The following is a 72,089-nucleotide window of genomic DNA, read 5'->3' on the forward strand; positions in this document are numbered from 1 at the left end:
CCGGAGGTTAGAAGAATGGGAGGGGATCTTCCTGAAACCTATCGAATATTGAAAGGTTTGGGTAGAGTTGATGAGGGAAGATGAGGGAGTCAAAGATCATAGGACATAGAATTAAACTAGAGGGATATCTATTTAGAACAGAGGTGAGAAGGATTTCTTTTAGCCACAGGATAGTGAATCTGCCACAGACAGCTGTGGAGGTCAACTCATTGAGTAGATTTAAAGCGGAAGTTGATTGGTCTTTGAATATTCAGGGCAACACAAGTTACGGGGAGAAGGCAGGAGAATAGGAGGGGGATTATAAATCAGCCACGATTGAATAGCGGAGCTGAGTAGACTAATTCTGTTCCTATGTCTTATGATCTTCTGTCTACCACCCTGTCCTGGTCAATCCTCTCTGTCACCTGTTCAAATCAAAGTTGTGTGATGTGATTTTCTCTATGCACAACACAGTTCTGATGGTCCCTAATCAATCCTTGACTTTCAAAATGCTGTTCGATCCTCTCTGTCAGAATCTTTCCTACCATTGATATTGGGCTCAGTGGCCTGGAGCTCCCTGGCTTGAGCTTCCAGTCCTTCCTCACTAAAGGCTCCAACTGAGCCAAACCCAGTCTTCCAGCAGCTCACCCGAGGAGAAATGTCAAGGAAATATTTCAGCAGGGTCCCTGCAAATTCCCTGATCTAATGATGGACTGTGCGATTGGGGTTGTGGGAAAGGCAATAAATGGGTCCTCATCACCCAGATTTGCCACTCCACCTTCTATTTCCATCTACATATACAGTTCTCCCACAGGCAACCCACCTCTCCCCAACCTGCCATTCATCTCTCCCCAGTGGTTCCCACTATCACCTCCTTTACTGTCTCGAACCTTCACACTCCTCCACCCTCACCGAAACCCTGCTCTGTCTTCCTCTTTCTTTTCTCTCTCTATGTCTACCTCTGTCTGTAATTAACCTATTCTCTCCCACCCCAGTGAACAACCCACTCCCCCCACGCCTCCAGCAACCCGCCCACCGTCTTTCACCCCTCCCCAGTCCGCAGTCACCCCAGACTCGTGTCTCATCTCTCCCCTTCTCCTCTGTAAACCAGCATCTCCCCTCTCCACTCTCAATCCTGATGTAGGGTTTCGATCTGAAATGTTGACAGTCCCCTTCCTCCCACAGATGCTGCCCAACCCGCTGAGTTCCTCCAGCAGATTGTGTGAGGCCTGATTATTGGATATATTTCAGGTGGAGCTAGAGATAATTCTGAAATTTCGATGACTCGAGGTGTTGCCGACTGGTACAGAAAAGGAATTGATGCCGGGATCGATCAGTCACTGTCACATTGAATGAAGGGCCTGTTCCTGTGTTGTGCTGTTTATGTTCTCTGTCCCCTATTCAGAAGAATGAGAGGAGATCTCAGGGAAACACAACATTCATTCAGGGCTCAACAGGCAAGGTGCGGGCAGGTTATTTCCCCTGTCTGAGGAGTCGAGGATTAGGGGTCGCTGTCTCAGGATGGGGTGGACCCTCAGAGGATGGTGTGTATGGAATTCTCTGCACCGGAGGCTGTGGGGTCTCAGTCATTCAGTTCATTTAAAGTCACAGAGTGATCGTCATACACCACAGAAGTGGGCCCTTCGACCTGTCCCCTCTCTGCTGACCTATTTACCATCTACACTCATCCACTGACTGTTGGGTGTGGGTATGACCCATCGGGGCACAGCAGCTGCTGGCACCTTGGCCACCTCTGAAGCACATCAGGGAATGGTTACGACAGACATTGTGGTAGTTACAGGGGACTCGATAGTTCGGGGGACAGAGGAGAGTCTGTGGCTGCAAAAAGAGACACTGGGATGTTGTGCTGCCTCCCAGATGCTGGGGTCCAGGATGTATCAGAGCAGCTGCAGGATATTCTCAAGGGGAAGAGTAAACAGCCTGAGGTTATGGTGCATATTGGCACCATTGACATAGCGGAAAGGGGGAAATGGTCCTCAGCGGTGAGTATATAGAGTTAGAAAAGGGGCTGAAGAGAAGGAGCTCTAGGGTAGTAATCTCTGGATTACTCCCCGTGGCATGGGCTAGTGCAGGTAGGAATGGGGTAATAGCATGGATGAATGAGTGGCTGAGGAGATGGGGCAGGGGACACGGTTTCAAGTTCTTGGATCATCGGAACCTTTTCTGGGAAAGGCTAACCTGTACATGAGGGACCGGGTGCCCTTGAACTGGAGGGGAACCAATATCATGGCCAGGAGGTTTGAAAATGCTAGTCTGGAGAATTTAAACTTGTTTTGCAGGGGGTTGGAAGGACCGGACCAGAAGGTGGATATCAGGGAAAGTATTGAAAGGGATGATGGTTCAGACAGTTTGAAATGTGTGTATTTTATTGCAAGGAGTATTATGAGTAAGGGTGATGAACTTAGAGCAAACATCAGTACGTGGAACTACGAAGTTGTAGCCATTACTGAAACTTGGTTGAGAGAGGGGCAAGAATGGGTAATGTAGCAGGTTTTCGAAGTTGTAGAAAAAATAGAGAAGGAGGTAAAGGAAGGGGTAGAATTGCACGACTAATCAGGGACGATTTTACAGCTACACTCAAGAAAGACATAATGGAGGGGACAGACATCGAGTTCATTTGGGTAGAATTCAGGAAAAGGAAGGGTGAAATCAGACTGATGGGATTGTACTACATACACGCTTATAGCCAGTGGGACATTGAGGGACAGTTATGTATCAGATTAAGGAAATGTGTAAAAATAATAGGGTTATAGTCATGTCATGGAGGATTTAAATTTCCCTCAAATAAACTGGGACCTTCTTAGTGTAAGGGGTTCAGATGGGACAGACTGTTTGGTTATCTCCCCTCTTTCTATTCTCGAGGAAAGATCTCGACCTAAAACTGTACATCTCCCTCCGAGCATGCTGATTGACCCGCTGAGTTCCTCCATCACTTTGCGTGTGTTGATCGTGAAAATTCTCCCCTCCATGTCGGAGGAAAAATCTTGGAAAGATACTAGTTGTCCATCCCCAGGAACGGTTCCTCTAGCCCACCCTACTCTGCCCGGAGCCCAGCGGCCTTTTCCCCGGTCCCGGGGTCGCGTTACCCGAGTTTCCTCCCGATCCCCAGGGACTTGCTAATTCTCTGCTTCTTCCCCAGTCTCTGTCACCTTGGATGTGGAAACGGCGCATTCGGAGCTCGATATGTCTGAGGATCGGAAGAGTGGGAGATGGAACAGGACCCGGAGGAATCTCCCTGCAACCGGAATGTGTGCTGGAATCGGAGGGATTTACATCGGAGAGACATTACTGGGAGGTGGACGTGTGTGGGGAGTCGGTATTGGAGGCCAGGAGTCTTAGCAGAGTCTGTGGAGAGGAAGGTATGGGTCGGAATGAGTCCGGAGACCGGATTCTGGAGCATCAGGCGGGTCAATCACGTGAACAGTGTTCCCGACTCCCCTGTAGGAGCTGGGAGGTGGAAGAGGTAACCTGCTGAAGAAGGAATTTGATAGGAGACGACAGTGAACCATGGGAGATGGGGAAGGAGCAGGGACACCAGAGGAGGTGATGGGTAGGTGAGGAGAAGAGAATGTCTGAGTGGGTAACCAGAAAAGGAATGAAAATTGGGGAAGTGGGGAGAAATTTAACGGAAGCTAGAGAAATCGGCATATCAGTCGTCTCCTCCTCCTCCAGCCCACTGGCCAGCTCCTTCTCCCTGCATCATCTCACACTTGCCTGCATTAAATTCCAGCTGCCATTTTTCAGCCTCCAACCAATCCCGGTCGAAGTGATCATCCAGATCGTTGATATAGATGTCAAACAACAAAGGACCCAGCGCCAGTTCCTGCAGCACACCACAAGTCACAGAGGAAACCATCTACTATTCTGTCTTCTCCCGCTCAGCCAATGTTGATACAATTTCTTGCTTCATCCTGAATTCTTTCTAATTATATTGTGGATCTTATTATCGTGTCGGCCCTTCTTGTTTCATTTGAATTCAGCCCCCATTATCACACTGACGTCTAATTTATTCCATATTCTATCTCCATTTAGCAGCTTTCAAATACTTCCTTGCATTACTTGTAATTACTTCGGGCAAAACGTTTTTCATTGCAGTCTCTTGTCAGTCAAAGCATTGAGCGCAAGCCAAGGTTACGCATCAAATAACACGCCAGGCGCAATGAAAAGGCAGCCTACAAGGAATTTCGCAAACCTTCTCCGGTTGGGTCTGCCAGTAAGTTCAAAACTTCAAAGTAAATGTATTATCTAAGTCTGTATATGTCACCATATACTATCTTGACTGAGATTTATTTTGTTACGGACATTCACAGTAGGTATGTAGAAACACAACGGAGTCAATGAAAACTATGCACAAACAAAGACTGGTAAGCAATGAATGTACAGTTAAAATAATAAATTCATACATAAATAATTCTGAGAATATGAGATGTAGGGTCCTTGAAAGTGAGTTCATGGTTTGTGTAATCAGTTCAGCGTTGAGCTCAGTGAAGTTGGCCGCATCGGTTCAGGAGCCTGATGGTTGACAAGGAGGGTAAAATCTCTTACTAACCCTGCGGGATCTAATGCTCTCCGGAGCAGGAGCCCCCAAGATTGTGGATTTTCCAGATACAAATCACAAGGGAGCGTAAGGAAGCACAAGGGGGTGTAAGTTTAGGTGACTGGAGGGAAGTATTGAGGGATGTCAGAAGTACGAGTTTTACTCAGAGTGGTGGGGATGTGGAACACACTGCCGGGGTGCTGGTAGAGGAAGATATATTTGGTGCATTTTAAAAACTCTTAGATAGGCACATGGATGATAGAAAAAAGGGAAGGCTGTGTGTGTGTGTGGGGGGGAAGGGTTAGACTGATCTTGGGTTAAAGGACTGGCATGACATCATGGGCCGAAGGGCCTGTACTATTTTGCTGAATTCTGTGTTCAAATCTCCAGATATTTCTTACTGTGCATCTATTCCATACATTGCTGTCTCACTGTATCACTCAGTCCCACCATAACCCCCTTCACAAACCTTGCCAATTTCACCATACAAATTACTTCCCACTCCCGGATGACCAAATTTGCCAATTCCATCCGGCCCCATTCCTTAAACCTGGATTCCCAAGACATACATTCCCAACCTGGCTGATCCCATTTTCCTCATTCCCAGACCCAACCAATCCCACCCTTTTCATTCCTGAGAACCTTCCCATTCCCAAAGTCCTTGTGGGGAAAGAGATGGGATGATGGCAGTTGGGTGATCAGGAAGAGGGAGAAAATTACAAAGAGCAAGTGACAGAGGGAAGAACACCATAAGTTTGAGAATTCGATGTTCATGCCGCCAGGTGCTGGCTGTCCAGGAAAACAAAAAGGAGCTTCTAACATACGAGACAAATTGTGCCAGGATTCCTACAAATAATCTGCTCTTCGGTTTTGAACCCATTTTAACCACAGGAAATGCAAGAACGATGCAGCAAGTCAGTCAGGATCCATGGAAGGAGGAACAGCGTTCGCGTTCCCATGGATAAACCCCATAGAATTGTTTCAAACGCTGCCTGACCTGCTGCGGGTTTCAACTATTTTCCGTTTTATTTTAATTCTTCGATCATTTGATTCAAACAAGATGCATCTGACACAAGAAATTCTGCAGATGGTGTAAATCTTGAACAATACATGCAAGTGCTGGATGAAATCGGCAAGTCAGGCAGCATCTGCGGAGGGGAATAAACAGTCGACGTTTCAGACTGAGACGAAGAAATTTTCGAATGGAAAACGAATGCAACCATGGTTAACAAGAGAAGTCAAAGCCAAAGTTAAAGCAAAGGAGAGGACGTACAAGGAGGCAAAAATTAATGGGAAGGCAGAGGATTGGAAAGTCTTTAAAAGCTTGCAAAAGGAAACTAAGAAGGTCATTAAGAGGGAAAAGATTAACTATGAAACTATTAACTATGTGGCTGGGATGAAAATAAGTGATGTTGAAAGTTCAAGCAAATCCGCTGATAGAAAGGTTGTGAGTGGTGGTAAAAATCTTCTGAGGTGTATATATTTCAATGCTAGGAGTATTGCGGGTAAGGCGGATGAGTTGAGGGCGTGGATTGACACGTGGAATTATGATGTTATAGCAATTAGTGAAACTTGGCTACAGGAGGGGCAGGACTGGCAGCTTAATATTCCAGGGTTCCGATGTTTCAGATGTGATCGAGGCAAATGAATGGAAGGTGGGGGAGTAGCTTTGCTTGTTAGGGAAAATATTACAGCAGTGCTCAGGCAGAACATATTAGAGGGCTTGTCTACTGAGTCCTTATGGGTGGAGCTGAGAAACAGGAAAGGTATGGCCACATTAGTGGGATTGTATTACAGATCACCCAATAGTCAACGAGAATTCGAAGTGCAAATCTGCGGAGAGATAGCAGGCAACTGCAGGAAGCATAAAGTTGTGGTGGTAGGGGATTTTAATTTTCCATACATTGATTGGGACTCCCATACTGTTAGGGGTCTAGATGGTTTAGAGTTTGTAAAATGCGTTCAGGAAAGTTTTCTAAATCAATATATAGAGGGACCAACTAAAGGGGATGCAATATTGGATGTCCTGTTAGGAAACGAGTTAGGACAAGTGACGGAAGTCTGTGTAGGGGAGCACTTTGGTTCCAGTGATCATGACACCATTAGTTTCAATTTGATCATGGACAAGGATAGATCTCGTCCTAGGGTTGAGGTTCTGAACTGGAAGAAGGCCAAATTTGAAGAAATGAGAAAGGATCTAAAAAGCGTGGATTGGGACAGGTTGTTCTCTGGCAAAGATGTGATTGGTAGGTGGGAAGCCTTCAAAGGGGAAATTTTGAGAGTGCAGAGTTTGTATGTTCCTGTCAGGATTAAAGGCAAATTGAATAGGAATAAGGAACCTTGGTTCTCAAGGGATATTGCAACTCTGATAAAGAAGAAGAGGGAGTTGTATGAAATGTATAGGAAACAGGGAGTAAATCAGGTGCTTCAGGAGTATAAGCAGTGCAAGAAAATACTTAAGAAGGTAATCAGGAGGGCTAAAAGAAGACATGAGGTTGCCTTGGCAGTCAAAGTGAAGGATAATCCAAAGAACTTTTACAGGTATATTAAGAGCAAAAGGATTGTAAGGGATAAAATTGGTCCTCTTGAAGATCAGAGTGGTCAGCTATGTGCGGAACCAAGGGAAATGGGGGAGATCTTAAATAGATTTTTCGCGTCTGTATTTACTAAGGAAATTGGCATGAAATCTATGGAATTGAGGGAATCAAGTAGTGAGATCATGGAAACTGTACAGATTGAAAAGGAGGAGGTGCTTGCTGTCTTGAGGAAAATTAAAGTGGATAAATCCCCGGGACCTGACAGAGTGTTCCCTCGGACCATGCAGGAGACTAGTGTTGAAATTGCGGGGGCCCTGGCAGAAATATTTAAAATGTCGCTGTCTACGGGTGAGGTGCCAGAGGATTGGAGAGTGGCTCATGTTGTTCTGTTGTTTAAAAAAGGATCGAAAAGTAATCCGGGAAATTATAGGCCGGTGAGTTTAACGTCGATAGTAGGTAAGTTATTGGAGGGAGTACTAAGGGACTGAATCTACAAGCATTTGGATAGACAGGGACTTATTAGGGAGAGTCAACATGGCTTTGTGCCTGGTAGGTCATGTTTGACCAATCAATTTATGTTTTTCGAGGAGGTTACCAGGAAAGTGGATGAAGGGAAGGCAGTGGATATTGTCTACATGGATTTCAGTAAGGCCTTTGCCAAGGTCCCGCATGGGAGGTTAGTTAGGAAAATTCAGTCGCTAGGTATACATGGAGAGGTGGTAAATTGGATTAGACATTGGCTCGATGGAAGAAGCCAAAGAGTGGTGGTAGAGAGTTGCTTCTCTAAGTGGAGGCCTGTGACTAGTGGTGTGCCACAGGGATCAGTGCTGGGTCCATTGTTATTTGTCATCTATATCAATGATCTGGATGATTATGTGGTAAATTGGATCAGCAAATTTGCTGATGATACAAAGATTGGAGATGTAGTAGACAGCGAGGAAGGTTTTCAGAGCCTGCAGAGGGACTTGGACCAGCTGGAAAAATGGGCTTAAAAATGGCAGATGGAGTTTAATACAAACAAGTGTGAGGTATTGCACGTTGGAAGGACAAACCAAGGTAGAACATACAGGGTTAATGGTAAGGCACTGAGGAGTGCAGTAGAACAGAGGGATCTGGGAATACAGATACAAAATTCCCTAGAAGTGGCGTCACAAGTAGCTAGGGTCGTAAAGGGAGCTTTTGGTACATTGGCCTTTATTAATCAAAGTATTGAGTATAAGAGCTGGAATGTTATAATGAGGTAGTATAAGGCATTGGTGAGGCCGAGTCTGGAGTATTGTGTTCAGTTTTGGTCACCAAGTTACAGGAAGGATATAAATAAGGTTGAAAGAGTGCAGAGAAGGTTTACAAGGATGTTGCCAGGACTTGAGAAACTCAGTTACAGAGAAAGGTTGAATAGGTTAGGACTTTATTTCCTGGAGCGTAGAAGAATGAAGGGTGATTTGATAGAGGTATATAAAATTATGAAGGGTATTGATAGAGTGAATGCAAGTAGGCTTTTTCCACTGAGGCAAGGGGAGGAAAAAAACAGAGGACATGGGTTAAGGGTAAGGGGGAAAAGTTTAAAGGGAACATTAGGAGGGGCTTCTTCACACAGAGTGGTGGGAGTATGGAATGAGCTGCCAGACGAGGTGGTAAATGCGGGTTCTTTTGTAACATTTAAGAATGAATTGGACAGATACATGGATGGGAGGTGTATGGAGGGATATGGTCCGTGTGCAGGTCAGCGGGACTAGTGAGAAAATGGTTCAGCACAGCCAAGAAGGGTCAAAAGGCCTGTTTCTGTGTTGTAGTTTCTATGGTATGGTTTCTATTGAAGCAAGCAAATAATATCAAAGAGGATACTAAAAGCTTTTTCAAGTATATAAAAAGTAGAAGACAGGTGAAAGTAGATATAGGACCGATAGAAAATTATGCTGGAGAAATTGTAATGGGAGATGAGGAGATGGCAGAGGAACTGAACAAGTATTTTGCATCAGTCTTCACTGAGGAAGACAGCAGCATACCGGACACTCAAGGGTGGCAGGGAAGAGAAGTGTGCGCAGTCACAATTACGACAGAGAAAGTACTCAGGAAGCTGAATAGGCTAAAGGTAGATAAATCTCCTGGACCAGATGGAATGCTCCCTCGTGTTCTGAAGGAAGTAGCTGTGGAGATTGCGGAGGCATTAGCAATGATCTTACAAAAGTCGATAGATTCTGGTATGGTTCTGGAGGACTGTAAGATTGCAAATGTCACTCCACTATTTAAGAAGGGGGCAAGGAAGCAAAAAGTAAATTATAGACCTGTTAGCTTGACATCCGTGGTTGGGAAGTTGTTGGAGTCGATTGTCAAGGATGAGGTTACAGAGTACCTGGAGGCATATGACAGGACGGGCAGAACTCAGCTTGGATTCCTTAAAGGAAAATCCTGCCTGACAAACCTATTACAATTTTTTGAGGAAATTACCAGTAGGCTAGACAAGGGAGATGCAGTGGATGTTGTATATTTGGATTTTCAGAAGGCCTTTGACAAGGTGCCACACATGAGACTACTTAACAAGATAAGAGCCCATGGAATTACGGGAAAGTTACATACGCGGATAGAGCGTTGGCTGATTGGCAGGAAACAGAGAGTGGCAATAAAGGGATCTTATTCCGGTTGGCTGCCAGTTACCAGTGGTTTTCCACAGGGGTCTGTGTTGGGGCTGCTTCTTTTTACATTGTACATCAACAATTTAGATTATGGAATAGATGGCTTTGTGGCTAAGTTTGCTGATGATACAAAGATAGTTGGAGGGGCCGGTAGTGCTGAGGAAATGTAGAGTCTGCTGAGAGACTTGGATAGATTGGGAGAATGGGCAGAGAAGTGGCAAATGAAATACAATGTTGGAAAGTGTATGGTTATGCACTTTGGCAGAAGAAATAAACGGACAGACTATTATTTAAATGGGGAGAAAATTCAAAGTTCTGAGATGCAACGGGACTTGGGAGTCCTCGTACAGGATACCCTTAAGGTTAACCTCCAGGTTGACTCGGTGGTGAAGAAGGCGAATGCAATGTTGGCATTCATTTCTAAAGGAATAGAGTATAGGAACAGGGATGTGATGTTGCGGCTCTATAAGGCACTGGTTAGTCCTCACTTGGAGTGCTGTGCGCAGTTTTGGGCTCCCTATTTAAGAAAGGATGTGCTGACGTTGGAGATGGTTCAGAAAAGATTCTCTAGAATGATTCCGGGAATGAGAGGGTTAACATATGAGGAACGTTTGTCCGCTCTTGGACTGTATTCCTTGGAGTTTAGAAGAATGGGAGAGGGGGACCTCATAGAAACATTTCGAATATTGAAAGGCATGGACAGAGTGGATGTGACAAAATTGTTTCCCATGGTGCGGGAGTCTACTACGAGAGGGCATGGCTTAAGGATTGAAGGGTGCCCATTCAGAACAGAGATGCGAAGAATTTTTTTATGCCAGAGGGTGGTGAATCTATGAAATTTGTTGCCACGGTCAGCAGTGGAGGCCAAGTCATTGGGTGTATTTAAGACAGAGGTTGATACGTATCTGAGAAGCCAGGGCATCAAAGGTTATGGTGAGAAGGTGGGGGAGTGGGACTAAGTAGGAGAATGGATCAGCTCATGATAAAATGGCGGAGCCGACTCGATAGGCCGAATGGCCGACTTCTGCTCCTTTGTCTTATGGACTTATGGAAAGGAAAGTGGGCGTAGGCCAGAAGAGGATAGTGGGAGGAGGGAAAGGAGTCCAAGCCGGCAAGTTTTGGATTGGTGAGACCAGGTGAGAAGGAAGTTGGGTGGGTGGAGGAACGGACAGGAAGGAAGAAGCTGGAACGGGATAGGTGGAAGTGTGAAAGGGCGGAAGAAGAAGGAATCTGATGGGAGAGTGGAGTGGACCTTGGCTGAAGGGAAGGAGATGTGCGATGAGGTGAAGAGAACGTTTGAGAGGGTAACCAGAACGGTGAATGAAAAAAGGGAAGAGAGGCGGAAAAAGAAATGAATGATCATGCCATCAGTTTGGAGGCTACCCAGATGGAATATGAGGTTTTGCTCTTCTGACCAAAGCGTGGCCTCATCGTGGAAGTAGCTGAAACCATCAACGACATGACAGAATAGGAATGAGAGATGGAATTGAAGTACGTGACCTCTGGGAGATCCTGCCTTTCGTGGCTGGCGAAGCGTAAGTACTCGACAAAGCGGTACATCAATCCACGCCGGGTCTCGCTGATGCAGAGGAGATTCCACCAGGACCACCGGATACAGTGGGTGACCCCGACAGGTGTCACTCACAGGTGAAGTGTAACTGCTTGTTCCTGAATGGCGGTGAGGGAAGAGGTGCAGGGGCTGGTGTCGCAACTGTCCCGCTTGCAGGGTTAAGTGCCAGGAGGGAAATCAGTGGTGGGGGACGAGTGCACAAGGGAGTTACGTAGAGAGCGATCCCTACGTAAAGTGCAGTAAAAGATCTCTACAGAATTCTGAAGTTCACCATTTGTGTAAACAGTTAATGTATTTGGGAGCGTAACCATTCGGGCAATCGCTTTACGGCGTCTCGATCACAAAGTGATAGACGGTTTCACGGTGAAGGGCCCCACCTGCTGCTGAATACCGGTACTGCAGGAGGAGCAGAAATGCTGCTACTCGACTGGAACAGAACCAAGAATTTATTTTGTTATGGAATGTGGGCATCGTCAGCAGGACCAACATTTACTGTGTGGTGAACGAGTTCCCAAATTATTGCTCGACAGCAAGATTTTCACTCTGAGACAATGAGGGAACGGCCGATATGTTAATCTGCCAGAACCCTTTTCCTGGGGAAGGGAACCTGAAACAGAGGGAATGAATTGAAATGAACTGAATTGAATTGACTTTATTTCTTGCATCCTTCACATACATGAGGAGTAAAAATCTTTGTTACGTCTCCGTCTAAATGTGTAACGTGCAATTTACAGTCATTTGTAATAAATAGTTGTAGTAAATAGTATGCACAACTGGACTGTCAACACAGCATAGAAATGCAAATGTATCAGCGTGAATTAATCAGTCTGACGGCCTGGTGGAAGAAGCTGTCCCGGAGCCTGTCGGTCCTGGCTTTAATACTGTGGTGCCGTTTCCCAGATGATAGCAGCTGGAACAGTTTGTGGTTGGGGTGATTCGGGTCCCCAATGATACCTCGGGCCCTTTGTAAGCGCCTGTCACTGTAAATGTCCTGAATAGTGGGAGGTTCACATCTGCAGATGCACTGGGCTGTCCGCACCACTCTCTGCAGAGTCCTGCGATTGAGGGAAGTACAGTTCCCATACCAGGCAGTGATGCATCCAGTCAGGATGCTCTCAATTGTGCCCCTGTAGAAAGTCAATAGGATGTGGGGACTCATGCCAAATTTCTTCACCCGTCTGAGGTGAAACAGGTGCTGTTGTACAGACCACGTGAGATCCTCGGTGATGAGTATGTCGAGGAATTTAAAGCTGTTCCTCTGCACTCCAGGTCCATTCATGTCAGTCGAGGTCAGCTGTCTCCATTCCTCCTGTAGTCCACAACCAGCTCATTTGTTTGCGCGCCATTGAGGGAGGGGTTATTCTCTTGACACCACTGTGTCAGGATGATGACTTCCTCTCTGTAGGGTGCCTGGTTATTATTTGCGATAAGTCCAATCAATGTGGAATCGTCAGCAAATTTAATTAGCAGTTTGGAGCTGTGAATGGCAACACAGTCTTGGGTATACAGAGAGCAAAAGAGGGCGATTAGAACACAGCCCTGAGGGGGCCCTGTGTTGAGCGTCGGAGGGGCAGAGGTAAAGGAACCCACTCTTACCATCTGCCGGTAATCTGACAGGAAGACCAAGATCCAGGTGTACAAGGCAGAGCGAAGGCCGAGGTCTCTGAGCTTCTTGTTGAGCCTGGAGGGAATTATGGTGTTGAATGCTGAACTGTAGTCCAAGAACAGCATTCTCACAAAAGCGTCCTTCTTCTCCAGATGTGAAAGGACGGTGTGTGGAGCTGTGGCTATTGTGTCATCTGTTGATGGGTTGTGTCAATAGGCGAATTGTACGGGATCCGGTGTGGGTGACAGCAAGCTGCAGATGTGGTCCTTGACCAGTCTCTAAAAGCATCTGCTTATTATTGAGGTAAATGAGACAGGGCGCCAGTCGTTCAGACTTGTTACCTTGGTCTTTTTAGGAACAGGAACAATACATATCCGATATTAGATATATTTACCGACCGGGGAGCAGCGGCGGTGAGAGGAGCACAATCCAAGATTCTGTTGTAAAGGGGCCGGACGGAGAGCAAACTGACGGGTCGGTGGGAATTTTCACTCTGATTGGGTGGAGAGAAGTTGAGATAGTAAACTGCACTAATAGTAGTGTTCATTATCCAATCAGTTCGGCGGTTCAGAGAATATAAATCCCGATGAACTCTATGTAAGATGATTATTCGGGAATTGATTTAAATGGATGACACCAGACGGACTGCAGCCGCTGAAATCGCTCATTTCGACCTATTCAAGGACAGTCATTGGGCTGTAAATGTTGGTCCTTCTGTCGATGTCCACATTCCGTAAACAATAAATTCTGGCCCCTTTCTTTATACTTTGACAATAAATTTACCCAACAATTATGCCTCCTCAACCGGGGTGAATAACTTCACTCACTTCAACTCCGAATTGATTCCACAAGCGACAGACCAGCTTTCAAAGACTCTACAATTTATTTATTTCCCTTCTGTTGACTCTCTGACTGGACGCCTGTGACTAGTGATGTGCCGCAGGGATCGGTGCTGGGTCCATTGTTGTTCAACTTCAACATCAATGATCTGGATGAGAGTGTGGTAGACCGAGTAATCAGATTTGCGGACTGCACCAAGATTGGGGCGTAGTGGGGAGGTATATCAGAGCCTTCCAGCGGGACCTGACAGATGGAATTTAATGCAAACAACTGAGGTGGTGCCCATTTTGGAGGACAAACCAAGGTATGACTTTCACGGTGAATGTCAGTGCACTAAGGAGTGTTGTAGAACAGAGGGGTCTGGGAACACAGATCCGGAATTCCCTGAAAGTGGCGTCATACATAGAAAAGTTGTAAAGAGATTTTTTGGCATATTACCCTTTCAGAAATCAAAGTATGTACTCAGTACAGGAGTTGGATGTTATGTTGAAGGTGTATAAAACATTGGGGATGCCTAATTTAGATTATTGTGTGCAGTTCTGGTCACCTGCCTACAGGAAAGATATCAGTAAAATAGAAAGAGTACAGTGAAAATTCACAAGGATATTGCCGGGACTTGAAATCCTGAATGGTAGGGAAAGGTTGACATGTCTGGGCAGAATGACAGTTTGGCATGGACTAGATGGGCCAAAGGGCCTGTATGCGTGCTGTAGTGCTGTGTGCGCTTATACCTATTAGCAGCAATGTTCTCCTATTGTGCCTTGATTGTTTGCTTTTGATTACGTATATTTTCCCCTATATTCTATTGAATTCCTTTATTTTGCTGTAAACGCTGACCATAAATTGACTTTGAACTTTGGTCAAGCTGAGAGTCGCAGCATTTTCCCTTTCCTGCAGTACCGGTTTACAACAGCAGGTGGTGACACTGCGCCGCGAAACCACACAGCTGCTGCTCGTCATCCCCACCCTCAGATTGAAGGCGGCCCTGCCAGGATCTGATCTTTCGAATATCAGCTGGATTGGCGGAGTCCTGAATTCTGGACACTTAAACGATATTCTACCGTTTTACAAAGCAGCAGGACATCAGATGAGACGGAAAAGTGGATGTTGGAAAATTCAACAAATTCCCCAGCTTCCACACCCATCTTCACTTTAAACACAAGCAAGTCATCAGTCCCGCTTCGTCGAGCGCCTCCGCTCCGCCCTCCACAACAGACAGGATCTCCCGGTTGCCATCCACTTCAACTCTGCTTCACATTCCCATTCGGATATGTCCATACATGGCCTCCTCTACTGCCATGATGAGGCCAAACTCAGGTTGGAGGAGCAACACCTCATATACCGTCTGGGTAGTCTCCAGCCCCTTGGCATGAACCTTGAATTCTCCAACTTCCGGTAACCCACTCCCCCTCGCTTCTCCCATCCCAGTTTCACTCTGCTCCCTCCCCCAGCTGCCTATCACCTCTCTCATGATTGATTCCGCCTCCTTCAACGACCCATTGTGCTTTCCCCTATTTCTTCTTCACCTTTCCTGTCTATCCCCTTCCCCACCCCTTGATCTTTCCCCTTACTGGTTTTTCACCTGGCACTTACCAGCCTTCTCCTTCCCACCCTCCCCCCACCTTCTTTATAGGGCCTCTTCCCCCTCCCTCTTCAGTCCTGACGAAGGGTCTCGGCCCGAAACGTTGACTGTTCGTTTCCACGGATGCTGCCCGACCTGCTGAGTTCCTCCAGCGTGTTGTGCGTGTTGCTTTGACCCCAGCATCTGCACAGTATTTTGTGTTATCAGATCTCATCAATCGTCCATAGCTCCACACACAAATAATTGATCCTGAAATGAACCTTTTTATTTCCCTAGTTAAACTTCTGTTCTCAAAATAATTCTAAAACCCTCTGTGACTCAGCTTTACAGCCAGCTCTGGGAGACTTCTGGAGAAGGTGCATTTCCCTGTTCGGCCAGCAGGTGGCGGATTTGCTCCAGTTATTCGCTCTCACACTCTGCTTTCTCCCAGTCGGGACGGATTCTGCCAACAGATGTCAAGTGCACACTCGCTGCTCCCCACTGTCCAGCAGGAGTTGTGTGGAATTACTCTGGTCCACACCCCCTCTCCTTACCAGGGAGGGGGGCATTACAGACTGAGGGAATCACAAGGTATTTGCGGATACGATTAGGTCTTTTAAGAGACTTTTCGATAGGTACATGGAGCTTAGAAAAATAGAGGGTAAGCCTAGTAATTTCTAGGATAGGGACATGTTTGGCATAACTTTGTGGGCCGAAGGGCCTGTATTGTGCTGCAGGTTTTCTATGTTTCTATATGTACAGAAGTCTGGGAACACGGTGCTTCAGCAGCTGTCGCGGAAACAGTCACCAACTGACACTGACATGATAGACAGTCGGAGTCTCTTTATCCTCAGCGTGGGAATGTCAAATACTACAGGGAGTAACTATAAGGTGAGAGGAGAAGGTTCAAAGGAGATTGTCTGAGGCCTATATCGGTCGTGGTCGACCATGGCTACCGAGCCTCTGGTAGTCACTGGGGAGTGGCCTCTTCAGGGTTCAAGCCAGGGCAGAGTTGATATGGAGATCCGACTTTTGCCCATGCAGTGGGACACCCCCTCTCTGTGCTGATGACAGGTCCACAGGAACGACGAAAGTCGATACAGTTTGGTGCCAGCAGCATCGCAGGAGTTGCCGTGTCGGTGCTGGGTACAGCAGTCAGCCGCCTTCGGGACTCGACTCCGGATTTCCCTCGGGTTTACTCCCAAAGCCTTTCCCGTGAGCGGGTATAGCCGCAAGGCAGCGGAGGTTTGAAATCGGAGTTTTCCCTCTCCTAGATGAGCTACCATCCGTGGTTAACGAGCCCCATCTGCTCGGAGCAACTGGTTTTAAGGCGCCAGTGGCCCGCCCTTGCCCCTTGTCCTGTCAGTGAGAACCGCTCCGCCGGGCATAAGAACTATGCCACACGTGAAGGCCAGGAGTTGGACCTGGTTGTCAGAGGCTGTTTGAGTCGCACGGCATGAAGAGAATTTGTTTAGCAGTGGGAGTTCGTCCCCACTACCACCCTTCGGCTATGACTACCTTTGGAGATTGATGAGGTAAGTTTTTTTTACACGGGGAATGGTCGCTGCCTGGAACGTGCTGTCAGGGGAGGTGGTGGAAACAGATACAAAAACATCATTTCAGTGACATTCAGACAGACACATGAACAGACAGAGAATGGAGGGTTGTGGACCGTGTACAGGCAGATGGGATGAGATTGAATTGGCACAATGTTCAGCACAGACTTGTGGGCCGAATGGCCTGTTCCTGTGCTGTATTGTCCAATGTTCTATGTTCAGCAGTTGTGGACGCAGCAGTCAATAACAACAACTGGTATTTAGGTACAGTCGCTGTGTAAATGCAGTAAAGTGTCCCGGGCGCTTACACAGACGTGTTTCTCACTGGATACAAAAACAATGAATACAACAAACTCTGCATACTGTTACATGCATTGGAGACAGTGGAGTGAATACAGTAAACACGGGGTACAGAGGATGCTCTACACAGAGTGCATTGGTTACCGCTCCCCTGTGTAATCCAACAGACTGAAGAACAAAAAATTAATAGACACAAAGAGCGATTTGTGATTCAAGAACGTAACAAACAGGAGCGGGAGTGGCCATTCGGCCCCTTGCTCCTGCTCTGCCCTTCACTCAGAACATGGCTGATCATTGACCTCAGTGCCAATTTCCTGCAGCATCCCATCATCACTGTTCCCCTTAAATCTAGAAATATTTTGTAGAGAATTCCAAATATTCACCGCACACTGGGTGAGGAATTTTTCTTCATCTCAGTCCTGCTGAGGCGACCTCTGATTGTGAGTCTGTGACCCCTGGTTCCACACCCCATCCAGGGGAAACATCATTCCTGCCTCTACCCTGTCAATACCCAGTGAGACTGTGTCTGTGCCAGTGAGACCACCTCTTATTCTTCTAATTATGAGACAGTCTCAGTCAGTCTAATCTCCCTGAGGACACGACGTGAAGGGTAAAGCTTTAAAGTAAGATTGTCAAAGTTGAACCGGGATGTTCAAGGAATGTTTTTGGACACAATGAGTGGTATCTTCCTGCAATGTGCAGCCGGGATGGGGAGTGGTGGAAGCAGATACGATCATGATGTTAAACAGACATTTAAACAGGGAAATGAACAGACAGGGAATGGAGGATATGGATCATTTGCAGGCAAACGTGATGACATCATGGTCAGCATAGACAGTGTGGGCAGAATGGCCTGTTCCTGTACTGTACTGTTCTGAGTTCAGTGTTTGAAATATCACAGCCAGGGACCCAGCAATTTCTTCCCTGGATTCCCACCATGACAGAGGATACACTGGGTCAGACCCTGGGATTTATTCAGTTTTATGTGTTTAAGCTGGCCAGCCTCCTTTGTAATGTCGGTATGTTTCAGGACATTCGTATTCCCCTCCCTGAATTCCCCAGCTTCCATCACCTTCTCCACAGTAAATACAGATGAGAAGTATTTATTTCAGACCTCACCCATCTGCTGTGTCTCCACACATAGATGACCACACTGATCCTTCAAGGGACATATTCCTTCACCAGATTGTTTTCCACTGACACATAGAATCTTTTTGGAATCACCTTTATCTGACCTGCTAAAGCTATCTCATGTCCCCTTTCGCTCTCCTGATTTTCTCTCTTCAGTGTTCTCCACACCCCTTCTACTCCTCAAGGACCCCGGCTGGTTTCACCTGAATTACGACTCCATCCGAAACAGATCCTCACTAACCCTCGTCAGCCAGGGTTCCCTCATCCCTCCAGTCTCGCCATTCACTCTGACAAGGACAGGCTGATCCTGAACCTTTACAAACTCAGTTTTAAAGCCACCCACTTGCCAGGTGTGCAAAGTGATGCATTTCAGGAAGTTAAAATGAGGACAGAATGAAAACAGTGAATGTCAGGGCCCTGGGGAGTGCTGTAGAATAGAAATACCCAGGGGAACAAGCACATAGTTCCTGAGAGTAGAGACACAGGTAGACAGTGTAGTGAAGAAGGTGTATGGTACGCAGGCCTTCTTCGATCGGGGCATTAAGTACATGAGATGGTTTGTCGTGTTACAGCTGTACAAGACATTGGTGAGACCACACTCAGAGTACTGGGTGCAGTTCTGGTCACCGAGCTGTAGAAAGGATGACATTCAGCTGGAATGTGTGCAGACAAGATTCACAGGAATGTTACCGGGCTTAAGGGCTTCAGGAGAATCTGGATCGACCTGGACTGTTTTCGCTGAAGCAAAGGAGACTGAGGGTTGACATTATTGTGCTTTATGAAATCCTGCAGGGCAGTGATGGGGTCGATGGTCACAGTCTTTCCCCAGGGGAGGGGAGTCTAAAACTAGAGGATACCGATTTAAGCTCAGAGGGTAAAGATCAGCAGGAGACCTGAGTGGCAAATTTTCCACACAGTCGGTGGTCGGTAAATGGGATGAGCTGCCAGAGGAAATAGTAAAGGCCGATAGAACTGAAACATTTTAAGACATTTGGACAAGTTCTTGATTAAAAACATTCAGAGGAATGTTGGCCAAATGCTGTCAACTGGGATTGTTAGGGACATGTTATGCTGAAGGGCCGGTGTGTGTGCTGTCTACCTCCATCAGTCTAATTAGGAAGAGTGGGACCTCACATCAGAGCAGGGCTGTACTGGGGTGAAGTCAGGAAGTTTTCCTGCATCCGTGTTTCAGTAATCCCAATGTATCCAGCACTTCACAATCTTCTGTTGCATCAAGATTGCACATTTCAGTGTCAAAAATATTTGCCCAACAATTCAATTAATTTATATTTAATCACCCTTTCACCCTCCTGCTTTACACCTCTATTTATTCCCCAGACCCTTCTATCCTCCCTCTGGTCAGTCTGTACAAAGCTCTGAAGAACATCAGAAATCGAAGCGAGGAGGCCATTCAGCCCCTCACACTTGCTCTCCTATTAGACATGATCAATACCATTTCCCTGTGCTCATGCTGTTTCTACTGATTCACTTTGTATCCAGAACTCTATCCACGTCTCTCTTCAACATCATCATCAATCATGTCTTCGCTTCACGAACAAAGATTTAGGAAGGGGGTTGCCTACGTCTGCTCGACGTGGCCGTGTCCTTCGGCCTGCGCAATGGTATTTTAGGTGGAGTGCAGTGTGCGTGGTACCGACCCCATCCTTTACACCCGGGGTTCCTCTGCCATAGCCTAGAAAGCTGGGACGGTGACAGCGAGGTCCTCGGGTCATAGGATTTACGTCGGAGTGTCCTTCTCCTAGGTGGATGGCCTGACAAGGCTAACGAGCCCCACATGTCCGGAATGGATTCAGAGTTGTCCTTCTCTTAGGCTGGCTGCCAAGCAAGGCTAACGAGCCCAGCCTACCCATCCAGTTATACCGCCGGACACTCGGTCGTGCCATGATGTAGCTAGCTCAGTGGAAACAGGGGGCACCAATGAGAAGGTGTTGCTACGGACGCAGTAATGTAGGTGAGGCCATTTGCAGTGGCCTACTGCCCAGCAGGCCAGACAGTGACCACGCGGCGATAACTACACCGGGAAAGGAGAGGTGATGTATTGAGCGTACACTTTCCCTGGATGAGCGGGGCGTCAGGCCCAGACCTCACCCACCTCACAATCTCTTCAACATAATTGATGTGTAAATGTGCAGAGCCCTATTAGATTATCAGCTGGGTAAATAGCCAGTTCATTGGCTATGTTTAAGAGGGAGTTAGATATGGCCCTTGTGGCTACAGGGGTCAGGGGGTATGGAGGGAAGGCTGGGGCGGGGTTCTGAGTTGGATGATCAGCCATGATCATAATAAATGGCAGTGCAGGCTCGAAGGGCCGAATGGCCTACTCCTGCACCTATTTTCTATGTTTCTATGTTTCTATATTTATTCACCTCTGAATGGTCGTCCCCTCACTGTGCCTCCTCATCCTGACACCCCCGTTATCAGAAACATCATCCCTGCATCTACCTGGGGAGCCTGTAGCAAGTGTCAGACTCTCTCTCTGTCTCCACCACACACAAATACACACAGGGGGCTTCACCATTTACATTTCCCCATTGCGTCAATGACCAACACAGTCTGCCCGAGGATTGTGCTGGGAACAGCCTGCATGTGTTACCACACTTCCGGCTCCAAAATATCATGTTCATGTCTCTCTACCCTTCACCGTACCTCTCCGGGTAGTTCCAACCTGAGCATCGATTTCTCTAATGGTCCACTCCCCTCTCCGAGCACATTCCTTCTTCTTCATCCCCCTGCCGGAGGAAATTACACTGCACTCCCATTTTTTCTTGAATCAGATGCTGGAAGAACTAAAACAAAACAGAAAATACCTGAAACCCGCAACAGAGCAGATAGTGTTTGAATCAATACCAGGAGAGGTCACCGACGTGGAACGTGAAGCCTGTTCCTCTCTCCACAGATCCTGACCAACCTGCTGTGTTTTTCCTGCATTTCCTGAGTGTGAACTGGGTTCGTTTTGGATGCTGTTGAGGGGGGTGACCCTGACAGAGGATGACCACAGTGATCGGGTCTCTGGCACTGAGCCTGGTTCTGTGGTGCAGAAGGAAGAAAAGAAGATGAGGAATGCGGTAGTCATAGGGGATTCCATAGTGAGTGGAACAGACAGGAGGTTCTGTCAGCCTGATAGAGATACCCGCCCGGTGTGTTGCCTCCCAGGTGCCAGCGTACGGGATGTCTCGGATAGGGTGCAGAGTATTCTGAAGGGAGCGGGTGACCAGCCAGAAGTCTTGGTACACTTTGGTACTGATGACACTGGTAGGAAAAGGGAGGAGGTCCTGAAGAGAGAGTTCAGGGAGTTGGTTAGGGAGCTGAAAAGAAGGACCTCCAGGGTAGTGATCTCAGGATTGCCACCTGTGCCAAGTGCTAACGAGCACAAGAATAGCATGAACAGGCATATTAATGTGTGGCTGAGAGACTGGTGTAGCGGGCAGGACTTCGAGTTCCTGAATGATTACATCTGAAAATCCTGCCTGACTAACCTGCTGCAAATTTTTGAGGAAATTACAAGCAGGGTAGACAAATGTGATGTAGTAGATGTGGTGTACTTGGATTTTCAGAAGGTCTTTGACAAGGTGCCGCACATGAGGCTGCTGAGCAAGATAAGAGCCCATGGAATTACAGGGAAGTGACTAGCATGGGTGGAGCATTGGCAGATTGGTAGAAAACAGAGAGTGGGAATACAGGGATCCTATTCTGGATGGCTGCCGGTTACCAGTGGAGTTCCACAGGGGTCGATGTTGGGACCACTGCTTTTTACGATGTATGTCAATAATTTGGACTATGGGGTAATGGATTTGTGGCTAAATTTGGCAATGATACAAAGATAGGTGTGGAGCAGGTAGTGTTGAGGAAACAGAGAACCTGCAGAGAGACTTAGATAGTTTAGGGAAATGGACAAAAAAGTGGCAAATGAAATACGATGTTGGAAAGTGTATGGTTATGCACTTTGGTGGAAGAAATAAACGGGCAGCCTATTAACACACACAAAAACTGCTGGTGAATGCAGCAGGCCAGGCAGCATCTTTCGGAAGGGTACAGTCGACGTTTCGGGCCGAGACCCTTCGGCAGGACTAACTGAAAGAAGAGATAGCAACTGATTTGAAAGGGGGAGGGGTAGATCCGAAATGATAGGAGAAGACAAGAGGGGGAGGGATGGAGCTAAGAGCTGGAAAGTTGATTGGCAAAAGGGATGTGAGGCTGGAGAAGGGAGAGGATCATGGGATGGGAGGCCTAGGGAGAAAGAAAGGGGGGTGGGGAAAGACCAGAGGATGGGCAGGGAGTTATAGTGAGAGGGACAGAAGGAGGAAACAGAGAGGAAAAAAAGGGGGAAAAGAAAAATAATAAATAAATAAACAAACAAACAAACAAACAGGCAAACAAACAGACAGACAGATAGATAGATAAATAAGGGATGGGGTACGAAGGGGAGGTGGGGCATTAATGGAAGTTAAAGAAGTCAATGTTCATGCCATCAGGTTGGAGGCTATCCAGACAGAATATAAGGTGTTGTTCCTCCAACCTGAGTGTCGCTTCATCTTTACAGTAGAGAAGGCAGACTATTACTTAGATGGGGAGAGAATTCAAAATGCAGAGATGCAAAGGGACTTGGGAGTCCTTGTGCAGAATACCCTAAAGGTTAACCTCCAGGTTGAGTTGGTGGTGAAGAAGGTGAATGCAATGTTGGCATTCATTTCTAGAGGTAGAGAATATAAGAGCAGGGATGTGATGTTGAGGCTCTATAAGGCACTCGTGAGACCACACTTGGAGTATTGTGTGCAGTTTTGGGCTCCGTATTTTAGAAAGGATATACTGACATTGCAGATGGTTCAGAGAAGATTTACGCGAATGGTTCCAGGAATGAAAGGGTTAGCGTATGAGGAATATCCAGCAGCTCTTGGGCTGTATTCCCTGGAGTTCAGGAGAATGAGGGGGGATATCACAGAAACATTCCAAATGTTAAAAGGCCTGAACAGGTTAGATATGGCAAAGTTACTTCCCATGGTAGGGGATTCTAGGACTAGAGGGCACGATTTCAGTATAGAAGGACGTCCTTTTAGAACTGAGATGTGGAGAAATTACTTTCGTCAGAGGGTGGCAAATCTATGGAATTTGTTGCCACTATCAGCTGTGGAGGCCAAGTCATTGGGTACAATTAAGGCAGAGACAGGTAGGTTATTGATTAGCCAGGGCGTCAAAGGGTTTGGGGAGAAGGCAGGGGATGGGGATGACTGGAAGAATCAGATCAGCCCATGATTGAAAGGCAGAGCAAAATCGATAGGCCAAATGGCCTATTTCTGCTTCTATATATTATGGTCTTAAAATGAACATCTGATTCAATGAAGAGATCCCGGCTCTATTTGTCTTGTAAATTAGAGGAATGGCTCCTCATGTTCCACCAGGGTGTCCGGCAACCTGACAGCATCAACATCGAATTCTCAAACTTCTGGTAGTCCCGCCCTCTCTGTCACTTTTCCCGTTTAATTGTCTCTCTCCTCCTGGTCCTCCAGCCCCATCACCTTATCTCTTTCTCTTCATTCCCCACTCTCTCCATCTGCCCATCACCCACACACTCCTTCCCACCTCCCTCCCTTTACTCTGGGCTCCACTTTCCCCTCCTGTCAGATTTCAAAATCTTCAGCCCTTTGTCACTGACACCTCTCACCCCCCAGTTTCTGACACATTTCCACCCCTCCCTCATCTACCTGGATCCACCCATCACCTGCCAGCTCTGTCTCCATCCTTCTCTCCCCCATTCTGCACCGGTCATCTCCTCTCTGACTTTCAGACCACATGAAGGGCCTCGAGCCAAAACGTCAACTGTCCATTTCCCTCCATAGATTTTATCTGACACGCTGCGAGTCTCCGGCGCTTTGTGTATTACCACCACTACATGTCCCGTGTTATCAAGATTCACCCTGACCTCGCTCTCCCAGTCAGCACCACCACCACTTGTCCCAGTTACCCGGTCAGTCCGGGTGGACTTTAGCACCCGGGGGAGCCGGGGGGCCGGGGAGCTCAGGACCCGCCGCCCGCGGCTGCTGCTGAATCCGCAGTGTTTCTGTTCCGTTGACGGATGCGGTGAACGAGTTAAAATTAATGGATCGATAATTCTCACATCGTGTTTATTTCAGTCCCTGCACATTTATATTTACACTGACTTACTCCTGACGCCGGTCCCGGACCCGACCCGTTTACAGACCCGGAGCGGAACCGGAGCAGATTCTCAGCCACTGGTTTTTATCCCAAGTCTCCAAGTAAGGATAAAGTTTCTCCGTGAATTTGTTCCCAGTGAAGGTGTGGAGATGGGACTTGGTCTTCGCGTTGTAAAATGAAACTGTCCCGGACTCGTAACTGAGATGAACTCCCACCCTCCCGGGGATGGGACCGGCAGGGAGACGGGACTCAGGGGAGGTGTGAACCAACATCACGTCATTAACCCGCCCGATGGTCCAGAATCCGGTCTCCGGACTCGGTGTGAACCCTCCCTTCCTCTCCACAGACTCTGCGGCGACTCCCAGATACCAGCGCCGATTCCCCGTCACCTCCACCTCCCAGTAATGTCTCCCCGATGTGAATCCCTCCGATCCCAGCACACAACCCCAGTCTGTGAACCTCTTCCCGGTGTCAGGGAGACTCCTCCGGGTCCCGGTCAGTCTCACACTCTTCCGATCGTCAGACACCTCGAGCAGCGGATGCGCCGTTTCCACATCCAGGGTGACAGAGACTGGGGGGAGAAGCAGAGAATTAGAGAGTCCCCGGGGATCGGGGGGAGACTCGGGCAGCGCGGCCCCGGGACCGGACCGGGGGAAAGGCCGCTGGGCCTCAGGCACAGTCGGATGTCCAACAGGACCCTTTCCCGCGAGTTTTACCAAAACAAATCGGATGGACAACCAGCATCTTCCCGAGATTCTTCCTCGGCATGGAGATCGGATTTTTCCCGATCAACACACACGAAATTCTGGCGAATCTCAGAGGGTCAAGCAGCATGTGTTAAGAGAGATGTGCAGTCGATGTTTCAAGCCGAGACCTTTCCTCAAGATTGGAAAGAAAGACGGGAGATAGCAGTGGAAACGGGTATGAGGAATGGCTGGAGCAACAACTGGATCCAGATGAGGATGGGGTGAGGAAACACTGGAGGCATTTAAAGAGGAGGTCAGGCAGAATTCATTCGTTCTGACCAACTCTCTTTAATGAACCAGTTCTATTTGCCTGTATTTACCCATTTTTCCTTTAACCCTTTCCCAGCCACGTACCCGTCCAGATGTCTTTTAAATCATTGTAACTGTATTCACCTCTACAATTTCCTTTGGCAGCCTCCTGAGCTCCAGGGAAAAGTCCCAGAATATCCAGCCTCTCCTTATAACCCACACCCTCCAGTCTCAGTAACATCTTTGTAAATCTGTATTATACCCTCTCAGTTTAATGACATGCTTCCTGTAGAAAGATCACCAGCACTGGACAGAGTTATCCAAATCATAAAGACCAGAGTTCAGAGTTCAATTGCGACACCATCTGTAAGGAGTTTGCACGGTCTCCCTGAGACCTCGTGCCTTTCCTCTGGGTGCTCGTGATTCATCCTCAGAATGGGGAGGAGTGGACAGTGAGGGAAACCATTATTACTTGCAGTGGGATCTGGAGCAGCTGGAAAAATGGGCTGAAAAGTGTCAGCTGGAATTTAATGCAGACTAGTGTGAGCTGTTGCACTTTGGTAGGACTCCAGTGTAGGTCTTACACAGTGAATGGTCGGGCACTGAGGACTCTGTTCTACAGCAGATCTGGGAACACAGGTCCATAATACATCGAAAGCTTTTCTTTGGCCTTCATGAATCAAAGTATTGAGTACAGGAGATGGATGTTATGTTGAAGTTGTATGAGATGTTGGTTTGGCCTAATTTGGAATATTGTGTGCAGGTTTGGTCACCTACCTACAAGAAAGATGTAAACAAGTTTGAAAGAGTGCGGAGAAAATTTACAAGGATGTAGCTGGGACTGGAGGATCTGAGTCATAATGAAAGATTGAATAGTTTAGGACTGTATTCCTGTAACATGGAAGACTGAGGGGAGATTTGATAGAGGTATACAAAATTATGAGGGGTATGCTGTAACTGCAAGCAGGCATTTTCCACGGAGGTTGGGTGGGATTACAACCAGAGGTCATGTGTTAAAGGTGAAAGATGAAAAGTTTAAGGGGAACATGAGGGGAAACTGTTTCATTCAGAGGGTTGTGAGAGTGTGAACAAGCTGCCAATGCAAGTGGTCCATACAAGCTCGATTTAAACATTTAAGAGGTTTGGACAGGTACATGGATGGTAGGAGTTGGAGGACTCTGGTCCCGATGCAGGTCGATGGGAGCAGGTAGTTTAAATGTTTCGGTACAGACCAGGTGGGCTGAAGGGCCTGTGCTGTTAGTTTCTATCACTCTGTGACGCTCGTACAAAGACATAACGGTTTGTAGGTTACATGGTCATTGTACATTGCCCGTGATTAGGTTAGTTTTAAATAGTTGGGGTGCTGGGTGGAGCAGGTCATTGGTCTGGGACGCCCTGTTTCACACTGTATCTAAATAAATAAATAACCTCTTCACTGTCCATGAAACCACCAATTTTAAAGTCCTTCACAAACCTACTAAACACGTCACCTACATTCTCTCCGAATCATTCATATGAATGATGAAAAACAGTGGACCCAGCACCGATCCCTGCAGCACAACCGCTGGTCACAGGACTCCACCCAGACAATTCTGTATCCTATTCCAGATCGTACTGTATCCCATGTGATCTAACTCTCTGCTACCTTGTCAAATCCCTCGCTAAACTCCATGGAGACGATGTCTACTGCACTTTCATCAGCTGTAATTTATTTATTGAGATACAGCTCGGAATAGGCCCTTCCGGCCCTTTGACCCCCACCACCCAGAAACCCCTGATTTAATCCGAGCCTGACCATGGGACAAGTCACAATGACCCCCACCACCCAAAACCCCTGATTTAATCCGAGCCTGACCATGGGACAAGTCACAATGACCCCACCACCCAGAAACCCCTGATTTAATCCGAGCCTGACCATGGGACAAGTTACAATGACCCCCACCACCCAGAAACCCCTGATTTAATCCGAGCCTGACCATGGGACAAGTTACAATGACCCCACCACCCAGACACCCCTGATTTAATCCGAGCCTGACCATGGGACAAGTTACAATGACCCCACCACCCAGAAACCCGATTTAATCCGAGCCTAACCATGGGACAAGTTACAATGACCCCCGCCACTCAGCAACCCCTGATTTAATCCGAGCCTGACCATGGGACAATTTACAATGACCAATTAACCTGCCAAACGGTATGGGTTTGGACTGTGAAACCGGAGCACCTGGAACAAACCCACGTGGTCATGGGGAACGTACAAACTCCTTACAGGCAGTGACGGGACATGAACCCGGGTCGCTGGTACTGTAAAGCGTTGTGCTAACCACTATGCTACCGTACCGTCCATGCAGAAAACCAAGCTGGGTATCCCTGGTTAGTCCTCGCCTTTCCAAATGAATGTAGATCCCGTCTCTCAGAATCCCCTCCATTAATGTACCCATCACTGACGTTAGGCTCACCGGTCTGTACTTCCCCGGCTTTTCCCTACAGCCGATCTTCAATAAATGTTCAACATTAGTCTCCCTCCAGTCTTCTGGCCCCTCGCCCGCAGCTATCGATGACACACATATCTCCAAAATGGGCTCCACACTTTCCTCCTAAGCTTCCCATAATGTCCTGGGATACACTTGATCAGGACCTGGGGATTTATCCACCTTTCTGCATTTTAGGACCTGCAGCACATTTGCTTCTGTAATGTGGTCGATAATGAGGTCAATGGTCTTCTGTAACACAGGAGAATTGTGGGCTGTGGAACTGGCGCAGAAGAGGAGTTGAGGCCTGGGACAGAGAAATGATGACAGGGAAGGTTTAGAAGGATACGGGCGAAATGCAGGTAAATAGACTGGGAGGTGATCTGACAGAAATATGTAAGGTTATGTGGGGTGTAGATTGAGCAGAGGAGAGGGGGAGTGATGAGACAGGAGCCTGAAGTGACTGTGGACTGAAGATTGGTGAAAGATGGCAGGCAAGTTGCTCCAGGTAGCGGAAGGGTGGGGAGTGTGGACCGGAGCTGGGAGACACTGGGAAGTGAATAACAGGTGGAGACCAACACAATGAAAATTTTGATGGCTGGTAGGAGCGAGGTTGTAGGAAGGTTGGGAGATGGGAAGGTGGGAGAAAGTTGTGGGAGGGTGAAAAACAGGAGCACAAAGGCCGACCTGTGCTGGAATCTTATCAGTAAAGGAGGTTCCACTCTATCCGCCCAAAGGAGAACTTCCCAGTGGCCAAACATTTTAATTCCCATTCCAAAATGTCGGTCCACAGCCGCCTCTTGCGTCAAGGTGAGGCCATCCTCAGGATGGAGGAGCAACACCTTATATTCTGCCTGGGTAGCCTCTGACCTGATGGCATGAATATTGATTTCCTCTTCAGGTAAAATTTTTCTCATCCCCTCCCCTCTTCTTCTATTCCCCACTCTGGCCTTTAACCTCTTCTCACCTCCCTATCACTACTCCCTGGGTCCCCTCCTCCTTCCCTTTCTCTTATAGAAACATAGAAACATAGAAAATAGGTGCAGGAGTAGGCCATTCGGCCCTTCGAGCCTGCACCGCCATTCATTATGATCATGCCTGATCATCCAACTCAGAACACCGCCCCAGCCTTCCCTCCATACCCCCTGACCCCTGTAGCCATAAGGGCCATATCTAACTCCCTCTTAAACATAGCCAATGAACTGGCCTCAACAGTTTGCTGTGGCAGAGAATTCCACAGATTCACCACTCTCTGTTTGAAGAAGTTTTTCCTAATCTCGGTCCTAAAAGGCTTCCCCTCTATCCTCAAACTGTGACCCCTCGTTCTGGACTTCCCCAACATCGGGAACAATCTTCCTGCATCTAGCCTGTCCAATCCCTTTAGGATCTTATACGTTTCAATCAGATCCCCCCTCAATCTTCTAAATTCCAACGAATACAAGCCCAGTTCATCCAGTCTTTCTTCATATGAAAGTCCTGCCATCCCAGGAATCAATCTGGTGAACCTTCTTTGTACTCCCTCTATGGCAAAGATGTCTTTCCTCAGATTAGGGGACCAAAACTGCACACAATACTCCAGGTGTGGTCTCACCAAGGCCTTGTACAACTGTAGTAGTACCTCCCTGCTCCTGTACTCGAATCCTCTCGCTATAAATGCCAGCATACCATTCGCCTTTTTCACCGCCTGCTGTACCTGCATGCCCACTTTCAATGACTGGTGTATAATGTGTTACGTACCCCGTAACTGGGTTGCCAAACCAGCAGAAATGGATCACTCAGTTGGAGTCTGGAGTACTAGAACTAAGAAAGTTTTATTAAAGAAACAAGCAACACAGTAATCGAAAGGATAATAAATGCAACAATTCAACAATGATAACCACACATGTGCACAGAATTAAGATAACAGCATCAATCAAGCTCTATCGTTGTCTAGGGGTAAATGACCAATTTCAAAATGACTCAAAGTTCAGTCCAGTTTAGTAGTTCAGTTCGCAGTAATCGTTGTCATGGCGATGGACAAGGTGGGGAAGAGAGACATAGAATAGGAACAACTCATCATTCAGCACAGCTTCACTCACAGACCAGCGAGATGGCTCACAAACAGCATTTGGGCGGGTCCTTGGTGATGTCACCTGAGGTCACCGACTGTGACCCCTCCTCCAGATGCGGTCGATCCTCTGCAGTGAACCCGGCACCCAGGCAAGGGCGGACACACACCGGGTTCCCGCTGATCGTACCTTTCCACCCTTGTCGTTGTCTGGCACTTCTCACCCACTCGTGAGAAGCGCACCGCTTCCAGGGTCTCGTTACCTCGGGTGGCGTGTGTCTGTCTGTCTTAGCGAACCTGTCCCTTTTTATCCCCCTGCTGGGGTATCGCCTGTCCATCACTTCAAACAGTTCAGGGTTCAAAGGGGGGAGCCGCTCCAGACAGCTCTTCCTCCCACATCCCTTCATTACACATCTCCAGACGCTGCTCCATTGTTCCTTATCTCTCCTTCCCCTGAGGGCAGGTGGCAGACCAACTGCTGATGCCACTGATGCTAGCCCAGGCCAGCAAACATCTTAATTTTATGTGTATTCTCGTAACAAATGACACCCAGGTCTCGTTGCACCTCCCCTTTTCCTAATCGGCCACCATTCAGATAATAATCTGTTTTCCTATTTTTGCCACCAAAGTGGATAACTTCACATTTATCCACATTAAATTGCATCTGCCATGAGCTTGCCCACTCACCCAACCTATCCAAGTCACCCTGCATCCTCTTAGCATCCTCCTCACTGCTAACACTGCCACCCAGCTTCGTGTCATCCGCAAACTTGGAGATGCTGCATTTAATTCCCTCATCCAAGTCATTAATATATATTGTAAACAACTGGGGTCCCAGCACTGAGCCTTGCGGTACCCCACTAGTCACCGTCTGCCATTCTGAAAAGGTCCCGTTTATTCCCACTCTTTGCTTCCTGTCTGCTAACCAATTCTCCACCCACACCAATACCTTACCCCCAATACCGTGTGCTTTAAGTTTGCACACTAATCTCCTGTGTGGGACCTTGTCAAAAGTCTTTTGAAAATCCAAATATACCACATCCACTGGTTCTCCCCTATCCACTCTACTAGTTACATCCTCAAAAAATTCTATGAGATTCGTCAGACATGATTTTCCTTTCACAAATCCATGCTGACTTTGTCCGATCATTTCACCGCTTTCCAAATGTACTGTTATCACATCCTTGATAACTGACTCCAGCAGTTTCCCCACCACCGACGTTAGGCTAACCGGTCTATAATTCCCCGGTTTCTCTCTCCCTCCTTTTTTAAAAAGTGGGGTTACATTAGCCACCCTCCAATCCTCAGGAACTAGTCCAGAATCTAACGAGTTTTGAAAAATTATCACTAATGCATCCACTATTTCTTGGGCTACTTCCTTAAGCACTCTAGGATGCAGACCATCTGGCCCTGGGGATTTATCTGCCTTCAATCCCTTCAATTTACCTAACACCACTTCCCTACTAACATGTATTTCACTCAGTTCCTCCATCTCACTGGACCCTCTGTCCCTTACTATTTCTGGAAGATTATTTATGTCCTCCTTAGTGAAGACAGAACCAAAGTAATTACTCAATTGGTCTGCCATGTCCTTGCTCCCCATAATCAATTCACCTGTTTCTGTCTGCAGGGGACCTACATTTGTCTTTACCAGTCTTTTCCTTTTTACATATCTATAAAAGCTTTTACAGTCCGTTTTTATGTTCCCCGCCAGTTTTCTCTCATAATCTTTTTTCCCCTTCCTAATTAAGCCCTTTGTCCTCCTCTGCTGAACTCTGAATTTCTCCCAGTCCTCAGGTGAGCCACTTTCTCTGGCTAATTTGTATGCTACTTCTTTGGAATTGATACTATCCCTAATTTCTCTTGTCAGCCACGGGTGCACTACCTTCCTTGATTTATTCTTTTGCCAAACTGGGATGAACAATTGTTGTAGTTCATCCATACAACCTTTAAATGCTTGCCATTGCATATCCACCGTCAATCCTTTAAGTGTCATTTGCCAGTCTATCTTAGCTAATTCACGTCTCATACCTTCAAAGTTACCCCTCTTTAAGTTCAGAACCTTTGTTTCTGAATTAACTATGTCACTCTCCATATTAATGAAGAATTCCACCATATTATGGTCACTCTTACCCAAGGGGCCTCTCCTTATTATGGTCCACTCTCCTCTCCGATCAGATTCCTTCTTCTCCAGCCCTTTAGCTTTCCCACCCCCCTGGCTTCACCTATCACCTTCTAGCTAGCCTCTCTCCCCTCTCCCCACCTTTTTATTCTGCCATCTCCCCCCTTCAATTTCAGTCCTGAAGAAGGATCACAGCCCAAAACATCAACTTTCTCATTGTGAGGGAAGTGGGTACATGTGGAAATTGCTGCCAAAGGAAGCCGTATGAACAGGTATAATTAAAATATTATAAAATCAATTTAGACAGGTACAACGATAGGCAATGCTTAGAAGGATATGGGACAAACACACGGAAATGTGTCTGTGTCTCTGACGATGTGTCCCACTCTGATGGTGCATTTGGATATTATCAACATATCAATGTATCAATGTGTGCATGTGCGTTGGTTGTATCAGTGAGTGTGTGTACACATTGAAGGTGAGGGTGTATGTTGAACTATTTGTATGTTACAGAGTGTCTTCACTTGTCCAGTGTGTGTTGACAATGTGTGACATGTGTGTGAGTTGTTCAGATAGAAATCATGCACTGTGTCTGAAGAGAATAGTTTTCAGGTTACTGAGGGGACTAACAATGTGCAATGCTGAGGTTCTGACTACAGTCTGCTAAACAGGTGTAATTAAAATATTATAAAATTAATTTAGACAGGTACAACGATAGGCAATGGTTAGAAGGATATGGGACAAACACATGGAAATGTGTCTGTGTCTCTGACGATGTGACCCATTCCGATGTTGCATTTGGATATTATCAATATATTACTGTGTCTGAAGAGAATAGTTCAGGGCCCCAAACAGTACTTCCAAGTGAGGCAACACTTCACTTGTGAATCTGTTGGGGTCATCTATTGCATCCGGTGCTCCCGGTGCGGCCTCCTCTACATCGGTGAAACCCGACGCAGATTGGGGGACCGCTTCGTCGAGCACTTCCGCTCCGTCCGCCAAAACAGACAGGATCTCCCAGTAGCCACCCACTTCAACTCTGTTTCCCGCTCCCATTCGGATATGTCCATACATGGCCTCCTCTACTGCCATGATGAGGCCAAACTCAGGTTGGAGGAGCAACACCTCATATACCATCTAGGTAGTCTCCAGCCCCTTGGTATGAACATAGAGTTCTCCAACTTCCGGTAATTCCCTCCCCCTCCCTTCCTCTATCGCTATGTCACTCTGCCCCCTCCCCCAGCTGCCTATCACCTCCCTCATGGTTCCGCCTCCTTCTACTACCCATTGTGTTTTCCCCTATTCTTTCTTCACCTTTCCTGCCTATCACCTCCCTGCTTCCCCTCCCACACCCCTTTATCTTTCCCCTTACTGGTTTTTCACCTGGAACCTACCAGCCTTCTCCTTCCCACCCTCCCCCTCCTTCTTTATAGGGCCTCTGCCCCTTCCCTCTACAGTCCTGACGAAGGGTTCCGGCCCTAAACGTAAACCGCTCTTTTCCACAGATGTTGCCCGACCTGCTGAGTTCCCCCAGCGTGTTGTGAGTGTTGCTTTGACCTCAGCATCTGCAGATTATTTTGTTTGAGGAGAATAGTTTCCAGGTGTCTGAGGGGACTAACAATGTGCAATGCTGGGGCTCTGACTACAATCTGCTAAACCTTCTTGTGAATGTGTGTGAGGGAGATTTGCCAGACCAGTTATGCTGTGTTCACCAGTGTTAATGTTGGTTGGTGTGTCCGGGCTCAGTCTTCAATGTGGTGGTTTGATAACAACAGTGAGACTCGCGAGTCCAGCAGGGGGCAGAGCTGAGTCAATCAGACTGCGGTCACGGACAGGTCAGACAGGGTGAGCGGCACGAAGGACTGGTGTATTTTTCTGACAATCCCTGTCACCACAGTGATACCAGATTTTATCCCCTTTAACGTCACTAATGGAATATTCATTCCAGAGCTACCATGTCAGGATTCAAACTCGTGCATTGGCTTGTTTGTCCAGTGCAAATGGGATCAGGATGCAATGATTCACCTAACAGACCAGTGAATTGGTTGTAATTTGCCCCTGGTTTGGTGTGTTGAAGGGTCTGACATCTCCAGCTGACCATGTGGCAGTGATGTGTCCCAGCAGGTGGGGTTGGTGCCGGAATGAATCTGTATGTTTTACCTCGCTTAATGCTGTCCAACGGTTCTCCCAATGCAATGTCGAACAAATAGGGGCGATAGAATTTTTCAACCAGTAGGGCACCATCTGTCACTGACAATGTCCGTTCTTCAGTACTAATCCTGTAAATATTATACATGTAGTTATAAACTGAACATCAGTGATATTTGAACTATTTTACAAATCCATACAGAGTTTCAGTCAAGACCATGTCCTACCTCCTCTTCCGATGAGCTTCCTCCTGAAATAAATAAAACACAGATCTCAATTGACTGAGACTGACCGTCGGCATCTGAACAGCAGCAATCTGAGACAAGTTACTACAAGCTGCTGAAAATTCCCACTAAACTCACTCCCACTGACACACACGGAGAAAGAGGGACAGAGAACCACAGGTGAAAGTACAAGGAATGTTTATGAAATTTATATCATAACTGGGAGGATAGAACTTACAGGAGAGACTGGACAGGTTGTGTATTTTTATCTAGATACGATGTCAGGGAGGATCAGATGGAGGAATTTAAGATTCCGAATGGATTTGATGGGGTGGGACTGGAGAAAATATTTCTGCTTGTGTCAGACCAAAAGTGAAAGATAAAACGTCAGTTGGTTGTTTATAAATGCCACAAAAACGTGGTGAAGAGAATATCAGAAACACATTCATAACCTATAACTGTAACTGGGTGTTACTCTTGAGTATCAGGGTATATTATATGTGGGAATCACAGAAACGATCACCAGCTCAGTGCTCTGATCAGAGTAACTCATTCCCGAGAAGGTTGCAGACTGTCCTATGATGTACAGATGTTGTGGGAGGCCAGTTTGGGACAATAACAATTCTAAACAATTAAGACATTGACATGGTGGAAATCAGTTTCCAGCAACAGTATCTGTGATAAAATATATCATTTTGTGACTGGGCACTTTTACAGAAACAAACTGAAATCTCTCACCATGAGAAATATCACACCGTCTTGTTGATCCATCTGTTCCTGTAACTTTGAGATTTCCTCCTGAATAGAATTTAAATTCTCTTGAATCTCTCGAAGATTTTTCTCCATTGGATTTAGAATCCTCTCCTCTTCTTCCCTGAGATCACGGAGCGCGCGCTGCTCTTTCTCAGTGAGTATCTGGCGCAGTTCAGCAAACTGGGATGTGATCTGGGACTGAAGGCTGTGTGTCTGTTCCTGTCAATGAAAGGAGAGGTTAGTTCACTGTTTGAGGCTATTTTTCGTATTTCCTTCTGACATGGAAAGTAACCATTCAGCCCATTAATGTCTCTGCTAGTTCTCAGAACAATCCCCTCCATAACATCCCCCCACCTGTCTCTGACCCACTAACTCCGACCTGATTCACAGACCACCCACAATCACAAGATTAATTACCGCCAATTTACCGTTCAACCATGCTATGTCGGCTAAAGGAAGGTACAAGATACGAAGAGAACATGCAAACTCCACGCAGACAGCTCCAGGGGTCAGGATCGATCCCAGGTTACTGGAGCTGCGATACTCTGCTGTTCTGCATTAAAGGGAACAAAACCACACAGCGAATTTGTAAATTCTGCTCAGGAAGTCTCACCCGAACTCCAGAAATCTTCTCTTTCTGTTGTTGCTCCATCTCCTCGAAGTCTGATTTCTTTTTAGTGAGAGAGTCTAAGGAAGATTTAACCCGACCCTGGGAATCAGAGAGTAAAGACATTAGACCAAAACATGCAACTAAGTAAACAGCTGATCAAAACCTGGTTAGTTTTACCTTGTAGATTTCAACGGCTTCGTTAACCGGCATGAAGTTGTGAGACTTGTGTTCCCGCGCAGTCGCACAGATCAGGCAGATCAGTGTCTTGTCCGTCTCACAAAACAGCTTCAGTTCTTCCTCGTGTTTCTCACAGTGAAGTTTACTTTCCTTCGCTTTCGGGTTCAGGTTTAGTTTTCGAGCTTTCTCAGACAGATTTGCTAAGGCCCGATTGACCCTGAGGGTGCGGTCTGCAATCCCCTCTCTACATTCCGGGCAGGAGTTTCTCTCCTCCCTTTCCCAACACCGTGTGATACAGGAGCGGCAGAAGTTGTGTCCACACTCCAGTATAACCGGATCGGTGAAGAAATCCAGGCAGATGGAACAAATTGCCTCCTCGGTCCAACTCTCGACCTGTCCTTTCGAAGCCATGTTAACTCTCGGTACTTCCTGGTTCAGGCTCCTTTCACTTTCGGGAGCCGCTGAACGCCCGCAGTACCGCGATTGTCCACTAGGGGCGCTGCAGTCTCGGGAATGAATGTTCCTTTTCAGTGAGCAGGAATCGTGTTCATTTCCACAGCGGGGATCAGAAACACATTGAACAAGTCTAACATAAATAAAGCCGGAGAGAAGAGCTTGGTTCATTCTACGGCAGAACTGAAGGGTCAAGTCCTGAAAATATGTTTTAGTGGCCATTACACAAACCTGGTTGCAAGGTGGAGATATCTGGGAACTAAATATCCAGGGATATCAGGTAAGACGGAAAGATAGGCAGGAAGGCAGAGGAGGTGCGGTGGCGCTCTTGATCAGGACGATTGTGAGAGACGTATAAGATCTACGGAGCAGAATGCTGAAGAGAAAAAAATCGCTGGTGGGTGTGGTTTATAGGCCACCTAATAATAATACTGCAGTGGCAGAGGCGATTAACCAAGAAATAACTGAGGCTTGTAAGAATGGAACGGCAGTTGTCATGGGGGATTTTAACTTCCACAGAGATTGGGTGAGATCAGGTTGGTCAAGGAAGTCTTGAGGAGGACTTCATAGTATGCATCCGTAATGGCTTTCTTGAGCAGCATGTTAGAGAACCTACAAGGGAAAATACTATCTTAGATCTAGTCCTGTGCAATGAGACAGGTAAGATTAACGATCTTGTAGTCAGGGATCCTCTTGGAAAGAGTGATCATAGTATGATTGAATTTCGCATTCAGATGGAGGATGAAAAAGTTAGAACTAAAACTCATGTATTATGCTTGAACAAGGGAGACTACAACGGGAAGAGGGAGGAGTTGGTTAATGTGAATTGGGAGCACAGGCTATTTGGTAGCACAGCTGAGGAACAGTGGAATACTTTCAGAGATTTTTCATACTGTTGAACAGAAGTATGTTCAAGTCAAAAGTAAGGACAGCAAGTGTGGGGAGAGCCAGCCTTGGATAACAAAGGAAATAAAATATAGTATCAAATTACAAGCTCATGTGTCCCTTGGAAGTCGAGAAGGGGAAATTGATATTGGGTGATAAAGAAATGACTGAGGCATTGAATAACTATTTTGTGTCGGTCTTCACGGTGGAGGACACGTCTAATATGCCAAAGAAGGATGTTATAGATAAAATGGGAGGTGAGGACCTCGATAAAATCATTTTCACTAAAGAGATAATGATGAGCAAACTCGAGGGCCTGAAGGTAGATAAGTCCCCTGGTCCTGATGGGATGCATCCCAGGGTGCTGAAGGAATTGGTGGAGGTTATATTAGACACATTGGTAATCATGTATCAAAACTCTGTAGACTCTGGGCAGGTCCCGGCGGATTGGAAGACAGCAAATGTTACGCCACTTTTAAAAAAAGGATGAGGGTAAAATACAGACAACTATAGGCCTGTTAGTTTAATATCAGTATGCAGTTGGGAAAATGCTTGAAACTGTCAGTAAGGAAGTAATAGCGAAACATTTAGAAAGGAGTGGTTCCATTAGAAAGACGCAGCATAGATTCAGAAAGGGCAGGTCCTGTTTGACAAACTTACTGGAGTTCTTTGAGGACATAATGAGTGCAGTGGGTAGAGGGGAACAAGTGGATGTCATACACTTGGATTTCCAGAAGGCGTTTGATAAGGTGATGCACAAGAGACTTATAAATAAGATACGGATGCATGGAGTCGGAGGAAGTGTTTTGGCATGGATAGTGGATTGGTTAACCAACAGAAGGCAGAGAGTTGGTATAAATGGGTGTTTCTCCGGTTGTCAGTCAGTGGTGAGTGGGGTGCCGCAGGGGTCGGTGCTGGGCCTGCAGCTGTTTACCATTAACATTGATGATTTGGAAGAGGGGACTGAGTGGAGCGTAGCAAAATTTGCTGATGACACTCAACTGAGTGGAAAAGCAAACCGGGCAGAGGATGTGGAGAGTCTGCAGCGGGAGATAAATAGGTTAAGTGAGTGGGCTAAAGTCTAGCAGATGGAATGTAACGGTGTTAAATGTGAGATCATCCACTTTGGATGGAATAATAGAAAAGCAGATTATTATTTAAATGGTGAAAGATAGCAACATGCTGTTGTGAAGAGGGACTTGAGAAATGCTTGTGCATGAATCACAAAAAGTTGGCTTGCACGTGCAGCCGGTTATTAAGAAGGGAAATTGAATGTTAGCTTTCATTGCAAAACAGATTGAATTCAAGAGCAGGGAGATCATGCTACAAATATACAGGGTACTGGTGAGGACGAACCTGGAGTACTGTGTGCAGTTCTGGTCTTCATACTTGAGGAAGGATATTCTGGCTTTGGCGGCAGTGCAGAGAAGGTTCACCAGGTTGATTCCAGAGATAAAGGGGTTAAATTATGAGAGAGATTGAGTCGCCTGGTACTATACTCTCTGGAATTCAGAAGAATGAGAGGGGATCTTATAGAAACATACAAAATTTTGAAAGGGATAGATAAGATAGCAGTAGGAAAGTTATTTCCATTTGTAGGTGAGACTAGAACTAGGGGACATACTTTATACTATATTGTCGCCAAACAATTGATAATAGAACATACAATCATCACAGCGATATTTGATTCTGCGCTTTCTGCTCCCTGGATTACAAATCGATAGTGTTACGTACCCCATAACTGGATTGCCAAACCAGCAGAAATGGACCACTTAGTTGGAGTCTGGATTACTGGAACTAAGAAAGTTTTATTAAATAAATAAGCAACACAGTACTCTAATCAAAAGGATATAAATGCAACAGTTTAGCAATGATAAAACACACATGTACACAGAACTAGGATAATAGGATCAATCAAGCTCTATCGAAGTCTAGGGGTAAATGATCAGTTTCAAGTGACGCAAAGTTCAGTTCAGTTCGCAGTAATCGCTGTTGTACCGTTGGGCGGGGAGAGAGAGAGAGAGACAATGAATGAATATGCGAATCGGATTCCAAGCAGACCTTCGATATTCCTCGCAGTTAGCTTTCGGCGGAGCCCTTTGTAATGACTTCTGAGGTCACCGACTGTAACCCCTCTGTTCCAGATACGATCGTTCTTCTGCGGTGAACCCGGCACCCAGGCAAGGGCGGACACACACACCAGATTCCCGCCTGGCCGTATCCTTCCACCCTGTGCGTCTCTGGCTGGTCCCACGACCAGACCTCCAAAAACTCCCACCAACTTGTGGGGGGGGGGCGGTGGGGGGCACACAGCTTCCAGGGTCTCGTTACCTCATGGTGTCATGAGTCTGTTGCCGTAGCGAACCTGTCCCTTTTTATCCCCCTGCTGGGGTATCGCCTGTCCATCAAACTTCAAACAGTTCAGGGTTCAAAGCCACCGGTCTCTGACAATACTCGGAAGCGTGTCTCCTTTCGGTAATCTCTCTCGTCTCTCCCTTATTAGCACCTTGCATGTTCCCCCATTGTCCTCTTATCGGCATCAATCTTCTGATAACTGGTTCTTTTGTCACAAGGGGACATACTTTATACTATATTGTCGCCAAACAATTGATAATAGAACGTACAATCATCACAGCGATATTTGATTCTGCGCTTCCCACTCCCTGGATTAAAAATCGATAGTAAATATTAAAAATTTAAATTATAAATCATAAATAGAAAATAGGGACATGGAAAGTAAGGTAGTGCAAAAAAAAAACTGAGAGGCAGGTCCAGATATTTGGAGGGTACGGCCCAGATCCGGGTCAGGATCCGATCAGCAGTCTTATCACAGATTTGTTCTCAAATCTGGCCGTACGAGTGTTCAAGCTTCTGACCCTTCTCCTGGAGGGCAGAGGGACGAAATGTGTGTTGGCTGGGTGGGTCGTATCCTTGATTATCCTGGCAGCACTGCTCCGACAGCGTGTGGAGTAAAGTGAGTCCAAAGGACGGAAGATTGGTTTGTGTGATGTGCAGCGCCGTGTTCACGATCTTCTGCAGCTTCTTCCGGTCTGGGACAGGACAACTTCCATACCAGGTTGTGATGCACCCCAGAAGAATCCTTCTATGGTGCATCTATAAAATTAGTGAGGGTTTTAGGGGACAGGCCAAATTTCCTCAGGACTGCCCCAAGATTCAGGGGAGAAGATTTAGGACAGAGATGAGGAGAAACTGTTTTTCCCAGAGAGTGGTGCATCTGTGGAATTCTTTGCCCAGGGAAGCAGTTGAGGCTTCTTCACTAAATATATTTAAGATACAGTTCGATAGATTTTTACATAGTAGGGGAATTAAGGGTTACGGAGAAAAGGCAGGTAGATGGAGCTGAGTTTACAGACAGATCAGTCATGATCTTATTGACTGGTGGGGCAGGCTCGATGAGCCAGATGGCCTACTCCTTCTCCTATTTCTTATGTTTCATTTCAGGATGAGCTCACAGCTATTTCCATAACTTTTTTCGATCAAACAGAATGATGGTCACCAATCCCAACGTGCCCCCCGCTGCCACTGTCATGTCAAACACTTGGCAAGACTCATTTCCTGAGAGGAAGTCAAGTGTGACCCCTTCTCTAGTGGGGCATCTACGCGTTGTTTGTTAAACCATTCCAGACCACACTTCACAAATTCTACCCTACCAAATCCCTCAGCACTATGTCTGTCCCAGTCAATATTAGGGAAGCTGAAGTCTCTGATTATCACAACCCTGATATTCCAACAGTTATCCACATTCTCCCTACACATGGGCTCTTCTGATTCTCACTGATATTTGGGATCCTATAGTACAATCCCAACAGTGATAATCTCCATATTTCTAACTCCTACCAATATACTCTCACTGGCCATTCCTTACAAGGATCTCTCTAAGTGCTGTGTTGATGTTCTCCCTAATCAACATCACAACTCCCCCTCCTCTCTGACCTCCACTTCTGTCACGTCCTTTGCATCTGTAGCACAGTGAGGTGGTTTTGAACTTATTCAATGGGACAGCAGGTGTGAGGGACTGAACAGCCTCCTCTTGCTGCTATTTCTGATGTTCAGAGCAGTGAACAGACTGAACTGAGGGAGGATAGAAGGAATCGGGCAATGAATAGAGGTGTAGAACAGGAGGGTCGTCCCAAGTGAACAGACATCCGGCAAGTGAGCGACTTTAAAACTGAGTAGGAAGAGCTCAGGATCAGCCTGTCCTTGTTAGAGTGAATGGCAAGACTGGCAGGATGAGGGAACCCTGGCTGACGAGGGTTAATGAAGTTTGATCAGGATGGTGGCGTATTGGCATCATCGCTGGACTTTGGGGCGAGAGTTCCCGAGTTCAAATCTGGCCGGCTCCCTTTCGCGCTACCATCCATGCTGGGTTAGAGCTGGTGATCTCTTTTAAAAAAAAACTCAACCAGCCGAAGGCAATGGCAGACCATTGCTGTACATTGCCACAAACATGCTGTAACTTGCCACGAACAATATGTCAGAGTGGCGTGGAGGGAAATCACTCGCCAACTGGAAACTCCAGACGCGACCTACCGACGACTATCAGGGTGGAGTTGTGTGTCAGGTGAAAGCAGCTGGGATCAGGTGAATCCCTCGAGGAGTAGAAGGGATACAGGAGAACACTGAAGAGGGAAAATCGGGAGTCCAAAAGAGGGTGTGAGATAGCTATAGGTAAAATAAAGGAGCTTATGCAAAAGATTCTGTGGGTCTGTAAAACAACAAGGGTAACGAGTGAGGGAATATGTCCCTTGAATGATCATTTGGTTATCCCCATGTGGAGACACAGCAGATGGGCAAGGTCATAAATAAATACTTTCCATCTGTATTTACTGTGGAGAAGGTGATGGAAGCTGGGAAATTCAGGGAGGAGAATAGTAATGTCCTGAAACATGTTGACATTACAAAGGAGGCTGACCAGCTTAAACACATAATGCTGAATAAACCTGGGGGTCTGACCCAGTCCCGGGAAGAAATTGCTGTGTCCGTGTCTGTGATATTTCAAACACTGAACAGGGGACAGTATAGCACAGGAACAGGCCATTCTGCCCAACGTGTACTGTCCTTCTAACTTTGAGACTGGCCCAGTCAGTGTCATCTCTCTGAGGACACCACGTGAAGGGTAAAGTTTCAAAGTGGAATCGGGAGGTTCAAGGAATGTTTCCTGACACAATGAGTGGTTTGTTCCTGGAATGACGGCCGGCATAGGGAGTGGTGGAAACAGACACAATCGTGACGTTTAAGAGGTTCAAAGGTTCGTTTTGTTATCAACGTTTACAACTCTGAAATTCTTCAGTTCAAACTGGCATTTAAACAGGAAATGAACAGGCAGGGAACGGAGGGTATGGATCAATTACAGGTAAATTGGATTCGTTAATTTGACATCCAGGAAGATAAAGAGATTCTGAACACAAAATACTCTGCAGATGCTGGGGTCAAAGCAACACGCACAACACGTTGGAGGATCTCAGCAGGTCGGGCAGCATCTGTGGAAACGAACAGTCAACGTTTCGGGCCAAGATTCTATTCCACAGATTCCAGGACAAAAATACAAGAGAACAATAGTAGTCGGTTTTATCTCCCAAGTCTTCCGCTCCACACATGAAGTATCACCAACAGTGATCTTCAACGAATATCCTTTCAACACAAGTGGTACCACACTCGAAATCAGCGACGGGACGTCTCAAAGTGGTGGCCACAGGATACTCAAACGGAATCCACGTATGGATTATCACCAACAGTAGTCTATCAGTGAGGTACCGTCTTCAAGTGGTAAAACTACCAACCCAGGCAAGGATTATAACACACAAGTAGTTTCCACACAAGATTTCCTCAAACACACAACTGTGATAGCGACTTATCCAGTTCCACAACGTACGAAATAACTCCAACAGTGATTTGCACAGGGGTGCCTTTTTCAGTGAACTAACACGCCCAAATAAGGGTAACACTCAAGTGATATTCAGAAAGGTTTTCCCCTCACCAGAGAACCCACTACATGACAATCACACCTTCGTATTCGAATAGAACTCAAACTCACCCTTACGGGCTACAGAGGAGAGAGTCCAAACAGTGACCTCTTTGTCACTAGATTTCTTCTGTTTCAAACCTTCCTCTCCCCTCTTCTCTTCCTGCAAACTTGTTCCAGTTGCAGATGTGATGAAAGAGGGTTACAAAAGTACACATAGACTAAGATGTTAACTGTCCTGTGCTGGCACCAGTGGGATCAGCAGTTGGTCTGCCACCTGTCTTCAGGAGAAAGAGAGATGAGGAAAACAATGGAGCAGCATCTGGAGATGTTAATGAAGAGACGACAGAGTTTAACGGAAGGAGACATCAGTCTGGGTATTTGTCAAGATCGGCTCCGTTTGAACCCTGAACTGTTTGAAGTGTGATGGACAGGCGATACCCCAGCAGGGGGATAAAAAGGGACAGGTTTGCTAAGGCAGGACACACACGACACCACGAGGTAACGAGACCCTGGAAGCGGTGCGCCTCCCGCAAGTCGGTGGGAGTCTTTTGGAAGGCTGGTCTCGGGACCAAGCCATAGACGCACAGGGTGGAAAGGTACGATCGGCGGGAACCTGGTGTGTGTCCGCCCTTGCCTGGGTGCCAGGTTCCCTGCAGCGAAATGATCGTATCTGAAACGGAGGGGTCACAGTCAGTGACCTCAGAAGACATTACAAAGGCCTCGCCCGAAAGCTGACTGCGAGGAATATTGAAGGTCTGTGTGGAAGCTGATTTGAATATTCATTCGCCTTCGTTGTCTCTCTTCTCCCCCCCCCCCCCCCACTACCCCCGTCCAATGGCACGGCAGTGATTACTGTGAACTGAACTGAACTCAATTGAACTGAACTTTGCGTCACTTTGAAGCTGGTCATTTACCCCGAGATGACGATGGAGTTTGATTGATCCAACTACCCTAGATCTGTGTACATGTGTGTTTATTCATTGCTAACCTGTTGCATTTATATCCTTACTATTAGAGTACTGTGTTGCTTATTTCTTTAATAAAACTTCCTTAGTTCCAGTAATCCAGACTCCAACTGAGTGGTCCATTTCTGCTGGTTGGGCAACCCAGTTACGGGGTACGTAACACAGAAAACTTGTGAGAGTCATTTATCTATACTCGGGATCGATCTCAACTCACCCCTTTTGGGCTACTGAAAGTTTAAACTAGGACCTCACTCTCTGGTGTCTTTCATTGATCGAATCCATCTTGACTCTGAGCATGTGTTTCTCTGTGTCTGTAACTGTCCTTGTAAAAAGTAAACACGCTGCAGAGAAATCATAACATCGATTGTCCATCAAATAACCCCGCCCTCGGTCACCATGGCGACCCACGAGCTGCTCATTGCTCCCTCTCTCTCTCTCTCTCTTTTTAAAGGTAGAGTCCATAAGAGATAATTCAAGATCCCGTCATACAAATCCCATTGCATCTCTGTATTTTGAATCCTTTCCCCATCCAAATAATAGTCTGCCTGTTTATTCTTCCACCAATGTGCATGACCATACACGTTCCAACATTGCATTTCATTTGCCATTTCTTTGCCCATTCCCCTAAACTATCAAAGTCTCTCTGCAGTCTCTCTGTTTCCTCAACACTACCTGCTCTCGGAGGAGCTGACCAACCCCTCAAAGCAATTCATCACAGTGGATGTGAGCTACTGGACAGTAGCAGGTTAGACAGCATCAATAACCGGTCAACGTTCGGACCAAGACTCCATAAAAAATGGAGAATGGGGAAGAAGCGAGAATATGGTAGCTCGTGGGGCGGGTTGGGAGGGGAGGGAAGGAGTAAAAACTGGCAGGTGAAAGGTGAGACAAAATGAGATGGGCGTGTGGTTGGGGGAGGCGGTGAATATGAAGCTGGGCAGGTGGAAGAGTTAAAGGGCCGAAGAGGATTGTGATGGGAGTGCACAGTGGACCCATCCCCCCGCCCCTAGAGGCAGCCACACTGGAGGGTCATCTCAGCTGTGTCTCCACCGGGTTGAGCCGAATCCAACTTGACAACAATGTGCAGAATGGTCACTCATCGCCCTGTTGTGGTGACTGATGCTGAGATATATCCCAGGATGCGCTGGAGCCCGTCATCAGTAATGTAACCTGCGGTCATCGGGTGTTTTGGGTCTTTCAGGTGACCCAGTCAAGGACAGTCAGGCCCTGGCTTGTGTCCTTGCATCATGGGTCCACGGTTCATGCCTCTTAAACCGTACACATCTGGAGGCTCACTCAGCAGCCTCTGAGATGGCCCTGACAGCTCTTTTCTTCGCAGCCCCCGTAATTTCAAGGAAAAAGGTAGTTCAGCATAGCGAGAGGCAGCAAAACAGATACAACCCACCTCTATATGCTCACATCATTTCATCCACCCGTCTCTCTACCAGCTCCTGGCATTTGGCTTTCATACATTCAAACCAGATTTCTGTCCCAAGAGAGTGGAAAGGGAAATACAAGTAGAGCGAACAATAGTAACTGGGTGAGATCAGAGGAAGCTATTTTTGGCACTGGGAATCTGGTCAAAAAAACGCACCAGCACCTCTTCCTCCTCAGGAGGCCAGAGAAATTCGTCATGTACCTTCATGTCAAGGGTATTGTCATCTGACTGTACATATATACAACCAAATGAAACATCATTCCTCCAGACCACGGTGCACTAATATAACATACCTCAGTATATTTTTATTTATTTGAACAATTTATCTTCTTCTGCACATTGCTTTTTTGTCAGTCTTTCTTTATGTAGAGTTTTCCTGAATTCTATTTTTTTCTTAATTTTCTTGTAAATGCCGGCATAAAAATGAATCTCAAGTTTGTACATATAGGTATTTTAAAATAAATTTTACTGAACACTCAGTAGTGTTACAGAGGACAACAGGGAGCCATCCCCAACATCCAAGCCAATGTCTATCACAAAAACAACACAGAGCAAAAGAGCCATTTTAGAACATAGAACATAGAACTACAATGTCATGCTGACCGTGTAACCTACTCTAGAAACTGCCTATAATCTCCCTACTACAAAGTCCTCTGTTTTTCTAAGCTACATGAACCAATCTAAGAGTCTCTTAAGAGACCCTATTGTATCCACCTCTACCACCATCACTTGCAGTACATTCCACGTACCCACCACTCTGTGTGTAAAGCTGACATCCCCCTTGTACCTACTTCCAAGCACCTTAAAAATATGCCTCCTTAGGTTCGCCATTTCGACCCTGGAAATAAGCCTCTGGCTATCTACAAAATCAATGCCTTTCATCATCTTATACACCTCTATCAGGTCTCCTCTCATCCTCCGTTGCTCCAAGGAGAAAAGGCCAAGTTCACAATGTATCCTCATAAGACATGCTGCCCAATCCAGGCAACATCCTTGTAAATCCCCTCTGCACTCTCTGTATAGTATCCACATCCATCCTGTAGTGAGGTGACCAAAACTGAACACAGTACCCAAGTGGGATCTGACAAAGGTCTTATACAGCTCTAACATTACCTCACAGTTATGTTTAATTTTGAAACTTAATAAAAAGAAAAGAAAGAAAAAAATGTCTCATTGTAACCTCTGAGAACCCTCCAGACTACCCATAACACCCCCAACATTTGTGTCATCAACAAACTTACTAACTCACCATTCTACTTCTTCATCCAGGTCATTTATAAAAATCAGAAGAGGAGGGGTCCTGGAACAGATCACTGCTGAATATCACTAGTTACCGACCTCCATGTTGAATATGAACCATCTACAACCACCTGTGGGCAAGCTAATTCTGGATCCACAAAGCAAGTTATTCTTTGATCCCATGCCTCCTTACTTTCTGAATGGGCCTTACATGGGGAACGTTATTAAATGTCTCACTGAAATCCATATACACTAAATCCACTGCTCTACCTTCATCAATGTGTTTTGTTACTTTCACAAAGGTTTCAATCAGGCTTGTATGGCATGACCTCTCCTTGACAAAACCATGCTAACTATCCCTCCAAATGCTCTCTCCAAATGCTTAGAAATCTTGCCCCTCAGGATCTTCTCCAACAATTTGCCCACGACTGAGATAAGACTCACTGGTTTATAATTTCCTGGGCTAAATCTTCTTCCTTTCCTGAACAGGGGAACAACATTTGCAAGCCTCCAATCCGCTGATACTTCTCCCCTCCTTTTTGATGATGCAAAGATCATGGTCAGAGGCTCAGCAATCTCCTTCTTCACTTCCTACAGTAGGCTGGGGTATATCTCATCCGGACCCAGCGAATTATCTAACTTAATGCTTTCCCAAAGCTTCGGTAAATCCTCTTTCTTAATGTCTATATGCTCAAGTGTTTCAGTCCACTGTAAGTCATCCCCACAATTGCCAAGGTCCTTTTCCCTGGTGAATACTGAAGCAATGTGTTCATTAGTACCTCCACTACCTCCTCCAATTCCATGCACATGTTTACTAATGTTGCACCTGCTTGGTCCTATTCTCACATGGTTCATCCTCTTTCTCTTCATGTACTTGTAGAATGCCTTGTGGTTTTCCTGAACCCTGCTTGCCTAGCCCTTCTCATGGCCGCTTCTTGCTGTCCAAGTTTCAATAAACTCCTTCCTAGCAACTGTGTAATTTTCTAAAGCTTTAACAGTACCTAGTTTCTTGAACCTTTCATAAGCTTTTCTCTTCTTCTTAACTAGATTTTCTACATCCTTTGTACAACATATTTTTTACTCTACCTCAATGGAACATACCTCTGCAGAACGCCTAATATTTGCCACATTTGTGCCATGCATTTTCCTGAGAACATCTGCTCCCAATTTAAGCGCCCAAGGTTTTGCTTAATAGCACCATATTTCCCCTACCCTAATGAAATGTTTTCCCAAATAGTAGGCTCCTATCCTACTCCATATGGTAAAGGAGATAGAACTGTGATCACTTCTAAAATTCTCTCCCACAGAAAGATCTGACACCTGACTAGGTTCATTTCCCAATACCAGATCGAGACCAGCATCTCCTCTAGTTGGCTTATCTACATATTGCGTCAGGAAACCTTCCTGAGCACACCTGACAAACTGCACCAATTCTAAACCCCTTGCTCGAACGAGTTGCCAGTCAATATCAGAAAAGTTAAAATCACCCATCATAGCATCCATATTATTATTCCTCCGTTCCATAATTTGCCTCCCTGTCTGCTCCTCGATGTCTCTGTTACAATTGGGTGGTTTATAAAAAACACCTTTTAGAGTTATTGCCCCCTTCCTGTTTCTGACTTTCATCCACAATGAATCAATAGACAATCCCTCCATGACTTCCCCCTTTTCTGCAGCCGTGTACTATCCTTCATTAGCAATGCCACACTCACTCCTCTTTTTGTCTCCCTCTCTGTTCTTTTTGAAACATCTAAAGCCTAGCACACTCAGTAGACATTCCTTCCCCTGAGACATCCAAGTCTCTGTAATGACCACATCATAGTTACACATATTGATCCATGCTCTAAGTTCATCCGCCTTGCTTATGATAATCCTTGCCTTAAGTTAGACATATCTCAGACTATCTCGCTGAGTACATCTTTGCTCTGTCAACTGTCTGTCCTTCCTCACAAACTCCCCACAGACTGTCTCTACTTGTGTGCCAACCACCCCATCCTCTGCCTCTTCACTTCGGTCCCCACACCTCTGCAAATCTAGTTTAAATCCTCACCAATAGCATTAGCAAACCTGCCTCGCAGGATATTGGTTCCCCTCCAGTTCAGGTGCAACCTGTCCCACTTGTACAGGTCACCCCTTCCCCAAAAATGGTTCCAATGATCCAAGAACTTGAAACCCTGCCCTGCATCATCTCCTCAGCCACTCATTCATCTGCACTATCTTCTTGTTCCAGCTTGTTGCACCAGGAGTAATCACCATGGAAGCCCTGCTCTTCAGCATCCTTCCTAACTCCCTAAAGTAAATGCACAGGACATCTACCCGTCTCCTGTCTATGTCATTGGTACCTATACGTACTGTGACCTCTGGCTTCTCACCCCGCGCACAATCACCCGCCCCCCCCAAAGAATATTCTGCAACCGCTCAGAGACATACTCGACCTTAGCACCCAGGAGGCAATACACTATCCTGATGTCTCTTTTGCTGCTGCAGAATCTCCGATCTGTCCGCATGACTATTGCTCTGTTTGACTTCACCCTGTCCTTCTGAGTCTCAAAGCTGACCACTGTGCTATAGGTCTGGCTGCTGCTGCCTTGCCCAGATAGGTCCTCCCCCTCAGCAATATCCACAGGGGTCTACCTGTTGCTGGGGGGAATGGCCACAGGGAGACCCTGCACTGACTGCTTTCTCCCTTTACCTCTCTAGGTGTTCACCTATCTACTCCCTGAATTTTGTACTCTGGGTGTAACCACCTGCTCAAATGTCTTATCTATCAATTGCTCTGCCTCCCGGATTTTCCTTAGTTCATCTGACTCCAGCTCCAGCTCCTTAATGTGGTCTTTCAGGAGCTGGAGTCGGCTGCACTTCCTGCAAGTGTAGTCATCAGGGAGACAATCAGGTGCCATGGATTCCCACATCCCACAGGAGGTACATTCCACTGCCATATCTACCCTGCAGTGTACTATGGGCAACCGAGACCAAATCGGCGATAACAAAAGGAAAAACCTACCCTTCTTACCTGTTTCCTTGGCCTAAGCCTCTTCTCATCGAAGATATATTCCAAATAAGAAGAAATTTTCAAAGGGAAGAAGGACACTACTGTGGCTGACAAGTGAAGTCAGAGCCAAAGTAAAAGCAAAAGAGAGGGCATACAAGGAAGTCAGGGCTAGAGGGAAGATAGAGGATTGAGGAGCTTTTAAAAACTTACAGGAGGAAACTTACAGAAGGTCATCAGGAAAGGAAAGATGAATTATGAGAGGAAGCTGCTGACTAATATCAAAGAAGATTCTGAAAGCTTTTTAAAGCATATAAAGGGTAAAGGAGACTCGAGGGTAGTTATAGGACCATTACAAAATAACACTGGAGATATTGTAACAAGAGATGCAGAAGTGGCAGAGGAACTGAATGTGAAAGAAAAATGTTAAAAAGATTAGCTCTATCTGTCAGGTGTACATGACATCTGGAAACATTCAGTGAAAGGTGTTCTTTTGTATCAATGACCTAAACAGTCTGTCTGAGGATTGTGCTGGGATCAGCCTGCATGTGTTGCCACACTCTGGCACCAAAATAGCATGTCCAAACCTTTACCGTACATCTCTGGGTAGACCAGAACATCGATTTCTCTAATGGTTCACTCTTCTTTCCTATCTGATTTTTTCTTCTTTATCCCCCGTCAGGAGGAAACTAGACTGCACTCCTATTTCATTTTGAATCAGATGCTGAAAGAACCAAAACAAAACTGAAAATACTTGAAATCTGCAGCAGGACAGGCAACATTTGAATCAATTCTTGGACTTTAACGTGGAATGCAAACTCTGTTCCTCTCCGCAGAGATCCTGACTGACCTGTTGTGATTCTCATGCATCTCCTGGATATAAAATGGCTCTAAGACTGAAGATACAGTTATAGAATAGGCAGTTCAAGCAGAGTACCCCTGTGGCCATTCCCCTCAAAAACAAGAATACCGCTTTGGATACTTTTGGTGGGGGGGGGGGGAGACATCCCGGGTGAATGCCATGGCGACCGGGTTACAGGCACTGAGTATGGTTCCATGGTGCAGAGGGGAAGGAGAGAGCAGAAGGGAGTGGTAGTGATAGGGGACTCAATAGTGAGAGGAACAGACAGGAGATTCTGTGGACGTGAACGGGACACCCAGATGGTGTGTTGCCTCCCAGAATCCAGGGTCGGGGATGTCACATATAGCGTCCACAACATTTTGGAGAGGGAGGGGGAACAGCCAGATGTCTTGGTACACATTGTATCAATGACCTAGGAAGGAAAAGCAATGTGGTCTTGAAAAGAGAATTTAGAGACCTAGGTACAAAGCTGAGAAGCAGGACTGCCCAGGTAGTAATTTCCGGACTGCTGCCTGTGCCAAGCGCTAGTGAGGGTAAAAACAGGATGATTTGGCAGATAAATGCATGGCTGAGAAGCTGGTGGAGGGGGCAGGGCTTCAGGTTCTTGGATCATTGGGATCTCTTCTGGGGGAGGTATGACCTGTTCAAAAGTGATGGGTTGCACCTGAACCCGAGGGGGACCAATATTCTCGTGGGCAGGTTTGTTATAGCTATTGGGGAGGGTTTAAACTAATTTGGCGGGGGTGTGGGAACCGAAGTGAAGGGACTCAGGATGGTAAAAAAGTAAAGATAGCGTGCAGTCAGACTGTCAGGAAGGGCAGGGAGGTGATGGGATTTAGTTGCAGCCAACAGGCTGAGTATCAAAACATTAGGGATGCAGAATCAGAAAGGATAGCAAATATGGTACTCAAGTGGTTGTATCTAAATGCGTGTAGTATAGGAAACTAAGTGGATGATCTTGTTGCACTATTACAGATTGCCAGATATAATGTTGTGGCCATCACTGAATCGTGGCTGAAGGATGGTTGTAGTTAGGAGCTGAATGTCCAAGGTTACATGTTATATCAGAGGTGTAGGAAGGTATGCAGAGGGGATGGTGTGGTTCTACTGGTATCTAATGGCATCAAATCAGTAGAAAGATGTCACATAGGATCAGAAGATGTTGAATCCTTTTGGGTTGAGTTAAGAAACTACAAGGGTAAAAGGACATTAATGACAGTTATATACAGGCCTCCCAACAGTGGCTGGGAGGTGGAACACAGGTTACAACAGGAAATACAAAAGGCAAGTCAAAAGAACATGCAGGTCGATCGGGAAAATCAGGTTCGATCTCAAGAGAGTGAGTCGATGAAGGCCTAAGAAATGGCTTTTCAGAGCAGTTTGTCATAGAGCCTACTAGGGGATCAGCTATACTGGATTGGGTGTAATGTAATGAACCGGAGGCAATTAGGGACCTTAAGGTAAAAGAAACCTTTGAACCAGTGATCACAATATGATTGAGTTCAACTTGAAATTTGATAGGGAGACAGTAAAGTCTGATGTAGCAGTATCTGGGTGGAGTAAGGGAAATTACAGTAGTAATTGTAATGAAAGATGAGTTGACCATAGGAAATTGGAAGGAAGTGCTGGCAGGGATGTCATCAGAGCAGCAATGGTGTGCATTTCTGGAAAAGGATGGGAAGGTGCAGGGCATGTTTCTTCCAAAAATGAAGAAATACTTCAATGGTAATTTAGTACAACCATGGCTGACAAGGGAAGTCAAAGCTATTGTAAAAGCAAAAGAAAGAACATACAATAAAGCAAAAATTAGTGGGATTGGGAAATTTTTAAAAACCTACAAAGAGCAACTAAAAAAAAACGTGGTAAGGGAAAAGATTAAATATGAAAGCAAGCTAGTAAATAATGTCAAAGTAGACAGTAAAAACTTTTTCCAAGTATGTTAAAAATAAAAGAAAAATAAGAGTGGATATAGAACCACTAGAGAGTGAGGCAGGAGGAATAATAATGGGGATCAAGGAGATGGCTGGTGAACTAAATGAGTATTTTGTGTCAGTCTTCACTGGAAGCAGTTACCATTACAAGAGAGAAGGTGCTCAAAAAACTGAAAGACCTAAAGGTATATAAATCACCCAGACCAAAGAAACTGCACCCTAGGGTTCTGAAAGAGGTAGGTTAGAAATTGTGGTGGCATTAGAAATGATCTTTCAAAAATCATTGGACTCTGGCATAGTGATAGAGGACGGGAAAACTGCAAATGTCACACCACTCTTGAAGAAAGGAGGAAGGCAGCAGAAAGGAAATTGTAGACCAGTTAGTCTGACCTAACTGATTCAGAAGTTGTTAGAGTCAATTTTTAAGGACGAGGTGATGGAGTACCTGAGACATAGGACAAGATAGTACAAAGTCAGCATGGTTTCCTTCGGTGAAAATCCTGCCTGACAGACCTGTTGGAATTAGTCATAGAAAAGTACAGCACAGAAACAGGCCCTTCAGCCCATTATGTCCATGCCAATTCTTTGAGGCGATTACAAGTAGGATAGATAAAGGGATGCAGTGGATGTGGACTTTCAGAAGACGTTTGACAAGGTGCCACAGAAGAGGCTGCTTATTAACTTAGAACCCATGTTATTACAGGAAAGTTACTAACATGGTTAAGAGTATTGGCTGATTGGTAGGAGGCAGCAAGTGGGAATAAAAAGATCCTTTTCTGGTTGCCTCTCAGTGACTAGTGGTGCTCCGCAGGGCTCGGTGTTGGGACCACTTCTTTTTATGCTGTATATAAATAATTTGAATGATTAAATAGATGGCTTTGTTGCCCAGTTTGCAGATGCTATGAAGATTGGTGGAGGGGCAGGTAGTGTTGAGGAAACAGGTAGGATGTAGAAGGACTTGAACAGATTAGGAGAATGGGCAAGAAAGTGGCAAATGAAATACAATGTTGGAAAATGCATGGTCATGCACTTTGGTAGTAGATAAGTATGAGCAAACTGTTGTGTAAATGGGGGAAAAATTCAAAAATCTAAGATGCAAAGGGACTTGGGAGTCCTTGTGCAGAACACCCTGAAGGTTAACTTGCAGGTTGAGTCGGTGGTGAGGAAGGCAAATGCCATGTTAGCATTCGTTTCAAGAGGTCTGGAATACAAGAGCAAGGATGTGATGCTGAGACTTTACAAGGCACTAGTGAGGCCTCACCTTGAATACTGTGACCAGTTTTGGGCCCCTCATCTTAGAAAAGATGCGCTGCCATTGGAGGGGTAGAGAAGAGGAGAGCAGGTTCACAAGTATGGGGGGGGGGGTGAACTCATTGAAACATTTCGAATGTTGAAAGACCTAGGCAGAGTAGATGTGAAAAGGATATTTCCCATGGTGGGAGAGTCTAGGACAAGAGGGCACAGCCTCAGGTTAGAAGGGCACCCTGTTAAAACAGACATGCGGAGAAATTTCTTTAGCCAGACGGTGGAGAATTTATGGAACTCGTTGCTACATGCAGCTGCGAAGGCCCAGTCGTTGGATTCATTTAACGCACAGATTGATGGGTTCTTGATTGGGCATGGCATCAAAGGGAGAAGACTGGGAGAAAGAAAAGGATCAGTCATGATTGACTGGCGGAGCAGACTCGATGGGCCAGATGGACCAATTCTACTCCTATGTCATGGTCTATCTGATTCAAAGCAGAGATCCTGACTCTATTTGTCTCATAACAGCTCCTCATGTTCTGCCTGGGCAGCCTGCAACATGGCGGCATAAACATTGAATTCTCAAACTTCTGGTGGTCGCTCCTGCTCTGTCACTTTCCCTGTTTAATTGTCTCTCTCCTCCTGATTCACCAGCCCCATCACCCTATCACTTCCCCCTCCTCCCCCACCCTCTGTCAGCCCATCACCCACAAACTCATCCCCGCCTCTCTCCCTTTATTCCAGGCTCCACTTTCCCCTCTTGTCAGATTCCAGAATCTTCAGCCCTTTGTCACTGACACCTCTCACCTCCCAGTATCTGACATATTTCCACACTCCACCCCTCCCTCATCTACCTGTCACCCCCTCACCTGGATCCACCCATCATCTGCCCATTTCCCTCCATAGATTTTATCTGACACGCTGGGATACCCAGGTGTTTTGTGTTACGACCACTACATGTCCTGTGTGACCAAGATTCACCCTGACCTCCGTCTCTCAGTCAGCACCACCACCACTTGTCCCAGTTACCCTGTCAGTCCGGGTGGACTTTAGCACCCGGGGGAGCCGGGGAGCTCAGGACCCGCCGCCCGTGGCTGCTGCTGAATCCGCGGTGTTTCTGTTCCGTTGACGGATGCTGTGAATGAGTTAAAATAAATAGATCAATATCCTGTTTATTACACGCTCTGCACATTTATATTTACACTGACGTACTCCTTTTCAATTTTTTATTGATTTCTTACAAAAAGAATACAGAGTACAGGAGGATATACATCATATATCAATTGCAATATATTTGAATCACACTTATAATCTCATTACTCCATATTCATGCAAATTAAACTGAATCATAATATTGAAAAGTAGTAATTTTATTATCCAAAAAAAAACCCACAACCAAGAAAAGCAATTTGGTAAAGAAAGAAAAAAAGAAAAAAAATCCTTATCCTATAGTAAAATATATTATTAGCCAACTTCTGCACTTGATAACAAATCAAAGATTTTGAAAACAATTCAAAGAAGGTACACACAACATGAGAAAGCCTTGCCTTGATTCAGAAATTGAACAACGAATCTTCTCTAAATTGAAGTGTGACATAACATCGCGTAGCCATTGGGCATGAGTAGGCAGAGCAACATCCCTCCACCTGAGCAACAACGCTCTCCAAGCTATAAGAGAAATAAAAGCCAAAATGTGCAGATCAGGTGTCTCCAAGGTAATATCTTTTCCTCCAACAATACAGAATATGGCAGTCAAAGGTTTGGTTTAAAATTTACTTTAAAAAGTACAGAAAAAGTTTGAAATACATTCTTCCAGTATTTTTCAAGACTTGGTCACGTCCTGAACATATGAATTAATGAAGCCTCTCCACTGTTACATCTATCACAATAGGGAGATACATACAAATAAAAACGAGATAGCTTATCCTTAGTCATATGACCCCAATGGACCACTTTAAATTGTAGGAGGGAGTGACAGGCACACAACGGTGAGGTATTAACCTATTTAAAAATTTCATTCCACGTTTCCTCAGAAATTGAAATCTGTAAATCCAGGAGGAGAAGATGGCAACACGACACAGCGTGCAGCAGCTACTCCGGTGATGAACATCTGTTATCTGTCAAGTAGGGTGCCGTGCACAATCCTGATTGATGGAGACAGACGTGAGAGCACGGAAGAACATCTGGTTGAACTTCTGAAATGCCTGTTTCGCTGCCACTGTCGCTGTGTGACCCTGAATCTCGGGAGGGGAAGGCCCCGAGTTGTCGGCTTTGCTTGTTGCTCGGCGGCCAGGGTGGGGTCAAAGCGCTCGGCAGAGATGGTGCTCGGTGCTCAGTGTCGGAGGCTCGACGTTTTCAGACGGACTCTGAGTCGGCTGTGGTCGGGTGCTTCCAGGGTGCTGCATCAGCAAGTTTGCGGCGCTGGAGGTTCATGACGGGGAGAGTTTCTCCCTTCTATCGTCTGCGTGAGATAATGGGCTATCGGGACTTTGAGACTTTTTTTTACCGTGCCCATGGTCTGCTCTTTATCAAATTACGGTATTGCTTTGCACTGTTGTAACTATATGTTATAATTATGTGGTTTTTGTCAGTTTTAGTCTTGGTCTGTCCTGTGGTTCTGTGATACTGGAGAAAGATTGTATCATTTCTTAATGCATGCATTTCTAAATGACAATAAATGAGGACTGAGTGTCCTCATAATCTAAATAAATCTAAATCTAAATAAATCTTGTTCCCAGAGATTTTTAATTTTGTCTAAAGGAACGTTTCTCATTCCCAACAACATACTGTAAATATTAGATATTGATGCATTATGAAAAGGTTTCAAATTAAAAATTACATCTAATAAATTCTTATCAGGACTTTCAGGAAATGTGTGCAATTGAGATCACAGAGTCTCTAATTTGTAAATATCAAAAAAGTGGGTTTTTGGTAAGCTATATTTAGCTGACAGCTGCTCAAACGAAAAGAGACATCCTCCAACAAATAAATGCTGGAAGCATTTAATACCCGGTCTATCCCAATCTTTAAAAATTACATCACTCATAGAAGGTTTAAAAAAATAGAAAAAATGGGATTTGAAATAGAAAATCTCAATAAACCAAAATATTTTCTAAATTGTACCCAAATCCTCTAAGTATATTTAACTACAAAACGATCATTTAGTTTACTTAAAGGGGGTGGATGTCAGGGAGGAATTGCGAGAGGTGAAGGGCCGGCAAACCCAGCACCTTGCCGCCGAATCCTCCAAGATCATCTTCCGATCAAGGGTCCAAACCGTGGAGCAGGACGAGACGTGCTCACGCTTCTTCTTCCAGAAGGTGCACAGGGGGAGCTCTGTGATCCACAACCTTAAGGAAGAGGACGGCTCAGTCACGTCCTCGCAGACCGACATACTGAGGATCTGCAAGTCCTTCTATGCCGGTCTGTACGACAAAAAGGCTACAGAATCCACAGCCTCCCGCAACTTCCTCTCGTCTATCACGCAGGTATTAGACGACGGCAAGCGGGAGAGTCTGGATCAGCCACTGACCCTGGACGAGCTGACAGGCTCCATCCGTTCCTTTGGGTCGGGTAAGACTCCCGGAAGCGACGGCTTACCGGCTGAGTTGTACTCGGCTCTGTGGAACTGGATGGGCCCAGACCTGCTGGAAGTGTACAACGCTATGCTTCTGGCCGGCAGCATGTCAGAGTCCATGAGGAAGGGCATCATCACCCTCATCTACAAGCAGAAGGGGGAAAGGGATACCTTTAGGAATTGGAGGCCCATCTCTCTCCTGAATGTGGATTACAAGATCCTGTCCAAGGCTATCACCAACAGGGTCAAGTTTACTCTGGGACAGGTGATCCACCCGGACCAAACCTGTGCTGTTCCGGGCAGGAAGATCTCAGACAGCCTCACGCTGCTGAGGGACACCATCGCCTACGTGCAGGACAGTGGGTTGAACGCCTGCCTGGTCAGCTTGGACCAGGAGAAAGCCTTCGACAGGATATCGCACACGTACATGGCGGACGTGATCTGCAAAATGGGATTTGGGGAGGGAATCCGGAATTGGATCAGACTGCTCTACACAGACATCCGTAGTGCAGTCCAGGTCAACGGGTGGGAAACAGACAGCTTCCCCATCAGGTCTGGAGTCAGGCAGGGCTGTCCCCTCTCCCCTGTCTTGTTTGTGTGCTGCATTGAACCCTTCGCCGAAGCCATCAGGAGGGATGAGGGCATAAGAGGGGTGATGATGCCAGGGAGTGGAGGGACCCAAGTGAAAACCTCTCTGTACATGGACGACGTCACCGTCTTCTGCTCTGATCCGAGGTCAGTTCGTAGGTTGATTGGCACCTGCGAACAGTTCGAGCTAGCGTCGGGGGCCACGGTCAGCCGCACGAAGAGCAAAGCCATGCTCTTCGGCAACTGGCCCGACCGATCCAGCGTCCCCTTCACCATCAGGTCTGATCACGTGAAGGTGTTGGGGATCTGGGTTGGAGGGGCTGAGGCGTGCAACAAGAACTGGCAGGAGCGGACTGCCAAGATGAAACAGAAACTGGGTCTGTGGGGAGGGCACTCCCTGTCGATAACGGGCAAGAACCTGGTCATCAGGTGTGAGGTGCTCTCAGGGCTGCTGTACTTGGCGCAGATCTGGCCCGTCCCCCGCTCCTACAGCTCGGAAATCACCTGAGCAATCTTCAGAATCGTCTGGAGATGGAGTGGGTCAGACAGACCGTCATGCACAAGTTCCTGGACAATGGGGGCAAGAACGTCCCCAATGTCGCCCTCACCCTGATGGCCAGCTTCGTGTGTGGCTGCATCAGGTTGTGTGTAGAACCCAGGTACGTGGGCACCAAGTACCACTATGTGCCCAGGTTCTACTTGTCGCCCTGGCTACGAAGGATGGGTCTGGCCCCACTCCCGTGCAATGCCCCAGTCAGCTGGTCGTTGCCGGCATACCTGTCCTTCGTAGGAAAGTTCTTCCAGGAGAACGCCTTTGACCACAGGGCCATCAGGCAGTGGTCGGCACGTAGTGTCCTGCAGGCACTGCAGGAGAAGGACGTGATGGACACAGTGGGGTGGTTCCCCGAGCAGACCGTCCAGTTCATCTGGCAAAATGCCTCATCGCCAGACCTCACCAACAGGCACCAGGACCTCGCCTGGCTGGATGTGAGAGGGGCCCTCCCAGTCAGATCCCTCCTGTATGCCCGGAACGTCACCTCCACACCCCGCTGCCCACGGGAGGATTGCAGTGAGGAGGAGTCTGTGACCCACCCCTTTGCACACTGTGAGTTCGCAGAGAGGGTGTGGAGAAGGATGGACGGGCTAGCATCACGTTTCATCCCCAGCAGCTGCGTAACAGAGGACTCTCTGATCTATGGGCTGTTCCCGGGGGACGCACACAGAGACCAACGTCCGGTGCTGCTGGCAGATCATCAACTCGGTGAAAGACGCTCTTTGGTCGCCCCGGAACTTGATGATCTACCAGCACATGGAGATGTCCGTGGGAGAATGCTGCCGACTGGCACATTCTCGGCTGCAGGAGTACGTGCTGAGGGACGCACTGAAACTCGGTGCAGCCACCGCAAGGGCCCGGTGGGGAAGGACCACAGTATAGGTTTCTCCACCCGTGGGAGTGGGAGGGGTCGGAGGGCGGGGAATATACCCCTCAACAATGATATGGTAAGCTGAACTACTGGAGTGCCACGTGGGTGGCCAAAAGTATGGATATGCAGAGACCATAAGGGAAACGTATGTACTGTATAGGTAAAGGATTGAGAGTCATTGAATGGTTTATTGTATATAATTTCATTGTTGAATAAAGCATATTTTGAAATTTAAAAGAAATATTGGAGGTCAAATTATTTCTTATACTGACTTACTCCTGACGCCGGTCCCGGGACCCGACCCGTTTACAGACCCGGAGCGGAACCGGAGCAGATTCTCAGCCAATGGTTTTGATCCCAAGTCCAGAACAAAGGATAAAGTTTCCCCGTGAATTTATTCCCAGTGAAGGTGTGGAGATGGGACTTGGACTCCGCGTTGTAAAATGAAACTGTCCCGGACTCGTAACTGAGATAAACTCCCACCCTCCCGGGGATGGGACCGGCAGGGAAATGGGACTCAGGGGAGGTGTAAACCAGCATCATGTCATTAACCCGCCCGATGATCCAGAATCCAGTCTCCGGACTCCGTGTGACCCATCCCTTCCTCTCCACAGACTCTGCAGCGACTCCCAGACACCAGCCCCGATTCCCCGTCACCTCCACCTCCCAGTAATGTCTCCCCGATGTGAATCCCTCCGATCCCAGCACACAAGCAAAGAACATGAACCTCTTCCCGGTGTCAGGGAGATCCCTCCAGGTCTTAGTCTGTCTCACTCTCTTCCGATCCTCAGATACCTTGAGCTCCAGATGCGCAGTTCCCACATCCAGGGTGACAGAGACTGGGGGGAGAAGCAGAGAATTAGAGAGGCCCCGGGGATCGGGGGGAGACTCGGGCAGCGCGGCCCCGGGACCGGGCCGGGGTAGAGGCCGCTGGGCCTCAGGCTCAGTCGTGTGGCCGACAGGACCCTTTCCCGGGGTTTTACCCAAACACAGCGGATGGACAACCAGCATCTTCCTGAGATTATTCCCCGACATGGAGATCGGATTTTTCCAGATCAACACACACAAAATTCTGGAGGATCTCAGCGGGTCAAGCAGCATGTGTTAAGGTTTACAGTCGATGTTTCAAGCCGAGACCTTTCCTCAAGATTGGAAAGAAAGACGGGAGATAGCAGTGGAAATGGGTATGAGGAAGGTGGAGAAACACCTGGATACAGATGAGGATGGAGTGAGTAAACACTGCAGGCATTTAAGAGGAGGTCAGGCAGAATACATCAGTGCCGACCAACTCGCTTTAATGAACTAGTTCAATTTGCCTGTATTTGCCCATTATTCCTTTAATCCTTTCCGACCCACGTACCCATCCAGCTGTCTTTTAAATCTCTGTAACTCTATTCACCTCTACGGTTTCCTTTGGCAGCCTCCTGAACTCCAGGAAAACATAGAACATAGAATAGTACAGCACATTACAGGCCCTTCAGCCCACAACATTGTGCCAACCCTCAAACCCTGCCCCCACCTTAAATTGCTCCATATCCCTGTCTGGTAGTCTCTTAAACTTCACTAGTGTATCTGCCTCCACCACTGACTCAGGCAGTGCATTCCACGCACCAACCACTCTCTGAGTAAAAAACCTTCCTCTAATATCCCCCTTGAACTTCCCACCCCTTACCTTAAAGCCACGTCCTCTTATATTGAGCAGTGGTGCCCTGGGGAAGAGGCGCTGGCTATCCACTCTATCTATTCCTCTTAATATCTTGTACACATCTATCATGTCTCCTCTCATCCTCCTTCTCTCCAAAGAGTAAAGCCCTAGCTCCCTTAATCGGTGATCATAATGCATACTCTCTTAACCAGGCAGCATCCTGGTAAATCTCCTCTGTACCCTTTCCAATGCTTCCACATCCTTCCTATGGTGAGGCGACCAGAACTGGACACAGTACTCCAAGTGTGGCCTAGCAGAGTTTTGTAGAGCTGCATCATTACATCGCGACTCTTAAAATCTGTCCCTCGACTTATGAAAGCTAACACCCCATAAGTTTTCTTAACAACCCTAGCTACCTGTGAGGCAACTTTCAGGGATCTGTAGACATCTACCCCCAGATCCCTCCGCTCCTCCACACTAACAAGTATCCTGCCATTTACTTTGTGCTCTGCCTTGGAGTTTGTCCTTCCAAACTGTACCACCTCACACTTCTCCAGATTGAACTCCATCTGCCACTTCTCAGCCCACTTCTGCATCCTATCAATGTCTCTCTTCAATCTTTGACAATCCTCTGCACTATCTACAACACCACCAACCTTTGTGTTGTCTGCAAACTTGCCAACCCACTCTTCTACCCCCACATCCAGGTCGTTAAGATGAATCACGAAAAGTAGAGGTCCAGGAACAGATCCTTGTGGGGCACCAGTAGTCACAATCCTCCAATCTGAATATACTCCCTCCACCACGACCCTTTGCCTTCTGCAGGCAAGCCAATTCTGAATCCACTTGGCCAAACTTCCCTGGATCGCATGCCTACTGACTTTCTGAATAAGCCTAACGTGTGGAACCTTGTCAAATGCCTTATTAAAATCCATATAGATCACATCCACTGCACTACCCTCATCTATATGCCTGGTCACCTCCTCAAAGAACTCTATCAGGCTTGTTAGACACGATCTGCCCTTCACAAAGCCATGCTGACTGTCCCTGATCAGACCATGATTCTCTAAATGCCCAGATATCCAATCTCTGAGAATCTTTTCCAATAGGTTTCCCACCACAGACGTAAGGCTCACTGGTCTATAATTACCCAGACTATCCCTACTACCTTTTTTGAACAAGGGGACAACATTCACCTCCCTCCAATCCTCCGGTACCATTCCCGTGGACAACGAGGACATAAAAACCCTAGCCGGAGGCTCAGCAATCTCTTCCCTTGCCTCGTGGAGCAGCCTGGGGAATATTCCGTCAGGCCCCGGGGACTTATCCATCCTAATGTATCTTAACAACTCCAATACCTCCTCTCCCTTAATATCAACATGCCCCGGAACATCAACCTCACTCATATTGTCCTCACCATCATCAAGTTCCCTCTAATTGGTGAAGACCAAAGAGAAGTATTCATTGAAGATCTCGCTCATTTCCACAGCCTCCAGGCACATCTTCCCACCTTTATGTCTAATCGGTCCTACCTTCACTCCTGTCATCCTTTTTTTCTTCACATAATTGAAGAGTGCCTCGGGGTTTTCCTTTACTCTAGTCACCAAGGCCTTCTCATGCCCCCTTCTTGCTCTTCTCAGCTCCTTCTTAAGCTCCTATCTTGCTTCCCTATATTCCTCAATGGACCCATCTGATCCTTGCTTCCTAAACCTCATGTACGCTGCCTTCTTCCATCTGACTAGATTTTCCACCTCACTTGTCACCCATGGTTCCTTCACCCTACCATTCTTTATCTTCCTCACTGGGACAAATTTATTCCTAACATCCTGTAAGAGATCTTTAAACATCGACCACATGTCCGTAGTACATTTCTCTGCAAAAACATCATCCCAATTCACACCCATAAGTTCTCGCCTTATATCCTCATAATTTGCCCTTCCCCAGTTAAAAATTTTCCTGTCCTCTCTGATTTTATCCTTTTCCATGATATTGCTAAAGGCCAGGGAGCAGTGATCACTGTCCCCCAGATGCTCACCAACTGAGAGATGTGCGACCTAACCCCGTTCATTACCTAGTACTAGATCTAGTATGGCATTCCACTAGTCCGCCTGTCCATGTACTGTGACAGGAATCCGTCCTGGACACACTTAACAAACTCTGCCCCATTTAAACCCTTGGAACTAATCAGGTGCCAATTATTATTAAGGAAGTTAAAGTCACCCATGATAACAACCCTGTTATTTTTGCACCTTTCCAAAATCTACCTCCAAATCTGCTCCTCTGTATCTCTGCTGCTACCCGGAGGCCTATAGAATACCCCCAATAGAGTAACTGCTTCCTTCCAGTTCCTGACTTCCACTCATACTGACTCTGCAGAATTCTTCCTGTTTATGATAATGGGAACCATGAGGGGAGAGATGAATGGCAGATGGAATTGGAACCAGATGGGGAGGGGGTGGAAAGCCTGTGGTGAACTATGTGTGTAGATGGAAACAGAAGGTGAAAGAGAATGAATATGGGTGATAAGGGTCCCTTTGTCTTCTTTCCCACAAACCCACTCCCCACAGCCCCTCATTAGGACAGAGGATGAATTTGCAGAGACTCTGGCAGATATATTTGCTTCACATTTCACCACAGGTGAGCTGCTGGAGGGTGGCTCAGTCTGAGCCTTCAGCTTCTCCCATCATTCACCGAGGTCAATGCTGATCGGTGTGTCCGGGCTCAGTCTGACGATGCGTCAATGTGCTGGTTTGATAACAACAGTGAGACTCGCGAGTCCAGCAGGGGGCAGAGCTGAGTCAATCAGACTGCGGTCACGGACAGGTCAGACAGGGTGAGCGGCACGAAGGACTGATGTATTTTTCTGACAATCCCTGTCACCACAGTGATAGCAGATTTTATCCCCTTTAACGTCTTTGATGGAATATTAATTCCAGAGCTACTGTGGCAGGATTCAAGAGCATGCATGGACATATTTTTCTGGTATGAGTGGGATCAGGATGCTGTGGTTGATCTAACAGTCCTGCGAAGCGGTTATATTTTGCCCCAGTGTTGGTGTGTTCAAGGTTCCGACTTCTCCAGATGATCACGTGACAGTGATGCCTCCCTGCAGGTGGGGTTGGTGTCAGAAAAACTTCAGTTCCCCTTCAGCCTATTATTACAGCCAAATTTTGTGTCTAATTATTAATTAATTGTGTCTGGAACAAGAGAAAAAGAATCTATATGTTTTACCTCGTTTAATGCTGTCAAACGCTTCTCCCAAAGTTATGTCGAACAAATAGGGGTGATAGAATTTTTCAGCCAGTCGGGCACAATCTGTCACTGACAGTGACTGGGCATCATCACTGATCCTGTAAATATTATACAGCTGGTTATAAACTGAGCATCAGCAAAGTTTGAACTATTTTACAAATCTATCCAGAGTTTCAGTAAAGACCATGTCCTACCTCTTCTTCCGACGAGCTTTCTCCTGAAATAAAAAAAACACACATCTCAATTGACTGAGACTGACCATTGGCATCGCAATAGCAGGGATCTGAGCTAAGTTATTAAAAGCAGCCGGGAGCTGAGGAGGATGATGGTGCCTAACGGCGACTGCTTTGATCGCATTTTCGGAAACAGCTGTATTTCTATCTTTAGTATCTCTACTTTTCCCTTTCAGGGTTCTTTTGAAGCCGCTGACCTGGAGTTACACGCTGCCTTTGGTTCTTTGTGGGAATGAGACACACTCCCTGGGTCTCACCACTGGCCGCTGTTCGATATATCGAGGACATGGCCTGGAAGACAAGCACGGCTTCAGAGATTCGGGATTATGTGACTCTGGAGGTGGGCAGACTCGAGGTTGGTGCCTCTGCGGGGAATCGGTGTGTCGCGGGAGATAGAAGATCGAAAGCAACAAGCTGGCTGCCGGCTGTGTGAACTGAGACCTGAGTTCTTTTGGCACAGAGCTTGAAAAAAAAACAACGCAACAGACTTTTAACATTGTAAATTAGTGAGTTGTTTGTTATGTCTCCCCTCTCGCTGTGAAACGGGTCACTTCATTTTTCCTTTTTAGGGAGAGATGTTGTTATGTTGAATCACTGGGTGAATGAGTAGTCTTTGCGGTACTGCAAGTCTGTGTCTTTATTGATGCTTTACTGCATGCTTCAGTGCTTGGTGGAGGGTGCTGATGCTTTTTTGCTGGGGGGAGGGGGTGGTCGTTGCCTTGCTGCTGCTTATGCGTGGGAGGGGGAGCTTGAAGGGGCTTTGGGGTTCTAACATTTAACTGATTCATTCTTTGGGACACTCCTTCATTTTTGTGGATGTTTGTGAAGAAAAAGAATTTCAGGATGTATATTCTATACGTTTCTCTGATATTAAATGTACCTTTTTGAAACTTTGAAAACTCCCACTAAACTCACTCCTACTGACACACATGGAGAAAGAGGGACACAGAATTATGGGAGAAAGGACAAGGAATTTTAATGAAAATTATCCCATAACTGAGAGGATGGAACTTACAGGAGAGACTGGACAGGTTGTGCATTTTTATCTGGATACGATGTCAGGGAGGGTCAGATGGAGGAATTTAACATTCCGAATGGATTTGATGGGGTGGGAGTGGAGAAAATATTTCTGTTTTTACGAGACAAAAAGTCAAAGATAAAACATCATTTGGTTGTTAATAAATCTCACAAGAAATGTGGTGAAGAGGATATCAGAAACACACTCTTAACCTGTGATGGTAACTGGTTGTTACTCTGAGTATCGGGGATATTATATGTGGGAATCACAGAAATGATCACCAACTCACTGCGATGATCAGAGTAACTCATTCCCTAGAAGGTTGCAAATAGAACATAGAACATAGAAATGTACAGCACAGTACAGGGCCTTCAGCCCACATTATTGTGCTGACCCTTAAACCCTGCCTCCCATAAAACCCCCCACCTTAATTTCCTCCATATACCTGTCCAGTAGTCTCTTAAACTTCACTAGTGTATCTGCCTCCACCACTGACTCAGGCAGTGCATTCCACGCACCAACCACTCTCCGAGTAAAAAACCTTCCTCTAATATCCCCCTTGAACTTCCCACCCCTTACCTTAAAGCAATGTCCTCTTGTATTGAGCAGTGGTGTCCTGGGGAAGAGGTGCTGGCTGTCCACTCAATCTATTCCTCTTAACATCTTGTATACCTCTATCATGTCTCCGCTCATCCTCCTTCTCTCCAAAGAGTAAAGCTCTAGCTCCCTTAATCTCTGATCATAATGCATACTCTCTAAACCAGGCAGCATCCTGGTAAATCTCCTCTGTACCCTTTCCAATGCTTCCGCATCCTTCCTATAGTGAGGTGACCAGAACTGGACACAGTTCTCCAAGAGTGGCCTAACCAGAGTTTTATAGAGCTGCATCATTACCCTGCGACTTTTAAACTCTATCCCTTGAATTATGAAAGCTAAAGGGCCTTGGCCTGAAACGTCGACCGCACCTCTTCCTAGAGATGCTCCCTGGCCTGCTGCGTTCACCAGCAACTTTTATGTGTGTTACTCTATAAGCTTTCTTAACTACCCTATCTACCTGTGAGGCAACTTTCTGGGATCTGTGGACATGTACCCCCAGATCCCCCTGCTCCTCCGCACTTCCAAGTATCCTGCCATTTACTTTGTACTCTGCCTTGGAGTTTGTCCTTCCAAAGTGTACCACCTCACATTTCTCCGGGTTGAACTCCATCTGGCACTTCGCAGCCCACTTCTGCATCCTATCAACGTCTCTCTGTAATCTTCGACAATCCTCTACACTGTCAACAACACCACAAACCTTTGTGTTGTCTGCAAACTTGCCAACCCACCCTTCTACTCCAACATCCAGGTTGTTAATAAGAATCACGAAAAATAGAGGTCCCAGAACAGATCCTTGTGGGACACCACTAGTCACAATCATCCAATCTGAATGTACTCCCTCCACCATGACCCTCTGCCTTCTGCAGGCAAGCCAATTCTGAATCCACCTGGACAAACTTCCCTGGATCCCATGTCTTCTGACTTTCTGAATAAGCCTACCGTGTGGAACCTTGTCAAATGCCTTACTAAAATCCATATAGATCACATCCACTGGACTACCCTCATCTATATGCCTGGTCACCTCCTCAAAGAACTCTATCAGGCTTGTTAGACATTATCTGCCCTTCACAAAGCCATGCTGACTGTCCCTGATCAGACCATGATTCTCTAAATGCCCAGAGATCCTATCTCTAAGAATCTTTTCCAACAGCTTTCCCACCACAGACGTAAGGCTCACTGGTCTATAATTACCCGGACTATCCCTACTATCTTTTTTGAACAAGGGGATAACTTTCACCTCCCTCCAATGCTATTCCCGTGGACAACAAGGACATAAAGATCCTAGCCAGAGGCTCAGCAATCTCTTCTCTCACCTCATGGAGCAGCCTGGGGAATATTCCGTCAGGCCCCGGGGACTTATCCGTGCTAATGTATTTTTACAACTCCAATACCTCCTCTCCCTTAATATCAACATGGCCCCGGAACATCAACCTCACTCATATTGGCCGCACCATCATCAAGTTCCCTCTCATTGGTGAATACCGAAGAGGAGTATTCATTGAGGTCCTCGCTCTGATGGAGTGAAAGGATAGATAAATGGGGGTATAGACTGAGAACAATGATTAACTAGTGATCAATCACCTTGTGGGGGCCTTAGTTTACTGTTTTGGACAGTCAAAAAAGCAGCTTTACGCAGCAACCGGTGACGTACTAGTCATCGTTCTCTAAAGATAGACAAAGGCTCAAATAAGGAACGATCTGATCTTGCAGAAGCAGCTCAAGGTAGAGCTAAATATGGGAGGGGTGAGGTAACGGCTAGAAAGTTCTTGAGAAAAGGGGAGGGGTCCGAATGAGGAACTGATGGGCTAGCTTTGGCTTAAAATAATTAGAACTAACTGACCAATGATTATCTTACATCTAATTGTATCTTAGCATGTGATTGAAATGATTCTAATATTGTCTAAACTTGTAATCATAAGATTTCCTGCGACCTGATCAATGTTATAAATTGTGGAGAATTGTGTAATTCGAGGGCAGTGTCTGGACTGGCTCTTTTGGGAGATCAGTCTGTAACTTCCCCCAATGCATGCTATGAGTAAAGAATAAAGGTTTGAAAAAAGATATGTGCGTTAGTGTATTTCTGGTACAATTGTCTTTGCATTGGTCGGTCCAGTCCGACAGCTCACTTCCACCGCCTCCAGGCACATCTTCCCACCTTTATCTCTGATCGGTCCTACCTTCACTCCTGTCATCCTTTTGCTCTTCACATAATTGAAAAATGCCTTGGGGTTTTGCTTCACCCTACTCACCACGGCCTTCTCATGCCCCCTTCTTGCTCTCCTCAGCCCCTTCTTAAGCTCCTTTCTTGCTTCCCTATATTCCTCAATAGACACATCTGATCCTTGCTTCCTAAACTTCATATTTGCTGCATTCTTCCACCTGACTAGTTTCTCCACTTCACTTGTCACCCATGGTTCCTTCATCCTACCATTCTTTATCTTCCTCACCGGGACAAATTTATCCCTAACATCCTGCAAGAGATCCCTAAACATCCATCACATGTCCATAGTACATTTCCCTGCAAAAACATCATCCCAATTCACACCCACAAGTTCCAGCCTTATAGCCTCATAATTTGCCCTTTCCCAATTAAAAAATTTCCTGTCCTCTCTGATTCTATCTTTTTCCATGATAATGTTAAAGGCCAGGGAGCAGTGGTCACTGTCCCCCAGATGTTCACCCACTGAGAGATCTGAGACCTGACTCAGTTCATTACCTAGTACTACACCTAGTATAGCATTTCCCCTAGTCGGCCTGTCAACATACCGTGACAGGAATCCGTCCTGGACACACTTAACAAACTCTGCACCGTCTAAACCCCAGGAACTAATCAGGTGCCTGTGGCGACCCACTTTTTGGCGCACACGAACCGGCTCACAATAACGCACGCAGGCAGAGGGCCGGCCCCAAAAAGGGCGCCAGGCCATCTTCACCAGCAGGGGGAAAATCCCGCGCGCAGAAAGGGTCTGGGAATATGCATTCCCCACAGCAGTCCCGCTCCAGGGAGGGCGGGAACGGGAAGGGTTTAAAGCAGGCCGCTAAGTTTGAATAAATCTCTTTCATTGCAACTCTAACTCACCGACTCCGTGTGGTTATCCTAGCGCTGTGTGTAGCAGACCGCTACAATTGGTGACCCCGACGGCCCAAACGATATTTGGACCTGAGATGACCGACGCCGCATCTGTTCACGCAGTTTCGTTAAAACTGCCAAGCTTCTGGACGCTGCGACTCCATTTATGGTTCGAACAGGCAGAAGCACAATTCCACATTCGGCAGATAACCTCGGAGTTCACTCGCTACTACTACATGCTGAGCTCCCTCGACCAGGAGACTGCTGCACAAGTTGAGGAATTTATACAGTCGCCCCCGGAGGACGGCAAATACACAGCATTCAAAGCCCTGCTCATAAGGACTTTCGGACTCTCACGGCGCGAACGAGCACGCCGCTTAATGCACCTGGATGGTTTGGGAGACAGGCCGCCGTCAGCATTAATGAACGAGATGCTGGCCCTGGCTGAAGGACACAAACCCTGCCTCATGTTTGAACAGGCGTTCCTAGAGCAACTGCCCGAAGACATAAGCCTGCTGCTGTCCGATGCAGATGTCAGCGACCCCCGGGAGGTGGCGGCCCGAGCAGATGTGCTGTGGAATGCCAGGAAAGAGAGAGGGGTGTCCGTCGCACAGATCACCAAGCCGCGTGCCCAACGACAGACCAGACCAGGCCCGGCAGCAGAGCCTACAAAACCCGGCGACGGGAGTGAGGAGCCCAACGTACAATGGTGTTTCTACCACCAGCGGTGGGGCACAGAGGCCCGCCGCTGCAGACCACCCTGCAAATTCCCGGGAAACGCCAGGGCCAGCCGCCGCTGATGGCTACAGCGGCTGGCCATCAGGACAGCCTCCTGTATGTCTGGGACAAGCAGTCGGGACGCCGCTTTTTGGTTGACACCGGAGTGGATTTTCAGCGTTTTACCTCCAACGAGTTACGACACCCGCAACAGAGAACCGGGACCCACCCTGAGGGCCGCTAATGGCAGCACAATACGAACCTACGGCACCCGCATGGTGCGGCTACAGTTCAGCTCCAGCCGGTTCACGTGGGACTTCACACTGGCCGCCGTGGCCCAACCACTCCTGGGGGCGGATTTTCTACGAGCCCACAGCCTGCTGGTCGACTTGCAAGGGAAGCGATTAGTCCACACCAAGACTTTTCAAACGTTCTGCCTGGGTGAAGCACAGTTGCCAGCCCCACACCTGGACTCCACCACGCTGTCCGACGATGAATTCACTAGGGTCCTGGCGGATTTCCCATCAGTACTGACACCGCAGTTCACGGCAGCCATGCCCAGACACGAAGTACAGCACCACATCCCGACCCAGGGACCACCTTTCCACGCCCGTGCTCGAAGGCTTCCCCCGGACAAGCTCCGACTGGCGAAGGAGGAGTTCAAGAAGATGGAGGAATTGGGGATCATACGACGGTCCGACAGCCCATGGGCCTCCCCCCTTCACATCGTGCCCAAGGCAACGGGGGACTGGAGACCATGCGGTGACTACCGCAGACTGGACGAGGCTACAACGCCAGACCGCTACCCTGTGCCGCACATTCAAGACTTCGCAGCAAACCTACACGGCGCAAGGATCTTTTCCAAGGTAGACCTCGTCCGGGGATACCATCAAATCCCTGTACATCCGGACGACATCCCCAAAACAGCACTTATCACCCCGTTCGAACTTTTCGAATTCCTCCGAATGCCGTTTGGCCTAAAGAATGCCGCACAGACTTTCCAGCGGCTAATGGACGCGGTGGGACGCGATCTGGTCTTTGCATTCATCTATTTGGACGACATCCTCATAGCCAGCAGTAGTCGTCAGGAACATCTGTCCCACCTCCGCCAGCTCTACTCCCGCCTGAGTGCATTCGGCCTTACAATCAACCCAGCCAAATGTCAGTTCGGACTTGACACCATCGACTTCCTGGGCCACAGGATTACTAAAGACGGGGCAACCCCGCTGCCCGCCAAGGTAGACGCGGTTCGCAACTTCCCCCAACCCAAAACAATCAAAGGCCTGCAGGAATTCGTGGGTATGGAGAATTTCTACCACCGTTTCCTCCCCTCAGCAGCCCGAACCATGCGACCCCTGTTCACTCTAATGTCGGGTAAGGGCAAGGACATTACCTAGGACGAAGAGGCCGCAACCGCTTTCCTTAAAACCAAAGAGGCCTTAGCAAACGCCGCGATGCTAGTACACCCCAGAACGGACGTTCCTACTGCCCTCACGGTGAACGCATCCAACACTGCGGTCGGTGGAGTGCTGGTACAATTCATCGAGGGTCGCTGGCAACCCCTGGCGTTCTTCAGCAAACACCTACGACCGCCCGAAGTCAAATACAGTGTTTTCGACCGGGAGCTATTGGCACTATACCTGGCAAACTGGCATTTCAGGTACTTCTTAGCGCCTACCTTGGCCCTTCACCGCGTTCACTGACCACAAACCGCTTACCTTTGCGTTCATGAAGGTGTCCGACCCCTGGTCGTCCCGCCAGCAGCGACATCTGTCCTACATCTCCGAGTACACGACGGACATCCGGCATGTCTCTGGAAAGAACAACGTCATGGCGGACGCACTTTCCAGACCTACCATACAGGCCCTGTCCCAGGGGGTGGACTATGCAGCGCTGGCAGAGGCACAACAGGCAGACGCTGAGATCCCCAGTTACAGGACTGCAGTCTCCGGTTTGCAGCTCCAAGACCTCCCCGTAGGCCCCGGT

The 72,089-nt window shown here is 46.9% G+C and overlaps 2 pseudogenes; both read right to left on the reverse strand.

Moving 5' to 3' along the window:
* Positions 1 to 24,480: 24,480 nt before the first annotated feature.
* LOC134346563 (E3 ubiquitin-protein ligase TRIM39-like) lies at positions 24,481 to 36,540 on the reverse strand (annotated as a pseudogene).
* A 23,337-nt stretch (positions 36,541 to 59,877) lies between these two features.
* The window catches only part of LOC134346095 (E3 ubiquitin-protein ligase TRIM39-like), a 16,023-nt pseudogene continuing 3,811 nt past the window's right edge, over positions 59,878 to 72,089 (reverse strand).

Source organism: Mobula hypostoma, chromosome 5 (assembly GCF_963921235.1).
Source record: "Mobula hypostoma chromosome 5, sMobHyp1.1, whole genome shotgun sequence".
Taxonomy (NCBI): domain Eukaryota; kingdom Metazoa; phylum Chordata; class Chondrichthyes; order Myliobatiformes; family Myliobatidae; genus Mobula; species Mobula hypostoma.